The following is a 55,219-nucleotide window of genomic DNA, read 5'->3' as shown; positions in this document are numbered from 1 at the left end:
ACCAGCCAAAAGCTTTGAATAGCATAAAGAAGTTCGGGTACCCTTTTAAAAATAGTTTTTAAAATTAAGTTTAAATGCTAATCCGAAACTAAAATATTTATTATAAATAATATTGAAAATGGTTCATATGGATTAAAGTAACCATACTTGTTTGCTTGTAACTTGTTAATATATAAAAAAGAATTTATTTATTTATATGTTTATGGTTAAATACATAGAAATAGTTAACCAAGATTTATATTGTAGTTTATCCAAAAATTATTTTATTGATTTATTTTTACTGATTTCAAATTTGGGCCCGTCAGTTAATTTCAATTTAACCAAAACCTGAATATACCCGATTGGTGGCAGAACGCATATATTTTTGCACGAGGCGCGCACAAAGTCAAGACTATAATTATAGCGACACCCACCTATTGGCGCCCAATTCTGGCAGGCACACACACAGACGCACAGCGCACGCACACACAATCAATATCACGGTCAAGTTGAAAATCATTGAGAGCGGATGTGGATGTGGAATGAGATATAGAACGGGGAATCGGGGGAGACATATCACAGATGTGTAAATGTCTATGAAGGTCGTCGAATCGACGATCGCAGAAGGGCAGCAGCGCTACGAAAAAGAGAACTGCGAAGATCCGAACCCGAAGTGCGTGTGTCACATTAACCCAATAAAAAGAAATAGATAGATAGATAGATAGATAGATAGAACCCTACGCGAGAGGGGTTTATTTTTATTTATTATTTTCATTTCATCGGAGAGTGGGAGTCAAGGGCGAGAGATCTGCCGATCGCCGCCGATCTTCTTCGGGCTTTCAAATTGGGTCTTTGGATGCCAAACGATGCCAACGAATTTCGCTCAGTTTCGAGGAAATTCGCGTCGCGCCAACTTGGGAAATGCGTTGCGTCGTGTCCCGTTCAAATCATCGAGTCTAAGGCCCCAAAAGTCCGCAAGGATTAGCCAGAAAATAATAATAAATATAATAGCGGCAAACAAAGTGTGACCAAAGTGATATATGTGTGCCTGTCTGCCCGTCTATTTGTAAATCCACATCTATTTCGGGGCACGTTCGCTTTGTGGGTAATTAGCACAAAGTGTCGAGCAATTTTCCGTCTCAATTGAAGTGCGGCTGCCCTTTGCCAAAAGCATCCGCTAAACAATGTGATGACTTAATGAAAAGTTAATAAGTCTTTGAATAATTGCAGCAAATTGAAATATTAATTGTTCAACATTTATTTCGTGTGCGCCGAGCACTGCGAACAAAATAATAAATAAAAGTTGTCTCTAGCTCGCTATTGGCATTGCCTAGCTAAAAATACAAGAAAGTCCACAGCTATACAATATAACAACAAGTTTTATTTATTGCCTAAATATATTTGTGAGTTGTGTGTTTGTGTCCCGTCCATAAAGACGCTAGGCAAAGGGGTATAATTTTCTAAATTCTTGTGCTAGTAACACTTTCAGCACCAGCAAAAATCAAGCCATTAAAATATATATATCAGGCAAAGGAATCGCAACAAAATCAACACCAGCAGCACATAAAAAATTAATAAAAACAAAAAACAAAGGCCGAATAAATAATCCAACAATATGTCGGCCTCTACGCGAAGTTCGGTGACGAGAAAATCGTCGCTATCCAAAAGTGCCAGCACAGAAAAATCCACAAAGTCCTCGTCGAGTTCCTCGAAATCCCCGCCAGCCGCCAGTGGAAACAAACAGAAGATGCAGTACACAAAAACCAGGGAGCGCATGGTCGATGGTAAAGATATCCACACATTAGTACACAATCCGATCATGCATTAACCCAAACACGAGTCCCTCCTGGGATTGTATCTTTAATGACATGCGATCATGCTTCAATGGCATTCTGATGTTCTGACCGTCGACATTAATGTCAAAATTGAGGGCCTCTCAATTTGTTTTCTTTGAACTTTTTTTTAAATTTTAGTGAGCATAGAAAAGTATTTCGAAAAAGCGTGTATTTCAAATTAGAAAGTCATGCTCATAATTTTTAACAATAGAATGGTTGCACTTTCTTGAATATAAGTTAATCGAGCATAAATTTGTGGTTTGTAGCATATATTTTTGAATGTGCATTTCAAATTAAACAGTTGATTACTTATTCCATATTTTATTTTAATGTAACATTTTTTTTACCTGGAATCTCTTAAAGATTTTATAATTTACACAACTAACCCTAAACGTTGCCTACCTACAAAATTGTGAAATAATTCCGTAAAATAATAAAACCATAAAATAGTTTTTGTAACAAAACAGTGTTTAATAAAACAAAAAATCACCAGTTAATGATTAAGGTTTAAAAAATATATAATACAATTGCAAACTTTTATATTTTCAAAACAACATTTTTTAAAAACTTGTAAATTGCTTTGCAAAAAAAATGTTTAGTTGACATCTTTAACTATTCTTAAATACCACCAACGCATTAATTCTTTACTTCCGTCATAAATTTGAAATGTAGTTTTAATTAATCATTTAATTAACATCATTACCGAAAACCCTTAAATGCAAACGCGGTGTTCGCTTTTGTTCTTAGGTTTATAGGACCAATAAAAATAAAATTAATTATCTTTGAGCACCCATAACAAACAACAACTGCAACACATTGGCATTTTATTGGCCATTGCGTCAAATTTCAAGACATTTGCCCAAATTATGACAATTAAAAATGGCGTTCGCTCTGGCGTTTTGTGTATTTGTGAATTTTTGCAATTGTGTGCCAGCCTATATGTGTGATTACGTTTGTTTGTTTTTGTGTGTGCCAATCAATTTTCGACTTTTATATTCACTCAGTCAAATTTTGTAATTAGCGTACGAACCTCATGTGGCTGCATCTGGCGGAATTTTGGTTTTCTTTATTGGCGGGCCAAGAAAAGCGGCCAAACCGAATATTGGCGCTAAGTTGCAACAGCTCGTTAACCCACATCGCCATCAGACAGCAATGTTTATCATAATTCTATCAATGCAAGCCTACACAAAGAAAAATAAATAGACTCGTTATTAAAGGACATATTATCATAGTTTTTTTTTTAATAAATAAACAGATTTTTACTTTAATGATCATAATTTTTGACAGGTTTATTTTTACTCATAGGTGTACAAAATCAACACTTAATAATGCACATTATGATACTGTTTTAACATAACAAATAGATATACTTTATAAACTTACAGTTACAAGACTACATTTTTAATATCAATACATAATTCTAATTTTTGTTATAAATGTTCACCGAAGCTGCTTACCAAACAAATAAATAAGCAAGACACGCTTTATATTCTTTAAAAATGATTTATTTGGAAACTACTGAAGGCGTAGCGCCGTTAAGTATGCAACATTTTTTATAAAATAAGTTGAAGGTATTTTATAGTTATTATATGTATCTCAGAAAGGTTTAGAAATAAAAATATTATTCAAGGGCTTTCATTTACATAGATTATTATTAATTGATCAATAATCAATATGTTATTTTCTGTGTACCCCTTAGATGTGCCACTGCCCCCTGCCCACAAACTGACCATGTCAGAGGTATACGATGATCCCAAGACCGGAAAACCCAACTTCGACGTCCTGCGTCAGCACTTTCTGTTGGAGGGGCGGATCGAGGAGGCGGTGGCATTAAGAATCATCACCGAAGGTGCTGACCTGCTGCGCGAGGAGAAGAACATGATCGACGTGGAGGCACCCATCACCGTCTGCGGCGACATTCACGGACAGTTCTTTGACCTCGTCAAAGCTGTTTGAGGTGGGCGGTCCGCCAGCAACCACCAGATACCTTTTCCTGGGCGACTACGTGGACAGAGGCTACTTCAGCATAGAGGTGGGTCAAGGAATTTTATACTCAAAGAAATTGTTCGATTTTAAATATAATCCCCTTGTTTCTCAGTGCGTTCTGTATCTGTGGTCCCTGAAAATAACCTACCCCACCACACTTTCCCTGTTGCGAGGAAATCACGAGTGCAGGCACCTCACAGAGTACTTCACCTTTAAACAGGAATGTAAGTTTAATTTCACTTTATAATATGCTATAATTCTCTCTCAAGTTTGTCTTCAAATATTACGTTGTGGCAACAAACAAAAAACATTGCATGTGATTTAAAAAATGTTTTTGATTTGATTTTAAATACAATATGAATATTTTTCAAAACGGGCTTATTAATTGAGATTTTAGAATATTCGTAATTTTGAAATAAAAACTTTATGGCAGTCATTCATGCCAAATTATGCTTGCCTATTAAAATTTATTTGACTCCTGTTCGTCTAGAAACCAAAAGAGAGAAATTAGAACCAAAACGTTTCGCGGATTTTACGATTGTTTCCATAGGCACTTAATGTGTTTTTAAATGCGACTGCAGGCCATAAATCTCCCTTCTTTCATTAATTCATTAATATTACTCTGTTGAAGGCATCATCAAGTATTCGGAAAGTATTTACGACGCCTGCATGGAGGCGTTCGACTGCCTGCCCCTCGCCGCCCTCCTGAACCAGCAGTTCCTCTGCATTCACGGCGGTCTGTCGCCCGAGATTTTCACACTCGACGACATCAAGACGGTAATAAACCAGCGTTGAAATGTTTACAATTGGCCATAATGCATCCGTGTGCGGTTGGGTATTCCTAGCTGAATCGTTTCAGGGAACCACCGGCCTACGGACCCATGTGCGACCTGCTCTGGTCCGATCCGCTGGAGGACTTTGGCAATGAGAAGACCAACGAGTTCTTCTCCCACAATTCGGTTCGTGGCTGCTCATATTTCTTCAGCTACTCGGCATGCTGTGAATTCCTGCAGAAGAACAACCTGCTGTCGATAGTCAGGGCCCATGAGGCTCAGGATGCGGGGTGAGAATATTGTTAGATCTGGATTGTGAGCATGGCTCAAGCATGGCTAACATCACAAATAGTTTTTCAATGTTGGTTTGCAAAATTGACCAAAATGTTTGAACCCAAGAAACACGAAAATTCTGAATTCTTGTGATTTGAAATACTTGTACATTTAACAGGCTAGTAAGTGTAAGCATTTCTATATTTTCTTTTCGAAATACAATACTGTTATTAATTGTTTAAATAATAGAAGAAAACACTAAAGGCAGTTACATTTTTATTTAAATTCATTATTCAAGTTCTTGAAATAGTTCTTAGTATCGATAAACAAGCTCTAAAAACAGTAAGTTTGAATAGTGATCAAAAAACTCTTCCAGCTTAGAAGTTAATGTATTAGAAGGTAATGTTCCTATTTGTAAGAAAAATGTATGAGCTATATCCGAAATGAATACATAATATTCAGTTTTAATAGATTATTTTCAATCCAATTCCTTTACCTTTCTAATCACCTTTATAGCTACCGCATGTATCGGAAGAACCAGGTGACGGGCTTCCCATCGTTGATCACTATTTTCTCCGCCCCCAATTATCTGGATGTTTACAACAACAAGGTATGATATTTCTCCCTCTCTCTCTCTCTCACTCCCTGCATTTCTACCAGTCCGTCTCTATCTGTTTATTGTTTATTTATTTTGATGTTGTTGTTCTTTCCTTTGCTATTTTTAAATAACGAAATCTTTTTTGGCTGCATTGCGAGCTGGTGCGAGTTTAAATCGCGCTGCGTTCGTAATATCTTTCCTTCTCCTCTTTTTATGCCACTCTACCCGTCTCTTTCTCCGGCACTCTACCCGTCTCTTTCTCCGCTCGCGCTGGTTTTGTCAACCCAACGAAAACATTTGACAAAAGGCAGCTGTGCTCAAGTACGAGAACAACGTGATGAACATCCGCCAGTTTAATTGCTCGCCACATCCATATTGGCTGCCCAACTTTATGGACGTCTTCACATGGTCGCTGCCCTTTGTGGGTGAAAAGGTGAGTGGAAATTGGGGGATCAGTTCAAAAGACCCGACCTGCGATCTCGCTAATATTATTAAGTAGCCATGTATTTTAAAGACCTGGTTACAAATAAATAGGTCAAAGGGTGATATATCTCCGATTTCCTGTAATGTAAATTATAACTGTTTTTTTTCAAAAATTGGCTTAAACTTTAGGCTAATAGCTCGACTACTTTTAAAAAATCAATTTTCAGATCATTAGAACCAGGTTTACTTGTATGAGTTTAATCTTTTACTTGTTACCAAGACAAAACAAAGCTAAATAAATAGTGTTTCCCCTCCCAGGTGACCGAGATGCTGGTTAATATCCTGAATATTTGTTCGGACGACGAACTGGTGGCAGGACCTGATGACGAGCTGGAGGAAGGTAAGTTTAGATATTGGAATTTTTCTTTATAGACTGTGTGTAAATGTCGTACTTTGCTTGGTTGTTGTGGGCCAATACGAATACACGTGCAATACAAACTAATCTTCTATTAAAAATATTTTCCGAAACAAAAAAAATCGAAATACAACAACTGCAATCTACTACCATCCCTAAAATATATGTACCAACACCAACCAACTTTTTCACTCAAAACACGTCCAAACCAAACTGAAACCAAAAACGATACGACAAAAAAGAGCTCCGCAAGAAAATTGTGCTCGTGCCGGCGAACGCGAGTAATAACAATAACAATAATACGCCCAGTAAGCCAGGTAAGCCAGGTGTTAAGCGCAGGCCCAAGCCAAAGCCAAAGTCACAGCCTCTGCCAATGTCAATGCCAATGCAAATGCCACAGCCACTGCCACTGCCAAAAATGCCTGAGCCAACAAATAATGCCTGAGCCAAAAGATAGATAAGCTTAGTGATAGCTTTGCGCCATGCTTTGATCGGCTTTTCCGCGAGTTTTCCAGCTGATTTCCATTAAATTTACCCCCGTGAACCAGCGAGATTCCGTCTAATCGAGCCCTCAATTCGCAGCTTCCATGTCGGCGCTGCGCAAAGAGATAATACGGAATAAGATACGGGCCATTGGCAAGATGTCGCGCGTCTTCTCCATTCTCAGGTGCATAACGTCTTCTAGAATACCAAAAATGTATTTAATTAAATATTTAAATATTCTCAATAGGGAGGAATCGGAGAGCGTGCTCCAGCTGAAGGGTCTGACGCCCACGGGCGCCTTGCCAGTGGGCGCCTTGTCCGGCGGAAGGGATTCCCTCCAGGAGGGTAAGTCAGAAATGCAATATTTACGTCTAAAGCTTAATACAAATAGATTTAAAATCACTTTGTAAAAGTATAAAATTTAACAATAGCCGGTTGATATTGTAAGCTATCCAATGAGTTTTCAAAAGGTATTTTGCAACGGGGTTCAATTGTGTATTTTTTAACAACAAACCATAATTGTGGCAACGTTATTCGTTTTTATTTTAATACATTAGGATAAAGTTCCAAATATAATAATTTAACCACCGCCATAATGACTTCGTAAGCAATCCAATGTAATTCCAAGGTAATCGCCCTCTGGGAAGGGGTACGTTATCTGCATAAGTCCCCTGTTGTATTGAACATTAAAGGCCTGAAGCCGTAATATCCTTTAAAGATTGCCCCATTGAGCTAAAATGTTCAAGAGTATATGCTCAAGAAAATGCTTTAGAATATATATTTAAAAGATACAGTCAGCTCACTGAAAGTACTTAAAGGAGTAGGCATCCCAGATAGCTTTAAGAGCTTTGCTCTGTTTAAACTTTGTTAGTAATGATTATTAATTGAGCTCTTCGCTATCATCTCTGGCATATATATACTCGCAGCTCTGCAAGGACTGACCGCATCCTCGCACATTCACTCCTTTGCGGAGGCCAAGGGCCTGGATGCGGTCAACGAACGGATGCCGCCGCGTCGTTCGCTTTTGATGAGTGCCAGCAGCAGCAACATCACCACGGTCACGAGGAGCAGCAGCAGCACTAGCAACAGCAACAAACACTGGCAACAGCAACAGCAGCAACAGCAACACTGACAACAGCAACTCGACGACGAAGAACAGCAGCAGCATCAGCAGTAATGACACCACAACCGTAACCAAGACGAGCAGGTCGACTGTGAAATCGGCCACCACCAGTAATGTGCGGGCAGGATTCACCACCAAGAAGTTCTCATAGTGGGCAGACCGATACTCCTGCTCAATACTATTTTTTATGATTTTCGTTTTGACTTTCTGTTACCCATTTAGTTGTACTCCTTGTTAAGGTAACGTCAGGCACGCAAGTAAATTGTCACAAGCTGGAGAATTAGAGCAATATTGCAAGTATACTAGATTCTAATATATATTTACATAACAAAAAGTTGTTACTTTGAATTCACAATATCAAAATGTTTTTACATTGTTAACTAATAATATACAACAATCCCAGGTAATTTGTGCAATTTTATTTGAGTGTTTGACTTTAGCTTTAGTTAAAATTTTATACAAAACACTTTCTCTAATGCTAGTCAAAAAAACAAAAAAAAATGTGACCTACGATTGTACTGCTTTCGATTGTAGGTGCACACTTTATAGAATCTCTCCGCAAAAATCCCGACGCAGAACACACCCATACTCACCTGCAATATTAGCAAAAATTTATACGTGACATGAAAAATAGTTCATTAAAAAGCGGCTGCAAATAGCTCAACAAAATTATTGTTTGCTACAGTTTTGTGTTGATGGGCTGGAAAAACGATGAATGACTTTTTTATGATGGGAAAGTATAGAATTATACACTATAAGTTACAGTTTTTTTACAACCCAATAAAATATTTGTAAAATTAATATAATTTAAATTGATTGCAAAGCTAAATATTTTTCAATTTTTTATTTATTGGGACTGAACTCCAGAATTCATTAAGCAATAAATTTTATAAACAAGAATATTATTATTTTTACATGTGACTTACATATTTTAAAATATTGCTTAAAAATAAATGAAATTATTATTTAAATTTTAGGAATGTATCTTTAGGCAAGGTATGTATCTCTGGTGCTTCTCTTGTCAAGCGTAAAAAATCAACACGAGACTATGTAATAATAATTAACGAAGTGCAATCGGTAGGAGAATGACCGGGCTCAAAAAGAACGTCACTTGCAGTGGAAGTTTCCCCATATTTTAATATATCTATTTGGCAATGTTGTCTGAAATCGTGCGCAGGAAGGCAAAGCGAGCAGATAAAGATTTACAACGCTTTGTGTGGCGAAGTGTCCACATCTATCGTCCGGAAAGCATTAACTGTCAAGATTAATATTGACTTTGATCTCACCTCTCGACTTTTGCAAACACTTACGGAATTCGCGTAAAAAGAACACATGCTTTTTCTTAGCGCATAATGACAAATATTTATGATCTTAATGACAATACAGACACCTTTTTGGGCTGTAAAAAATTAATGTGCAAATTTTCCAAGTGCGCAGAAGCCGCTAATCGGTCAGTTGACTTAAACGTGATTTTCATATGCATAAGCTTGGGTACTATATGCTTACTAGAACATGAACCTATGACAATAGCCATCATGTCTATTTCTACTATATTGCTTGGATCTTGTAATAAAATGCTCTATAAAAAGATCACAAAAGGTTGTTCAAGTGGCATTGAGGGATCGCCGTTAGCAGATTCTCACAAAACGGAAGATAAAATTTCCATTTAATGTTTGCCGAATGGCAGCCAAAAGTCGGGCCAATGCAAATAACACGCATACGCAATGTGTGCCGCTGAGGGTACCCCTTGATTGTTTTATCTATTCCTAGGAGGACAAACAACGGCAGCGTTATTCTATCTGCAGACATCGGTCGAGATAAAGATACTGATATAGCCGACCAGCAGTCGCTTCACGTGAATGTTCCGCCGTAAATCAGCTCATCGACACGGGATCCGCCGTAGAATTCCGGGCAAGATTCGGGGCAAACAAGTGATCGTTTAAGTGTTTATGGTGCGGGGGCCCTTAGTTCGTAAAAGCTGGGCACGTTTTTATGGATTTATCTCAGCGGCGCCGTAATTTTAATAACTTAATTGCTTCTTACTGAGTTTGTAGACTAAGAGATATCCTGTAACCAGACTGGATGTACTAAATAAAAAGAAAAGGCTTCAAAAAATGTAAATTATTAGCAATATAACTACTAATAATATCAATAATAACTAATGTAATCTTTCCAGGACTTTTAAGAAACCTACACATACATTAAATGAAAAATAACTTAAAGTTTAATTCCAACATGGATATACATATAGCAATTTAAAAATGCTTAAATGCCTAAAAAGGCATAGCTGAATAGGTAAAATTTTATTACATTTCCTACATTTTTTTGTTATTTTAGTTTTTGTGTTTAAATGCTAAAACATTTAACTTAGGTGACTTAAACATATTGTACGTGCCCAAAAACCCCTGTGCGGCTTCAATAATATTTTATAAGCGCCCTGGATATAATCCACAATTGCTGGGTATAATTCCCCCACCGCCGAAACGATCGTTCTCCATATGTGTTGGTGCTCGAGCTTCGGGTTCGGCCGATCGGCTGGATGGATATTTTGCCATATAACGGCGCTTGTGGGCCGACTTCGGTGTTAGTCGCTAATTGAGATCCACACGGGACAGAATTTTAGACAACCCGAGACGAAATCGTTCCGCGCACTCGCAGTTCTAATAAAATTCGATGGAATGTTGAAAGAATCTGCGCCTCAAGCTGAGCTGTGATATAAATCCCCATTTAAATAGAAATCACAGTCGCACCAAAAATAGTCGTCTTCAATTGTTCGCGGTTTTTGCGTCAGTGAGAAAATGCATTCCCTGGCATTATTCGGACTTTTATGTGGTGGCCTGATAGCTGTTACTTGGGCCGCAGTCACCACCCAACCACCGCCTCTTATTCGAACCCTGAGTGCTGGAGGAGATATAGGACCTCAGTTCAATGTCGAAAAACCCAAGGAACCAGAAGGTAAGTCTGGGAGCCCACTTACAACGTATCTAAAACGGAAATTTCCTAAACAAACGTGCTAAAACCAGAGTAAAGCACTACGCTTAGAACGTGAAATAATTTAAATTACTTGAACTTGAATGGTTCTCCAGTTCAATTATGCAACGAGAATCTAAACGACTAAACTTGGGTTCTGCTCTATCAAGGTTGCGCTATCTTAAACACTTAAAAAGGCACTTAGATTTACTTTTCAAATTGTGAGGGGTCATTGCAACTCAATGAACAAATTTAACAGAAAATCCAACCGCAAAAATTTAGGTATTGTATCTAGTGGAACAAAAAAGCGTTACAAATTGTACTCCATTATAAAAAAACACTCTGCTCAAATTGCTGTCAGAAAGTAGACTGTTGTCGAACAAACAAATTTATGGGTAAACCGTAGCAAAATTAATCACAAATATTTAATTCCACTAATTGTTTGATTATGCTATGACTTAAGTTAATAATTTGAGTTAACAAGGCATTCAAAAAATCAACCATATAAATAAGTCTACCAGTAGAGAAAAAACTGATTAATCATATACTTTTAATTTCATTGACAAGCCGAAATTAGCAGTCAACAAACGAAGCTTAACTGTAACCTGTCTCAGTGTCGAGGTCGCAGGGCGGTGGGTGGTGGGTGGCAGTGGGTGGAATACACCACCTATACTTAAGCTACCTCAATTGAATATTAATTACATATCGCGAAATGATAATCATCACCGCAAGTAAATCAGCTAATGCACGTTCCGAATCGTGAAAAGGAAATGCAAATGTTATACAAAATTAAAAATTAATTCATATTCTCCCAAAATCCATATTAATCAGAGTTAGATGTGGAACTCTGGTTTTAATTTAAATAAGCTTTTATTAATATTTACCTAGTTTTACAAGTTTACTAAGATCAGATTAAAATCATTATACTTTAATTGCATTTTTTCCACTAAATTAGAATACAGTATAGAATCGTATAAATTAAGCTAATAAAATAAAGATAAGAGAAATAAATAAAGCCTGAGAAATTAAAATGTAAGTGCATATATTAACAAAGACAGACATAAATAAAGATAAGTAAATATAATTCAGATGATAAAATTGAATTTTAGATTTGTGACTTAAAGCAAAAATTATAAAGTTAACGAGCGCATAAATCAAGAAAAGTCGTTGCCACCGAATTGTGGAAAATCTAGAAATTTTTTACGATGCAAAAAAAAAACCCCTAACTAGTCGCATACTTAACAAGAAAGGAAAGCTAACTTCGGACGGAGCCGAAGTTGATATACCCTTGCAGAATATTTTGTAAATTATATTCTTCAAAATTATTCATTTGATGCATTCTTAATACTCATAAAAAGTCCCAATTTCCTAATTTTAAAAACACCAAAGTTATGGCATTTTCAATCGTTCAGTTATATGACAGCTATAAGATATAGTCGGCCGATCATTATGAAATTTTGTATGTCGGATTGATTGGCCAAAAATAAAACCCATAGAAAATCCCAACTTCTTAACTTTACAAACACCAAAGTTATGGCACTTCCGATCAATCAGTTATATGGCGGCTATAGGATATAGTCGTCTGATCCTTATGAAATTCGGTATGTCGGATTGATTGGCCAAAAATAAAACCCATAGAAAATCCCAACTTCTTAACTTTACAAACACCAAAGTTATGGCTTTTCCGATCGTTCAGTTATATGGCAGCTATATGATATAGTCGCCCGATTCGGCTCGTTCCGACTTATATACTACCTGCAATAGAAAAACAACTTTTGGGAAAGTTTCAAGCAGATAGCTTTAAAACTGAGGGACTAGTTTGCGTAGAAACGGACGGACGGACAGACGGACGGACAGACGGACGGACAGACGGACGGACAGACGGACAGACGGACAGACGGACATGGCTAGATCGACTCTCGTGGTGATGCTGATCAAGAATATATATACTTTATAGGGTCGGAAATGTCTCCTTCACTGCGTTGCAAACTTTTGACTGAAATTATAATACCCTCTGCAAGGGTATAAAAACTCAAACTAGAAATGTTCATTTCCAACTGGATCTCACTGGAGATGGGCAATTAATACGTGACATGTTGACTTATCCAACAATTTCCATTCCGATTTAGTTTTAATTAGTTTTCCTATTGCCAATCCGATTTCAGATGCTGAATTTTGGCATAAAGTAGGACTGACGCAGTTGGAAAAGACCATTAAGCAAGCGCAGCGTGTAAAGGATATTTCCTACCAGAAAAAGGCCCGGAATATTATTGTCTTTATTGGAGATGGCATGGGTATATCCACGATCAGTGCCGGTCGCATCTACAAGGGACAGTACTTGAAGCATGGTCATGGCGAGGAGGAGACTCTAGTCTTCGATGACTTCCCAAACACTGGAATGGCCAAGGTAAATTAAATTACATTTTCTTAATAAATTTATTTATAAAAGATATCTCCAAAAATGTCAGCCAATTTTTTCATTAAAAAAAACAGTTTAAATAAGTTTAACAAAACATCTTTTGTGTTGCCTAATGGAGAAGGTTATTCAAGTAAAACTAATTTTAAAAGCTTTTAAAACCGGAACAAATCGGAAAATCGAGAGCAGTGAAAGTAAAAGCCACCGAACCATACAAAATGTGGCTTGACATCTTGGATATTGTATTTATAGGGTTATATTAATGAATATTACTATTTTACAGACCTACAATGTGGACAAACAGGTGCCAGATTCGGCGGGTACGGCCACAGCTATATTTTCGGGCTCCAAAACCCATTACGGAGCCATTGGCTTGGATGCAACGCGTTCGAAGAAGGATGCCCAGCAAGGTCAGGTTCAAAGCGTCATGGAGTGGGCCCAAAAAGAGGGCAAGCGCACGGGAATAGTCACCACCACCAGGATCACACATGCCACGCCCTCCGCCACCTACGCCCACATTTACGACAGAGATTGGGAGTGCGACACGGAGGTTCCCTCGGAATCGGTGGGCATTCATGTAGATATTGCCCGTCAGCTGGTGGAGAATGCCCCTGGAAATCGGTTCAACGTGATCCTGGGCGGCGGAATGTCTCCAATGGGTATCCTTAATGTCTCTGAAGTGCGTAGTACCAATTTCGAAGGACCCACGGAAACTATTTGCACTCGTGGTGATAACAGGAATCTTCCTGCCGAGTGGCTGGCTAATCATGCCAATGATTCAGTGCCTCCAGCTTTGGTACACAACCGCAAGGATCTGCTGAATGTGGATGTTAAGAAAGTTGATCACCTAATGGGTCTGTTCCGGAACAATCATATCACTTACTCCATAGCCAGGGAGGAAGGGGAACCTTCGCTTCTGGAAATGACAGAGACGGCTTTGGGAATCTTGGAAAGGGGTGATGAGTCCAACGGATACGTGCTCCTCGTGGAAGGTGGTCGCATTGATCAGGGTCACCACATGAACTATGCTCGCGCTGCTCTTCATGAGCTCTACGAATTCGATTTGGCAATCCAAGCAGCTGTAAACATCACGGATCCCGATGAAACTTTGATCCTGGTGACGGCAGATCACTCCCACGCGGTAACCTTTAATGGCTATGCCCTCCGAGGAGCTGACATTTTGGGGTCAGCCAACTCTCATGAGAAAGAAGATCCAATGGAATTTGAAACCATATCGTATGCCAATGGCCCCGGTTACTGGGATCATTTGGCCAATGACTCAAAGCCGGAGAATAGCTCAAATTTCTGGATTCAATTCAAGCAATTTACGGAGGAGGAGCGAACTGCTCCCACTTATCGTCATTTGGCAACAGTACCCAGAAAGGACGAAACCCATGGCGGTGAGGATGTGGCCGTTTTTGCCTATGGACCTGGCTCCAGTTTGATTCGTGGCGTCTTCGAGCAGAATTACCTGGCTTACGTAATGAGTTATGCGGGCTGTTTGGGCCCCGCCAAGGACTTCGATTTCTCATGCGAGGATCACAAGGATAAAGAACATGAGAAGCCGGACCAAGTCAAGAGTAGTGCCTCTGTTCTGGGAGCCTCTTTGATTTCCATTTTGGCTGCCGTCCCAATGGCTTTTCTACGCGGTCACATGCTGTAATTAATGTTGGTTTTATTGAATTAATTGTAATTAAAGATTATAGTCTTACGGATTGTGTTGTTGAATGTGAAAGAGTGAGAGAACGGAGTGATCGTTGATATATACCAAATAGAATAACTAACAACTTACATACTGCGTTTGATTTAACGGGTTTTCCATCCATTTAGATTAAAAAAATAAGATTACATCTGACATATTTAAAAACAAGCCCATACTTTTTAAATATCTTGCGGATATTACTGAGTATAGTATAATATTTCCAAAAAAAATGTACAGAAAAATCCTGCTATTTTGGTCTTTACTTACCAAAAGATTTTCTGGCTACATTTGTACAGCAAGAAAACATTATCTCTCTGGTTTCATCTGAGTTTTATTGGGTGTCTCTATATTAATATTTATTTTATAAACTGTTCCATAAAATTGGTTGCTGGATGGGACTTTTCTATCGCTGTCCATTATTTTTACTTAGTACGAAGCAATATTTGCAAACTTTCTGCCTACATAGATAAATTACACGAGTTGTTAAAACAAAATCGAAGAAAGTTTAACCAAGGAAGGGTAAACAACGTGGTTAACAAGCCTCTCCGCTCCTGAGCCTCCTAGTTGCCACTGCCCGTGGCCGTCTTGAGAACCGTGGCGGGGATCAGTTTTGTGGTCAGCGCCTTGCCTCCCGTCTCTCCGGCCACCGTCGTCACGGAGATTTTTCCGCCCGCTGCTGCACCAGCTGCCGCCGCTGTGGCCATGGGTATCACTTTTAAGCTGGACAGCGGCTTCAGGTTCATGCCCTGCAGTCCCGGCGAGAAGAAGAGCTGCCCGCCGTTGCCTTGCACGGCGAACACAAGATTGTTGCCAGTCGTCGCCGTCGCTGTCGCCGCTGGAGTTGCTGTCGCGGTGGTGCTAACGATGCTACAGTTTGCGGTACTCCCGATCTGCTTATTGGCCACCAGCACGTTCTTGGCCAGGCGCAGTGTTTGTGTGCCTCCCGCTCCGATTAACACCGTCTTGGGCGCCGTCACCATGCCGCCAGTGGAAGTGGTTGCACTGTTGCTACCGCTGTTGGTGGCCAGCCGCAGGAGTTGGTTGCCCATAATGACGGTCTGTACAGGTGCCCCGGTACCTCGCGCGGAAATCTGTAAGATAGGAATTATAATATTAAACTTAATATCATTGTAATCAATTTCTAACGATAATAATATAAACGGTTTAAAAGAAGCCACTTTGATGTAAAGGTATTTTTTAAAGTCGGGTAGTGGGTAATGAAGCATAGTTTACATAGTTTTCATCTGTTAGTTTAGTTTTATGTGATGGTATTATTGTGATTACTCACCGCGCCCTGCAGCTTTACGGTCTGACCGCCAATCACAATGTTCTGAGTCGTTCGCACGCCTGAGTTCACCACTCCCGAGCCGGTAACCACAGCTCCTCCGCCTCCCACTGCCGCCACCGCTGTGGTTGTCGCCGTTGTGGTCTGGGTGGTGGCCACACCGCAGCCGCCCAGCTGTTTCAACGTCTTGGCGTGCAGGAGCAATGGTTTTCCCGGCAGCACCGTCGTCTTGCCAATTATCTTTGGCACCATGTTTGACATGCCACCAGCTGCAGTGGTCGTACTGGTCGCATTCACAATACGTGCCATTGTGGGCAACTGCTTGGTCGCCTGGTTGGGATTTAGGGTAATCACATTCCCCGACGACGATGTGGCCAACTGGAAGATATTGTTGCCAGAGTTGGTGATAAGTTTTGCTCCAGCAGGTTGCTTTTGGAGGAGACTATCCAGAGTTATGATTTGCCCGCCAGCTTGAGGGGAGTTGCCTACTCCCACTACTCCTCCAGTTCCTACCGCAGTCGCTGGAGTTGCTCGAATCACACGCGTTGCATTTCCCCCCAGAGCAGTTAGTGTACCAGATTGGTTGGTGGCCATCACGGGTTGCTTGAAGTTCTGTAACACAATCCTCTGCTGCTGCGGCGATGAACTCGTCGTTGCTTTGGCCACCGAGCCACTCGGCGATGTGGTGAGTATTTTTGGTGCTGCTTTCGTCAGCGACTGGAATACGATCTTTTTGTTCGAGGAAATGGCCGTGTTGCCTATTAAGAAATAAGGATGATATTACTCAATCGGGTTCTAAAATACACAAGTGACCACACTCACCGACAATAATTCTTTGCTGCTGTGAGTTCAGGGCAGGACTCGTACTGTTCACCTTCTGTTTTAACTGTTGCTGCTGCTGCTGGAGACTGGCGAATGCCTGGGGCGACATCTTCACGATGGTTCCGCCCCCGGTAACAGGCGAACTCGTGGTGATGGTCACGGGATTTGCAGTTTCCGTGACGGAAATACTAGTAACCGGTTTGCTGGCAACAATGGATACTGCACCGATCTTCTGCTGAACAGGTCGCACTGTCTGGGATTGCGGCACTACCCGGGGACCGAGGATTTGTACAGAGGCGGGCTTGGGACTCGTTGCGGCATTGCCAGATACGGCGGCGCCACCAGCAGGCAGCAGCCGGATAATGTTCTTCGGCATTTGGGGACGCGGGGTGATGGTGAGAGCTTTGGGTTTCCCAGTAATCGGTTGCACCTTCACATGCTGACCCTGCTGCTGTTGAACGTGCTGCTGTTGCTCCAGCGGGATGATAAAGTTTCCTATCTTGTTGCCGGGAGCGGGCTTCTTAATGGTCAGCTTCTTGGCTACTGCTTGCGGTGCGGATCCTGCTGCTTGAGTCGGATTTGTTGCTACATGCACGGTTTGCAAGCCACTTGGGGTGGACACCAAAATGGGCGTAGTATTTCGGGTTGGACTGATCTTAGAGATCGCAAAGCTGCCGGTTTTGGGAGTGCCCAACTGTCGTTGAACGGGCGATGGAGCTGCGTTGGGAACGCCCACGGGTTTGAGCAGAGATTTCTGTACCTGCTGTAGTTGGATTTGATTCGGATTAAGATTGGTTGAGGCGGTCACAATTGTTCCTGTACTGGGCGTTCCAGGCGGTATATGATACTTTAGGGGCGGCACTGGCGGACATTTAACGGCCAGTGGCTTCTTCACATGCAGCGAAGCACCCACTGGAAGTTGCACCGAAACGGGAATTGGTGAAACCACTGCGGGCACCAAGGCGGGAGGTTGCTCCTGTTGGTGATCCACTACCATTCCGGAGCTTTCGACGCCGTCAGGGATCTTTGGCCTGTTTAGCTGCTTCCTCTGCTGCTGCTTCTGCTTCACCAAGGTCTGGTTATGTCGATGCATCTTCTCGAATTCCGCTTCGCTGCGATTGCGATGCAAATAGATCCAGATCTTGCGCCTGGCATCGTACTTCACGCAAGGATCCTGACCACCGTGCATCCGATCCAAAGCACCACTCACGATGGTCTGAAGTACATTGTCCGCAGCTTGTTGACTGACGTACTGGGAGCACTTAAGCAGCTCTGAGATCTCCGAGCGGGTTCCCTCTCCGTTGGGCAGCCGGGCGGTGGCATCACGCACCAGGGTGAGAATGGTCACAAACGGAGGTCGGTCATCGACCATGACGGCATGACCCCTTGCTTTGTTCAGTGGCAGACTTTGGGTATAGATTCCTTTGACTGGACCCACCACACTCTCATACCCATTGAGACGATAGGTGAACGGTCGATGCGGGTACTCGAAGCGTATCCGCTCCTGCCGCTGGAACTCCAGCATCTCCGCCTGGCTGGCTGAGCGCACGGTCCAGGTGGTGGGACATCTTGGAGGAGGCGTTGGCGATGCGTCCACCAGAGAATTTAAATGAGCATTCGAATTCAGAGCAGGACTAAGTTGCGACTGCTCCTCCCTTTGGGTTCGCAACCAACACTGACACAGGCTGAGGAGTCGCGCATCGGAGTCCCGGCCAGCTCCTATCCATTGGTAGATCCCCAACTGAGTTTTGTGCTCAATATAGGGAACATAATCCGCCGGCACAGAGCCGGAATCACCCGATATGAAACTAATAGCCGATTGTAGCAACTTGGACCAATCCGGCACGAATCTCGGCCACTCCCCGGTGGGTATCGAGGCATCCGAGTTGATTTCCCGCCAGCTCGCCAGCAGGATTTGCAGTTCCCCGTAGGTAAGCCGGTGCTGCGGTGTGGATACAAACAGATCCCTCAACAGCGAGAAGAAGGAGGCGGGTCGGGGTGAGGCTGGCGGTCGAATCAGCAATTCCCGGGTGGGACTGCCGGTGATGTGACCAGCAGTTGCAGGAGCAGCAGCAGCAAGCTTGCTCGATAGATTGGGTGCAAGCGTGGGACTCGCCTTGGAAACTATCGGTCCATTCAAAGGCTCCAGCTTGGGTACAGGATGAGGAAGAACAACTGGTGCGGGTATAACTTTCTTTGGCATAGGCAGTGGCTCCTTGGGTGGCACATGCTCCTCTGGCTGATCCTCAGGCGCTCGTCGTCCGTAAAGCTGCTGCAGCTCGTCCATCAGCATGGGCTCCTCATCCGCAAACTCGCTCTTCACTGCCGTACCTCCAATGGGCACAAGGGCAGGTGGATCAGGATTGAGGCGTGCCATAAGCGCTTTTGGTTTCCGACCCGGCTTAAAGCTTCCCACAAACTGCGCACGAGTGCAGATGTCGCGCAGACGCACCTCCGAAGTATCGAACTCGGGACTTTCCTAAAATAGAAAATGGATTATAAATATATGTGAGCAGTAACTAAAGCTCGGAACACCATTTGTGTTCTCATCTTCTTCATAAGGTTAGGGTTTCTGTTTACGAATTTTTATACAATTTTGTTCGAAAAATTAAAAAGAACAATTTTTATAAAAAATCAAATTACCAACTTGAGCTCCAACTAAACAAATATCAAAATTTGACTATAAAGGTTTCAAGAAGATAGATATGCGAGCTTTATTTACATAACAAGCCAACAACTTACAGGTTGTTCCAATTTCCGCCGCTTGTAGTCCCTCAAATACTTCCGGAAGTTCTTGTCGTTGAGCTGGGGTATCCTCTCCGCCTGCATGGAGCGCAGCACCAGGTCATCGTCCACACCCAATCGCCGCTTGAAGAAGGTGTTGTAAATGCATTTCTTGTCTGCCGCATTCGATGGTCTGCCAGGGCCTACTGGCTCCGGAGCCTTTGGCTCCTCCAACTTGAATTCCTGCGGTGTCTTGGCCAAGCGGTCCATCAACTGGGCGCACTCCTCATCCTCTTCCTCCTCCTCAGCACTGATGTCCCCGGGCTTTGCGTCCAGCTCGCCCATGAGATCTAGCAGCTCCTGGGCGTACCTTTTCTTCGCTCTTTGCGAGCAAAATCGATTTTCTATGGACAGTGCGGGCGGCTTCCTTTTGCAGGGGCGTGGTTTGGGCAGGTATTTTCCAAAGGTGCCTTCAGCGGGCGGGGCAGAGGAGTAGGCATGCTGAAGGAGCTGTTCTCTGGACAGAAAAAGCTCCTTGGCCAGCTGGCTCAAGCGTTCGGCTTGTTGAAAACGGAATTCTCTTCTGCCGGAGTGTTGGATACTCCGCCGGAGCTGCAGGACATCCGGTCGCAGGTTGCCCTCCTCCAGCTGTCGTTGAAGTTGAAGCAGCGGCGACTGCCCAAAGCGCTGGAGGCCACCATTGAAGAGCTGCACCAGAGTGCGCTGCTGTTCGGCGCCCGCCTGAGCCTGTCCAGAGACCAAGCCGGAAAAGTCCGGCAGCAGGGGCTGCAGACGGGCCTGCAGATGATGAGGCAGCAATTGCCAGGTTTCCAACGAGAAGAACTCATGGAAAATGGCCGAATTCTCGCAAAGGCCCCGCGGCAGCCGGAAGACTTGCCTTCCATTTATTTGCGCCAGCTCCAGTTCGTCCGACTGACAGGTGGTGGTGTCGTCCTCCGTCTCCGAGCCACTGGCCGCATCCTGGTCGGTCATGTCCTCGTCCTCGCCATCTGGGTCCTCGTCCGGCGAACCACTGGAGGAATCCGTGGAGCTGCTGCTCGAGGTGCGACTCCGCTGGCTGCTGGCCGTGCTGCTCCCACTGTCGCTCATCCGGCCATCGCCCTCCTCCTCCTCATCGGAATCCACGCTCCGATTCGGGTTCAGATGGCGATCTGGATTCCCATTGGCATTTGGGTTCGGCCTGGGCACTTTGTTTATGTTTATGTTGCTCATCGAATCGCCAGGAATTCGCCACCAGAATTTTCTTCGCAAGCAGCGATTTTTTCTCTACACTAACTTATAATTTTTGTCTCTTACGCCTCGTTATATCAATCAGCCAGCGTTAGCTGCTGGTTTTCTTCTTTTTTTATTGTTAAGCATGTTTTCTCTGCGATTTTTCGCCATTCACCGGGACCCGCGGCCACGCTAGTGGTGGCACTAAGTGGCGGTGGTGGTTGGCCCACTTGTGCGGTTTGAAAAAAGAGAATTTTTTCATTTTAGGGGTTAATTTTCGCTGTTACGAAAGGTTTTTGGGTTGGGGTTTTGGAAATTGCGTTATACTCAAGTGAAATGTCAAATAAAAAACCCTGTTTTCCAACAAGATAGAGGTGGACGATGAAGCGGCCTTGAATGGTTTTCGCTCCCTGTGACTGCATCTTATCGGTATTCATTTTGTCGAACATCTATGTTACAAGATGGTTTTGTAAACAAATTAAACCAGAAATACCCAAATATAAAATGTAATTAATGTAAGACATTGTTTCATATGCCTATTTTTAAAATCATTTGTGTGTTCCCAACGATTTTTTAGAAACAATCTTAAGTCAAGCTGATTCTTGGCGCTCCCTTTTGAAACTATTAGCGGTTTGGTTCTTGGATAGTTATTTATACTGCGAAAACCGGAAACTTTTAATTTTACAATAATCAAAAGATACTTGATGCTTTCTGTTATTCCATTACTCAATTAATTAAGTTTTTATTGATTGATTCCAATGGGTATTATAAGCCAAAAGTTTTCAACGCAGTAAAGGAGTCATTTCCGACCCTACAGAGTGTATATATTAGCGCTTAGCATCACCAAGTGAGACTTTTGAATTGTTTTTATTTATTTTAATTAATTACACAGGCTTAGGGTATTCCTTTTTTATATTTGGTTTGTTCGGTGGAAAGATAACGGTACAGGAACTAGTTGAAAAAGCCAATCTTCTGAAACCAAATCATCGATATTTTCGACTGGGTCATCGGAGGTGGGACATCTCTACTCTCTCTACTATTTGTTTTTATTGTTGATTATATTATTTTCCTGGAGATCTAAAAAACTGGCACTACAATGAAGAAAAAGGTGGGGTCTTTGCCTATTCCAGTTAAAAGATTGAAGTACCATCTATTTGCATTATCAGGTGTTGCTAATGGGGAAGAGCGGATCGGGGAAGACCAGCATGCGCTCCATTATCTTCGCTAACTATATCGCCCGTGATACGACACGCCTTGGAGCAACAAGTGAGTAATCGTAATGCTATATAATCGGAAGGGGGAACTGATCCTAGAGCACAATATATACTCGCAGTCGATGTGGAGCACTCGCATGTGCGGTTTCTGGGCAACCTGGTGCTCAATCTCTGGGACTGCGGTGGCCAGGAGGGCTTCATGAAGCAGTACTTTGCCCAGCAGCGCGACAACATCTTTCGCAATGTGGAGGTGCTCATCTATGTGTTCGACGTGGAGAGCCAGGAGATCGAGCGCGACATACACTACTATCAGAGCTGCCTGGAGGCACTGCTCCAGAACTCGCCGGAGGCCAAGATCTTCTGCCTGGTGCACAAAATGGATCTGGTCCCGGAGGAGCATCGCGAGAACGTTTTCACGGAGCGTATGGAAGATCTCATCAAGCTGTCGAAACCCGGCAATGTCACTTGTTTCCGCACCAGCATTTGGGACGAAACACTATACAAGTTAGTAATGGCTTAGTTACCATAGGGGATTCCGAACTTTAACCCCTTATTGATTGCAGAGCTTGGTCTTCCATTGTCACCATGCTAATACCAAATGTGGCCGCCCTGGAGAACTCAGTGACTCACTTCGCCAATGTGATTGAGGCCGATGAGGTGCTGCTGTTCGAGAAGGCCACTTTCCTGGTGATTTCCCATTGCCAGAGCAAGAAAAACCGCGATTCGCATCGCTTCGAGAAGGTGTCAAACATCATTAAGCAGTTTAAGCTTAGCTGCTCTAAGCTGGGCGCCAAGTTCCAATCGATGGAGGTGCGCAATAGTGCTTTCGCCGCTTTCATTGATACCTTCACCAGCAACACCTATGTAATGGTGGTCATGTCGGATCCCACGCTGCCCTCTGAGGCCACTCTGGTCAACATTCGCAACGCCCGAAAGTACTTCGAGGAGCTGGAGAACCCGAGCAACAGTGCCATGAACCACCACGGGCACAAGTACCATTGATGGCGATAGGAATATCATTGTTTTCCGTAACCCAAATTGCCGTTCTCCGTTCAAAAGACATGAAAACCGTCTATTGTTGTGCACACATCGAAGCGCCCAAGGTGCCGCCCCCAAAGTCTTACCGCTTCCCGTAATGATAAATACGTATATATGTATATATCGCTCACTTACTGCCAGACTGTCCTAATGGCTTACGGTGCAGAATATACTGCTCATACATTTGTTAAAACTTGCTTCACTTCTGCCATCTTCACATGAGACCTATGTAAATTTAGACTTTTAATAGCTTTTTTGAGTTATTGCAGTCTGTTAGTAAGTGAGCGATGGATAGCCATCTCCTTCGTTGATTTTTCGTAGATTTGTAAGTTGAAACCTTCGTAGGCCTTAAGTTTATATACAAAAAACAATTACACACTTATAAATACACAAAACAATCCTAACAATTTGTCACTTGTAAATGCCGAACGCGGTATAAGGCCCACATATCACAGATAATCCAGTTCGTCCGCCGGCGGTGCCTACGAATAGAATCTCCTGACCTCTTCGGATAATCGATCCACGGTGTCCTCATCGACAGGCAGAAATCGTTTGGCGCCACGACTAAAGTAATAGATGTCACCGGTGTAAATGTCAAACCAAAGGGCATGGATGTGCAGATCGTGGGACTCTAGTCGAGCCTTTAGGAATCCGTAGGAGGCAATGTTGGACATCTGCTGCAGTGTATTGATCTGTGACAGCTTGTCCTCCACGGCGAACTTTTGCTCCTCATCGATGTAGGCCACAAAGCGACGCAGAGGCGTTTCCGACGAGAAGATCAGGGGATCCTTCATGCCGGCGTTGCGCCACTCCTGGAACCTCTCTAAGCTAGTGTTGGCATGGGTGCACAGCCAGGATCGCAAGGGTGAAAGGCGACGGTTTCGCTGGTGGAGAAAGGTGAGTTCGTTAGTTATTAGAATGTTGGCTAATATAAAAACTATGAATACCTTGGATGCGAAATCAGGGTCTCTTAATTGATAAAGCAGATTCATGGCCTTGCAATCGCTGTGCCCACAAACAATTATGTGTCGTATGTCATTCACCACACATCCCAATTCCAGAGCTGCCGGTTCGCAGCTGAAGTATTCATCCTGGAAGTGCTGGGCATGTGGTATCAGATTGCCAGCATTACGGACTTATCCGTGGGAATAGACAGGAATGTTAAGCTATAAATAATCGCCTCGACTAGAGTTACTCACCCACAAACATATCGCCCACATGGGTGTCCGTGTACCTGGTGGGAATCATCCTACTGTCCATGCAAGTAAAAAATACGGCCTTGGGCTAAAAGATAAAGCGTATCAGTAGTTAAATCACATAGATATCGGCCAGTGCGTGAATATTCTCCCAATATAGCCACCGAAAGTTATGACATACTTGGCAATTGGCCAAACCAAAGCGTCAATGGGCTCGGTTCAAGGCTGGCCAACGGGGAAATTCGAAAACATTGAGAATTTTGATGGGGTAGCATATCTTGGGAATGACATGTGCAACTTATGTCCGTATTTCCTACATAACTCGGGTCAATATAATAGCCCCAAAGAAATATGGAAGATTACTTGTTATAATTAAAATACATAAATACATAAAATACATGTACATTAAATTTAAAGAATTATTTAAATTACATTTTCTAAAAACAAAACTATTTTTGGTCATTAAATTAACAGATATTTTTAAACAATGGTACCATTTTACCTACTTTAAGAAAGTTTACAACATGTTTAACTGTATTAAAACATTTAAAAACCATTCAAAACAACATGACTAAGTTTATTAAAACTATTTTAAAGGTATAGTGAGATTTCACATATTTTCAATTAGAACACAATTAATTTGATAATTAGCTGAGGTGCAATGCACGAAACTCAAGAGCACCGAAAAGCAATCAGTTAAGTATATAAAAATAAAATTTAATATTAAACAAACAAAAGGGGGTGTTAGGGGGTGAATTGGTGGTCAACCGGTTTGCCTGTGTTGTTTGTTTACCAAATAAAAAATAAAAGAGAGCGGATATAAAGAGAGCAAATTAGGAGAGCGCAAGGTTTGCGACAGACATGTCGAAAAAATGTGATAATGATATAAAATACAGGCGATAGTATAGTTCCCCACAAGGTAAAAACATGTTCTCAGGTTTTTTTGTGAGTGTGAAAAAAATTCTAAACATTTTTTCCGAAATCTTGACCTATAAAACGTATTGCTCACCTCTGGATTATCGCGCACTTTCTGGAACTCTTTGACCATTTGCTCGCGTGTGGTATTCCTGTACCTCATAATTCCCCTCAAAATACGCTCCATTTTAAACTTCTTTTTTGGAGGGGTTTCGTTAATCTTAATTTGACACTTTTATTGCACGCACTTTAGCAACAGAATTGATTTTTCTTGATTTATGTATAATAACGAAGCGTCCGCGTTTAACAAAAATTACGGTGGAGCTCGGTTGACGGCGGTGGAGCACTTAAATCGGAATTGTTGCTTCCAAAACATGCGATGAACTTAGCGAGCAGCTGTTGTTGTCTCTCTGGGAGAGTGCTCCCCATTCTCTTAGGGAGCCGTTCTCTTGGGGAGCACACAAGAGAAAGATTATGAGAGAGAAAAACGCTAAGCAATTGGGGATAATTTTTAGGGTGCTAACTTTTTCCCATTTATAAATAAACATCTGCGTTCAGAGTTAAAATGTTAGAGTTAATTAAATCTGTTAAATTATTCTGAACAAACATAATATATTTTTAGAATCTAGACACATTGAAAAATTCAAATTAAATTAAACCATAGATTTATATAATCAATAAATCAAATAAATCAAGAAATGTTGATCCATTGATTGAAACTAAAATTAGTAACCAGCTAATATTTTTAAACATCTGCTAATTTTGTAAAGCAATTAAGAGAGTGATTTCTTTATGAAAGAGAGAACACTTTTGCAAAACAAAAGTTTGGACACTCCTTCTAGAAATGTTTCGTAAGTAAATATTACTATAGGGAGCGGAAATCAATAGCATTTCTCTGAGCTAACATCTCTGGCAAGTTCCAGACAGTCGACTGACGACAAAAGTCAACTTATTCGCCAGACTGGGCTTATCAGTGGAGCAAGTGGGAAACGAATCGAAGAGATGATGATGTTGGTGTTATGGCTTCCTCGTTTTCTATTTATTTTGCGTCCGTTTTTCCTAATCAATGCTTTTGATTGAACTTTCTGATGACTTCCCAAATCATTATGGGTCAAGGTCTTTCTAGCTTGTAGTCTTTTGATAATGTGTGGTACAGAATCGAAAGAAAGAATATCAGTAGCTTCTTCCTTTCGAATTTTATCTGTAACTAATTCATAGTTTTCTTGCCACACTTAAAAATTGTAATTGACCTTTAACTCAGATACTTACGAACTTTTTATAAATTACAAAACTAATCATTACGAATCCTAGTTATTCGTCTTTGAATAAGCAAAATATATTTCGTTTCAAAAGTGAGCCAAAAGTCAAAAATCCGGTAGCAGACGAAATAAAGATTGGCGAGCCCCAACAAAAATGGTCTACATCGTTTCTACATGATATCTACAAACTGCAAAAGCGCCACCTGTCCAATGGTGGAGCCACTCTAAATGTAATTTTCAAAATCTGTACGTATACTCTTAAAAATATGTTAAAATAAATAATTTATTCCATTGTTTTTAATGTTTAGATAGCTTTATAAGCTGAGAAAAGACATTTTATTGCTTGTAAAATATTTGGGCTTTGGTTCTATGTAATTATCTGGATACCCTTTGCTTGAAGAAAGTATTCCTTGTTGGCAGCACGGTTTGTTTTTCCATTGGGACTTCTCTTCAGGTCGTCAACAATTAAGCATCCGGCGTGCAGTCTTAAAAAATCAGTCACTGCATGCTGAGCCACATAGTCCTCCACGTCCTTTTCGCTGATCAGGACATTCGGCTTCCTGACGACAGTTGCTGCTCCCTCGTCACCATTTTCCACGCCCCAAATGCCAAAGGCACAGACCTCAGCCACGCCAGGCATTCGGGAAATCAGTTCTTCCAACTCGTTCGGATAGTACTTGTTGCTTTGGTACTTGAGTAAGTCCTTCTTTCGCTCCACTACGTACAAGAACCCATCGTTATCCACGTATCCAAGGTCTCCGCTGTGAAGCCAGTTGTCCTTGTAGATTTCTTTCGTTGCCTCCGGGTTTCCATAGTATCCCGGCCAAAAGATTCCCTTGTTTATGCACACCTCGCCCTCCTCGTTGGGTCCCAATTTATCGCCTTGGTCGTCGATAATCTTAATCTTGTAGCCAGGACACGGACGACCCACCGAATTGGGCTTGGCATCGAAGTTCCAGTTAAGGGTGGCAAAGGATCCTAACTCTGAAAAGCCATATCCAAAGTGTAGGATGCCACCACCCACTTTTCTGCCGAGTTTCTTCTGCACTTCCCTGGTACATCGCCCACCGGTGTAAAAATAAGAACGTAGGCTCTGTAAATTGGCTTTCTCAAAAGCCGGGCAATTAGCAATTGCTGCCATTTGGGCTGGAGTCTGCACAAGCCAGGAAACCTGGTACTCCTCGATTATGCGAAGAATCTCGGACGGATCGAAAGGTTTCTCAGTTACAATGCGCTTCGTGCTGAAAACACCTGCGGAAATCACGGCCAGCAAACCCAAGGCCCACTCCAGAGAACTGGATCCGAATTGGATATCTGCGGTAGAAAGGTTTCTGTAAAATGTTATATGGTTAACACATTTGTACCTTAAAACTAACTGATATTTTATGTATGCTTACGTAAAGCCACTTAGAATGCTTCGGTGGTTGGTCATCACAACAGCCTTGGGAGTGCCGGTTGTGCCAGAAGTGCTGAGTATGGCGATCGGGTGGGTGTTTCCTTGTTTTAAGCTTGTGGGCCTGAATCCTTCTTCCGCCGGCGTCTTCAAAACTTCCTGGATACTGATAGCGCCCTTTGGATGATTTCGCATTGTGACAATCTTCACATCCAACTTGGCGGTAGCTGCCCGAACTTTTTCGTACTCATCACCATCGCAGAAAATAATGCGTGGCTTGGTGTTTTGGAACAGCTTCTCAATAATTTCGGTTAAATAGGCGGGGTTGAGCGAGTGCAGGGCGATTCCGTTGAAAAAGCAGGCGTAGGCGACGGCCGAAATGTGGGTGGTATTCCGAGCAATAATCCCCACGATGTCTCTCTGAGTCAAATCCAAGTTGCGCATAAAAGTGGCGATGCGAATAGCATTGTTCAACAGATCCTCCCGTAAAAGGATCGTTTTCTCCGAGTCTGATACCTGCAAAAGTTCTCTATATTGTCGGGATAACTCTTTAGCGTTCCATTTCACAAACCTGCGCTACACTCTTGGGATGGCGAACCATTTCCTGAAAGATTATTTCGCCAATAGACAGATCCTCGCCGAATTGGGACTTCTCCTTTTCACTGCTCCAAATCTTGTCCACGGCATCGTAGTGCGTTTTTGGCTGATATGACATTGTTGCCACCGACTTCGAAATGGTTCTAAATTCGCAGCCCAATTCGTTTATATACTTTCGCGAAAACTGATAAGGTAAATCGTAAAGCAATCTAATCTATGTAGAAAGGTAAATTGCGAAATATTCGCGATCTATTAAAAGTGAAATGACTGGCAAATTTTTCGCTTTTATCTGTAGCATATGAGACTCACAGAATCTTAGTTGGTTTTTGGATTTCGAGTTTAATGCTGTTGGTTTTTCTTATCAATACATTTAATAGAACTTTCTGATGACTTCCCTAATCTTAATCAAGCGTCAAGGTTTTCTAGCCTGTAGTCTTTTCGTTTATAAGAGATAAGTGTATTTTTTATTAATTTATTGTATAAGTTCATTGCCATTTCTAACATTTTGAATTTGCGATTAAGTCGTGCACTTAAAAAAGTCAATGCTCTATGCTCTAACTTAGGATATTTGGATAATTTGGATTCTACATTATATCTACAAACTGCAAGAGCGACACCTGGTGGCGTTGCCTTATCGGTAATTTTCAAAATCTTTGGTAAATTCTTTAAAAAATGTTAAAATAATGCTTTTAATTTATTGTTTTATTGCTTGTTTAAGTATTTGTGCTTCAGTTCTATGTAATTATCTGGATACCCTTTGCTTGAAGAAAGTATTCCTTGTTGGCAGCACGGTTTGTTTTGCCATTGGGACTTCTCCTCAGGTCGTCAACAATTAAACATCCGGCGTGCAGTCTTAAAAACTCAGTCCCAGCATTCTGAGCCACATAGTCCTCCACGTCCTTTTCGCTGATCAGGTCATTTGGCTTCCTGACGACCGTTGCCGCTGCTTCGTCACCATTTTCCACGCCCCAAATGCCAAAGGCACAGACCTCAGCCACGCCTGGCATTCGGGAAATCAGTTCCTCCAACTCGTGCGGATAGTAGTAGTTGCTTTGGTACTTGAGCAAGTCCTTTTTTCGCTCCACTACGTACAAGAACCCATCGTTATCCACGTATCCAAGGTCTCCGCTGTGAAGCCAGTTGTCCTTGTAGATTTCTTTCGTGGCCTCCGGGTTTCCATAGTATCCGGGCCAAAAGCTTCCCTTGTTTATGCAGACCTCGCCCTCCTTGTTGGGTCCCAATTTATCGCCTTGGTCGTCGATAATCTTCAGCTTGTAGCCAGGACTCGGACGACCCACCGAATTGGGCTTCGCATCGAAGTGCACATTGACGCAGCAAAGGGATCCTGTTTCCGATAAGCCATAGGCAAAGTTAACAAAGTCTCTGCCCAATTTTTGCCGAAGTCTATTTTGCACTTCCATTGAACATCGTCCACCTCCGAAATTATAATATCGAATGCTCTGCAGGCTGGCGTTCTCAAAGTCCGGACAATTAATGATTGCTGCCACTTGCCCAGGAGACTGAAGAACCCAAGAAACCTGGTTTTCCTCGATAATGCGTAGAGTCTCTGCCGGATCAAAGGGCAGTTCAGATATAATGCGCTTTGTGCTATAGACTCCAGAGGAAACTATTGTCCACAAACACGAAATCCAGTCCAGAGTACTGGCTGAGTACTGAACATCCAATGTGGTTAGATTGCTAAAATGCAACATTTTATTATAAGCCTCCAAATGTTTAAATGAGGGCACTTACGTAAAGGTGCTTAGAATGGTTCGGCAATTTGGCACAATGATTGCCTTTGGAGTGCCGGTGGTGCCAGAACTGCTGATTATGGCCAATTGATGAGTGGATTTCAAAGAGATAGGCTTGAATCCTTCTTCCGCCGGCGTTTTTAAAACTTCCTGGATACTAATAGCGTCTTTTGGATGATTTCGCATTGTGACAATCTTCACATCCAACTTGGCGGTAGCTGCCCGAACTTTTTCGTACTCATCACCATCGCAGAAAACAATACGTGGCTTGGTGTTCTGGAACAACTTCTCAATAATTTCGGGTAAATAGGAAGGGTTGAGCGAGTGCAGGGCGATTCCGTTGAAGAAGCAGGCGTAGGCGACGGCCGAAATGTGGGTGGTGTTCCGAGCAATAATCCCCACGATGTCTCTCTGAGTCAAATCCAAGTTGCGCATATAAGTGGCGATGCGAATAGCATTGTTCAACAGATCCTCCCGTAAAAGGATCGTTTTCTCCGAGTCTGATACCTGCAAAAGTTCTCTATATTATCGGGATAACTCTTCGACGTTCTTTTTCACAAACCTGCGCTACACTCTTGGGATGGCGGACCATTTCCTGAAAGATTATTTCCCCTATGGACAGATCCTCGCCGAATTGCGACTTCTCCTTTTCACTGCTCCAAATCTTGTCCACTGCATCGTAGTGCGTTTTTGGCTGATATGACATTGTTGCCACCGACTTCGAAATGGTTCTAAATTCGCTGCCCAATTCGTTTATATACTTTCGCGAAAATTGATAACGTAAATCATACAACAATCTAATCTGAGTTTTATATTGCTCTAAGAAGGTGAAAAAGTACAATGCTTTCGCAAAAAAAACATATATACAGATATATTTACGCTTCCTGATAACAGAAATGCAAAGTAATCTAATCTGCCGAAAACATTGCTTATGTTATCATTTAAAATTAAAATGTTTGAAAATAGTTAAAAGCTTACAAACGTTTTGTTTCATAAGCTTAAACAAATACATTATAATATAAGTAAATATAATAACGACTGTTAAATATTAGTAATATTTATTGGTCAAATTAATTTTTGTAACAATATAGGAATTAAGGCAACTCATATGCTTGCTTTTTATTGCCCGGGGAGCATCACGATCGCATCTCACATTCGAATGAATTGGACTCTTAACCAGTGTAATATTAGCCTTTCCGAGAAGTGCCCACCGCATCATTCAGTGAGCGTTTTTTTGTTGGATTTCGGGCTGTGTCAGAACTTCTCAGGCATCTTTGTTGGGATGTCTTCGAAAGTGGGTCACACAAACACCTGTGCGGCAAAAAATAAGGCCCACACCAATGCAAATATTATGAAATCCCCACCGCCGCGAAAGAAAGCAAAGTCTAAACCACAAACATGACTGACTGTGTGTGTGTGTGTGTGTGTTTGGCCGCCGCCGAAAAGCAAAAACCAAAACAACAACCAGGCCCATTTCACCAGCAGATTCACTCTTGATGATTATAAGCTTTTGTTGTGTGTTTCGGGCCTTGTGGCTTTTGGGATTGGGACCTGACTGACCGACTCCGACGGTCCATCCCCCGCCACCAGCTCCTCCAACCGCCTGTTTTGCTTTCCTTTCATTATCGAGCGGCAAAATATTGGTTAAGCAAGCAAGGCAGAGGCAATGAAATCGAAAGAAAATAGTATTTACTGGCCGAAGTAGCGAGTCGAAGATTGAATGCTCTTGGAAAAACTAACGATATGGTGAATATGATTGAAATGGAGCAATACATTTGGTTAAACTTCAAAATGGGTAACTAAAATGTCTCTACTTGAACAGTATTACATCATATTGGGGACTGACATTACGAAAACTTTTTTTTTTAATTTTGGTACACACTTTTGTATTTAATAACATCAGTTCAAAAATAAATTATATTAAAATTTTCCTACATTAAGATGTTGTATCTATAAATATATATAAACTAAATATTTTAGGGTTAAAGATAATCTCGTTATACCCTTGCAGAGGGTATTATAATTTTGGTCAAAAGTGTGCAACGCAGTGAAGGAGACATCTCCGACCCTATAAAGTATATATATTCTTGATCAGGATCACCTCCTGAGTTGATATAGCCATGTCCGTCTGTCCGTCTGTCCGTCTGTCCGTCTGTCCGTCTGTCTGTCCGTCTGTCTGTTTCTACGCGAACTAGTCTCTCAGTTTTAAAGATATCGAATTGAAACTTTGCACACACCCTTCTTTCCTTTGCACGCAGTATATAAGTCGGAACGGCCGGGATCGGCCGACTATATCCTATAGCTGCCATATAACTGATTGATCGGAAATGCCATAACTCTGCTGTTTGTTAGGTTAGGAAGTTGGGACTTTCTATGGGTTTTATATTTGGCCAATCAATCCGACGTACCAAATTTCATAAGGATCGGCCGACTATATCTTATAGCTGCCATATAACTGATTGATCGGAAATGCCATAACTTTGGTGTTTGTAAAGTTAGGAAGTTGGGATTTTCTATGGGTTTTATATTTGGCCAATCAATCCGACGTACCAAATTTCATAAGGATCGGCCGACTATATCTTATAGCTGCCATATAACTGATTGATCGGAAATGCCATAACTTTGGTGTTTGTAAAGTTAGGAAGTTGGGATTTTCTATGGGTTTTATATTTGGCCAATCAATCCGACGTACCAAATTTCATAAGGATCGGCCGACTATATCTTATAGCTGCCATATAACTGATTGATCGGAAATGCCATAACTTTGGTGTTTGTAAAGTTAGGAAGTTGGGATTTTCTATGGGTTTTATATTTGGCCAATCAATCAGACGTACCAAATTTCATAAGGATCGGCCGACTATATCTTATAGCTGCCATATAACTGATTGATCGGAAATGCCATAACTTTGGTGTTTGTTAAGTTAGGAAGTTGGGATTTTCTATGGGTTTTATTTTTGCCTAATCAATCCGACATATCAAATTTCATAAGGATCGGCCGACTATATTCTATAACTGCCATATAACTGAACGATTGGAAATGCCATAACTTTAGTGTTTTTAAAGTTAGGAAATTGGGATTTTTTATGAGTATTAAGAATGCATTATGAATGATTTTGGAGAATATAATTTGCAGAATATTCTGCAAGGGTATTTCAACTTCGGCTCCGCCCGAAGTTAGCTTTCCTTTCTTGTTTTTAAAATAATTTCTAACAATATTATTTTATCGCATTTGATTTCTGCAAAATGTATACAAAAATCAATGGACCTAGCGGATTCCAAGTTAATTTAAAACAAAAGTCTCAGCGTGACCAACAAATGACGATGGCGATGCGCCAGCAGCATCTTCATCTCGTTCCCAAAAAAAACTTAACAAAAAAACCCATCATGAGATGATGATCAGAACCTTAACTTAAAGCTCATTACGATAGCTATCAAGTGGGGAAAAAAGAGGGGATGGGGAGAAGCGTGGGTACGGCAGGCGAAATAATGAAGCAGAATCGCCTGCATGACAATGATTACTGTAAGCCAGCCGAAAAAGAAAAAATACAAAGAAAGACACGGCCCGCAGCACTCGCCATCCCACTTCCACTCCCACATTTGGATTCAAGTTGGGAACCGCTGTCAGCTTTTTTTCAGAATATTTGGGCCAAAGCGCCAAATGTAAACATTATAAGAAAAAACGGAAAAAAACTCGGATGATGATGGTTACTTAACAATGTTGAACAATAAATGGCTCCAAATATGCACGTGTGTGTGTGCGGGATTTCGGTGGGTGTGGGCGCCCAAAGTTATTGTAGGTGTTGTGAAATCAGAAATGCAAAGAAAGAAAGGGGTATGCAGGTGCCGAAGGGTTTTTCCCGCGTTGAGTCATTCCATCACAATCGAAAGGAAGTTAAAAATTGCTAATTAACCAGATCTTGATGCTGCAAACAAATATCCATTCATTAATATATTTTATGAGGTATACTAAAACCTAAAATCAACTTTATACTATAGAGAAAATAAAATGAAAAAATATACAATTCAGGTGACCTCATTTTTAAAAATAGTTCTTATAAGTGTTTTAAAAAATAGAATGCTTAAGATTTAGTTAAAGTAATTCTATTCCGTAAGTTTTATAAATACTTATAATTTAATTTTAGCATTAAAATAGTTTTGATTGTAAAACATTTTTCTTAATTTAATTCATTACATTTTAAATTAAACAAAAAGTTGTCTGAAATCGTCAGTATATAAAGTAGCAATAAAATGAAGCCCTGCTCTATTTATTTTCAATTAGCTAATTTCATTTTAACTCACATCCTGTGCTTGATTTCGAGACTTAATAATTTCTAAGAAGAGTAAAAATTCGTACATCAAATTATAATTTCTTGGTATTGTATTCTTTAAGCTATTTTTTTTGTAAGCCAACAATAAGCCTCCGATATGATGTCATATGAATTTGTCTTGGCCAACTTACGAACACACACCAAACTTCTACCATTTTTTTCGGGTTTCCTAAGCATAATTTATATTTGGGTGTTACCTCCTCTTTTTCACTTCTCCCAATGGTCTCCAATCTCTGCTTCTACCTCTTTCTTTTTGCCCTCTGCTGTCTCTTTCATTTCGTGTGTGTCTATCTCTTTCGGACACAATTTGCAAATGGGTTTTTGGTTGATTCTTTTGGCTCTGACTTTGGCTTTGGGTTAATTAGTGAGTATCTTTCCTCAGCACGCACAAATAAAAAAAGAAGAACACAACAACAATGCTTTTGGCGTTTGAGTGTTTTTTTTTTCAATCGTTGTTGTATTTTTATGTGTGTGTTTGTATGGGTAATGGCGGCGGCATTGCTGTTCTTATTAGCGTTGTAGCTTTTAAGCTTAAGCTTGCCCCGAAAATCTGGGTCACCAGTGTCGTTAAGTCCTCTATACGTATGTATATTCCGGCGTGTGAGTGCGCAAATTAAATATTCACAGCGTTGGTTAAGCAAATAAAATCTTCCGAGCTCTTTTTTTTGTTGTTGCATTTCCTTCTGGCCACTTCTGTTAGCTGCTTTTTTTTTTGGGCCCGCACAATCAGAGATGGTTCCGCGCATGAAAGTGAATCAGAATGTTTTAGCCGTTCTTTGCAAAGCAAATGAGATCAAAAGTGGGCTTTAGTCGCATCTCTTTAACCTGAATATGTCAACCCTACTTATGCCGCTTCTTCTTTATCGAATTTATTCTCGTTTTGGCAAAAAAAGAAAGAAGCCCATGTAGCCAATATTTGTATTCCACTTTGTTGAATGTATTGTACCTAAAAGAGAATGTCTACTGAGTAGATTAAGAGGCATCGTTCCAAAAAGAATCTGCATGTAAATTGGTTTCAATGAAATTATAATATGAAATGCAGGAAATGAGTTTAAGTGGAAGAAACTAGAAATAAAATAGCTGCATTCTATTATTAAGCTCAATAATGTTTCAGTTTTGTATACATTTATGTATGAAAGCTAACAGTTATTTAAAAAGTATTTATTTTGCCGATTCTACTTTGTACTTCTTAATTCTTAACTTAATTTTAATTTTATGTTATATTTATAAATTGGGTAAACCGAAATTAAAGGGTATTAAGACCTTCAGAGTTGCTGCTTTAAAAATAATGTAAATACCTTAAGTTTTGTAATTCTTTTGGCAAACACTCGAATGTCCAGATGTTCTGTTTACGTTCTTTGTGTAATCTTTCATTGCCGTGGGCAATTTTTAGTGTCGATTTGTGAAAAAATAATAAAGCAAGAAAACAGAATCGGTTTGCTGTGGGCGTTCCTTATTATGAGTTATACATGTGAGATGGACAAGAATTCGGCGGTGCCGTCAGCCATTGGCTATAAAGGGGTGTGCCCTGACCCAATTTTTATTTATTTTATTTTTTTATGTTTGCCTCTCGGTCTTTCTCTACTTCGCCTTTGTTTATTCACGCATGAGCTCAGCATTACGCATTTTTATAGTTCAAGGGGAATAGTAAAAGCATTCTTAACCCTTCTGGGAGGACGTCATTAAGTAAATGTCCATGCCATTTTTGCATCATTCAGTGGGCAGAAAGGCAGGTAAGCGCAGCACAATGTCAAAGGACGGTCAACGGTGAAATTTACAATTTTATGGCGGACTTTAAGAGGAAAACGGCAAACAGTCAGAGGCAGCAGCAGCAGCAGCAAACAGCAGAGGTTTTATGGCCATGACAAAAGACAGTCGGCGACAAATGTTGCATCCGCATTGCATTGCAGCCACTCTTGAGCCGCTGCCTTCACCATGGCTGCCGCTCTTGCCCCGGCCAAGTCGTAAATCATGGACACGGCCCGAGTGACAAGAGATTGACCCAATTTCCCAGACTAATCCGCAGCGCGTCCAATCGCGATTTCCTCAGCTTGGTCAATGTCGAAAACCCTTCTTTGAGATATTTGTATACAAAACATGTAAACAGGACCTTTGGTCTTTCGAATATTCTACAAGAACTAAGAAATAGGAAATAGAAAATGCCAAACAAATCAAAAAATATTGTAAAGTTATTGAAAGATTGTATATAGTAATATATATAGTTAATGCAATGGATTTATGAAGGGACTATCAACATTTTTTTATTGTAAACATACACAGGAATATGAATAGAAATTTAAGATTTATTTAGTGAAAAACTTGTTGAGTAAAAGTTATATATTATTCTGGTCATAAATTGCCCATAAAATCCTTATGAAAACATTGTCAGCAAGTAGAGGTATATTAGGCAACATTTTTTTCTGTGTAGCACATGACCTTCGATTTCTCGTAGAAAAAGGAAATGATTTCAGTTGTTACGTAATATGTGAACTGGCCAGGGGCGTGCCTATTATCCCTTTTGTTCGGCACACGACTGGCACACATGTGAGGCACAGGAAGTGTGGGTGGTGAAGATCCATAACCTTCGGCTAAAGTGGAAATTACATAACCGATTTTGAATGAATGAAATTCAAAATATGTCCTTGTGATTTATCATTTATTTTGGTAATAGAATGTTCATGTTTTATTTATGTAGACTTCTAGTTATTATAATAATAGTAAATAATTTAACTTTTGGAATTGATTAAATAAATATTATTATTAAAGAACTAGGAAAATTGTATTAAAAGCAAATCAAATGACTTAGGAACCAAACTTAAATGGAAGAATACAATTTAATTTACAATCATATTTCTTAGTTAAGTAAATATAAGCTGTCTGCAGCCATGAATTGTCAATTAAAACTGGATAAATATTTTCAGTACAAACAGATATCTACTTCAATCCGTGCTTAGTATAATGACTCCAATTATGATTGCCCGGAATGGGAGAGTTTTCAATGGCAGTCAGCAGAAAGACAAAAAATAACAAACGGACAAATAATGGTGGAAGGAAAACTGTTACTTTCACATCGGCTAAAAGCCAAGATTATACTCAGTACGGAAGCCAAAACAGAAATAATAGAAGCGTAATAGTTGCTAATTTTGTGCATTGCTCTGCCCCCAAAAACGTCAACAAAAAGGGCTAATTATGAGCACACTTTCGGCCAAAAGCGGACGGAATGAGGGAACACACACACAATGCAAAAGAATCACGTCGTTATAAACTGTTTTTGCTGCCATAGTTTTGTTTTCTTTATTTATTTTTGAGAGCTAGATTTCAATGGGAATCGGAATGTGTTGTTGCTGCTGCCACTTTTTGGGGTAGTGCACAAAAAGGTGAGCACTTAAATGAAAGTTGTTCAACTTGCTCACAGAGCCCTAAATTGTTGCAAACTTATAGGTGCGTGTGTGTGCTTAAGAAGGGGCATAAAAAGAGGGGTATTTGTTGTGGCAGAAATAAATAAGGAAATCGAGGACACCAAAAAAAAGCAAAGTAATATTACATTATTTAGTGGAATACTTTATATCGAGAAATAAGTTTTAGAATCTTTAAAAAATGGTCTGAAAAAAAATATTATACATTTATAAATTTTTTTATTATTTAGCATTACTTTTAATGTGTTCCTCTATTTGAAATAACATTATTCCAAATCTGTTTTATATGCCCCCAAACATCTGGTACATCGCAGATAGCATAATTAGAAAGAAGCCCCAAATAATTATGCTTTCGGCTCCTCTCACCCGTGCATGAATTTGGAACTGGAAGTACCAAGAAGCAGTACCAGGTGGGTGTATTACCGTAATTGAACCCAAGTTGCGGCTTGAGGTCGAGGAATATAGCCAACCATGTGTCATGCTTATTAAACTTTTGGTTCTGTTCCAAAAACTATTTTGGACGGCCGCACTTTATGATTGGTAATTAAAAATATACATTTTTGTTTTTTGTTTTTTTTTTCGGCCACTTTAGGAACTTTGTCTGTCTGTTTTTGGGGGGCTGGCCAAGTCATGGTTGGCCCGGTCGCTGCGTCTTGACTTGGCTTGCTCCCATTGACGGCAAACGGGTTGCCAAAGTGCGTGGATCGGAGGGCTGGCGGGGATTGGCCTCAGACACCCCAAAAACCAACAAACAAGCAGCCAAATGTTGCACTACATTTAAGCTGTAGTTGCTCCTGCACCCGGATTTCAAACCGGAGTCGGAGCTCCAGCTCCAGCTCAACTTGGCATCGTCATCGCCGCAGTTGCTAAACTTGTTGCACATGTCGGATGCTAGTCAGCTTTATTGAGGCGCAACTGAAGCCAAGTTGGTGTCGCCAAGGCTGCTATTTTCTAGCCCATTCTAGCTTTTTTTTTAAGACTCCTCAACCAGAAAACTCTTAAATTTGGCACTTTTATTAAAACATAATGGATGAACCTATCCTTTTTTGTTAGATTTATTTAAACGAATTAACCCAAATAAAATTTATTTCCATTTAAATCCACTTATCAATCAATTATAATATTTCTACTGGCATTTATATTTCTAAATTCTATTTACTTATCATCAGTTGATCTTGTTGGAAAAGAGTCCATGACATTTATAACCAAAAATATTAAATTCGTAAATACTACAAAAGGGTATTTAAAAGGTACAAAAAACATATATTTCTCACAGTTTTTTTGACTTCCAGTAATACAATTTATAAATTATTTAAGCAAATTGTATGCTTGCTAAAGCTACTATTTTTAACAACACTGAATTAAAGTCGGAGTTGAAGTTGTTTGAGGCTGGGGCTGTTCCTAGTTTTTGTATCAAAAACACTTAACAACTTGTAAAATTCTCCGACTGCTGCAGTTGACACACATCTGTCAAAGGCGGCAAGTGGGTCAGCTGGTGGGGCAAGTGGTGGTTGGTGGTTGGTGGTGGTGCTACTGGTGGAGTGGTGCGATCTTGTTAATCGTTTTTGATTGCCGCGTTGATGTTCCACCACCTGAAGCACTCAAATGATGATTGTCGTTTAGAGCGTCGAGCCGTCGACTGTCACAGATTCTTTACTTTTCCCCATCGCGTTGCTTGCTTTCTTGATCGTTGTTATTATTTGTTATTGTTATAGTTGGTGTGTCTACTCCACTGTCATGGCTTATTATGTGCATTATTAGCTTAAGCTTGATGGTCTTAAGACTGGCCATCAAAGACTTTCAGCACGTGATTGTGAACTCCTTTGGATAAGATACAAGCACGTGACAAAAAAAGTGCAGATGATATGATATATAATTGCAGAGGGTAGACTGTTCAAAGCTAAACTTTTCAAGATGTTAATTGAGAACTTCAAAAACGTAAAACGCTTTTTTTAACCATTAAAGGTGACTTAAAAGTTTTAACATATCAGCAATATTATATTTGTGGGAATGGCTATATCTTCAATCAAACAATTTCTTCCAAAAACACAATCTTTCTTTTTTATCTTTAAGTAATTTTGTAATGATTTAATTTAATGCATTGGCCCTACTTTATTAAGTACACCATTCCCATTGAGAGAGTTACGTGCCTCAGCCATTATAATCGCATAAATGCTGAATGAGAAGAACCGAAACAGTCAAAAATTCTGTCACACACAATCAGAATCTTTTTCTTTCCTCACTCGCATGTAAAGTCAAATAGCCATGCCCACTTTTAATATTCAATAAAGATTTAACGAGACATGTTAACCGCTTTTGCAGTCACAGAATGCATAAATAATTATAGAATTGAGCAACAATTTCAGCAAAGCCATAAAAAACGACAACGAAAAAAGCCAAAATAAAAACGAAGTTGAGACAACACGGCAATTAAATTCAATTTTGTGGCCAATAAAGATGAGAAAGAGCGGAGAAAGAAAGAGGCAGAATCTGGAGGGGATGTGTGGTGTACCAGGAACAGTTATGGACAAACACTGAGATAATAATTTTGTTTAAATTTAATTGTGAGTTATATTTGTACGGTAAATCACGTAGCAGCATGGAGTGGCTGTAAGGCAAGGGGAGGGGGGTCAGATACGGGGTATAATAACCATGTATTGGTCATGGCCCAAGGGGAAGCCTAATTGGCCAAATTGATATATTACTTTATATATCTTCCTCTGTGTGGCAATTGAAGCATGAATGCAGCCACAGAATGGATGAAAAAACCATTGAAAAGAAGAGAATTCGTCGGAGAAGTAATAAATATGCCTTTTAAATATTTTACATATTTATAAGACTTTTGTAAATGTCGGGATCACTTTCAAATCAATTAATATGAAATGGGAAGCTCTTAAACTTGCTAATTTATTTATTCTCACATTTTTGCCATTTGCATTTCTACGAAAAAATCGCAAAGCTATTGAAAACCTTTGGCTTAAAGAAAGAAATTCTCTGACCAATCATAAATAACTTAAGCAAAACAACAATATGGCAGAAGTTAGCAACATAAAAGGAAAGGAAACGAAAGAAATGTGTGCAGAGAAGAAGCAACAACAAAAAGTCGGTCATGAAATCGCAAGTGACCCACTTGGCAAGCGAACGACGCAAAAAAAAAAGAAGTATCAAAAAAAAAAAGAAAAGAAGAGAAAAACGAAAGACTCAGGCAACGAACGCGATGCAGACAAATATGACAAGCGACGCTAGAGCGCGTGATAGAGACGGCAAATGGCTCGCAGAGTGAGACGGACAGACACCAGGCAACGTAGCGAATCTAAAAGAGGACACCATAATTGGCAAACAAGGGGGGTTTCAGTGGTAAACCCGCCATGAATGACTCGACCATGCTCGCAGCCGGACCTGTATGCGTCACTAAACTTGACCAAATTGTATGTACAAGGAAGTCTGCAGACTCCACCTCACGAATCCCCCTCCCATCCCCCCCCCCCACTGCAACACTTTGCTCGTTCCTAGTCGTGTTAGCTAATGACATTTTTTTGTGGGCCCAGGCCCCTAGTTTTCCGTCTGAGTCTGGGTCTGCTCAATGCAGCAGGTTCAAGTCAAAGTGCGGGCGTCTCGGGATGCTTTTTCATGTTGCGATGGGAAATTTTCTTGGCACGAGGAGTTTCCCAAATGGGGTTTTTCTTAAAGTGAAAGCAAAGGAAGAGATTGCCTCGCGGAATCTTCCATGAATCGATCACGAGTGGGCTAAGATACGTGGATAAAAGTAAAAATTGAGGTTGTCAATAAATACCTTTGCTTGGCATGAAAAAAACCATTAAAGATTGAGATATGAGTTTTCTAATTGTCTCAATTAAATAAGTAATTTTAAACAAAGAAATATATAAATAGAAATATAAAAAATGTTTAAGGCGTGCATTAAAAACACTACCAAGAAATAATACCTGTAAGTATTTTCATTTCTGTAAGGTATAAAATAAATCATTAGCTTATTTGTAGCCATAATAAATTTAAATGGCCTTAGGCTTTAGATAAATTGGCTCCCAAATCGTCTGCAACATTATTATAAGTCTTGCCGATAGATGAATATGTACCGCTTTAAAAACAATTTCTCACAGGCTCAACACCCAACTCTTTTTCCAGCAATTTTCTTAATATTTCCCCCGCTTCTGGCCAGACTGTGAGCCGCTCTAGACACGGCATACTATATACACCACTAGCCGCATAATAGACTTGGCCCACATTCGCTTGGCACTCAGACACTCAAGGCATTCTTTACACACACTCTCCGCCTCTTTCACTTTTACTCTCTGCTCATAAGCATAATCATGCTTACTCATGATAATCAGACTCTGTTTCTGTTTCTTGGCTGCTCAGCTCATTACCATGCCGGGCCGCAGCAACAACGATAGTAACAATAACAATTATTATACCGACTTTAACTAGTTTCCACACTTGGCCTGGTCTAGTCTCAGCCCGCACAATTTTCCATTTCCATTTCCATTTTCTTTGCAAATGCGGTCGAGCTGCCGCCATTTTCTTTCACTTCGCAAATGTAATAAAACAAAAATCGTTAAAAAGTAATATAAAATACAGGTGCTCTGAGATTGGGGACCTCTGGGGCACTGTTTCCTGATGTGCCAATAATTTGGGTAATTAAAATTATTGCCTTAAACCATTGGTCGCTATTAAACAGTGGTGAAAGAAGTACAAATTAATAGCAATTATTTTTGGGTTTTATGTTACCGAAAACTGATTTATTACCAGCTTGAAAGTTTATTTTACGCCATGTTCAGTAACATAAATTAATTTTATCACAATATATTTATTTTATTATAAACATGCACTTTAAGTCGATATAGACTTATAAATGCATTCCTGGTAATTAAAATACCTGCAAATATTTGAAGCGAAAATAAACATTTGCATAAATATAATTATTAATAAAACGAAAAGGGGTTTGTATAGATGTATGCAAAGAAGCTTGAGAATGCATTTAAACTGTGCATTAAAACTGACTTAGAGGCAATATTAATTTTATTGGAGAGTATAAAAAAGCTCAACGGAAGTAAGCTAACTAAAACCAAGAATAATTTAATGGTAATCCGCAGTTTAAGGAGGCAGGATGTGCTGCCAATTTGGTTCCACTGTGCTGCAGCGGTATTTCAACTCAAAAGAAGCCCGCTACGCACACACACACACGCACACACACAAGAACACACACTTGCGCTTAAAACGTTTTTCGAATATTTTGAATAACGGTTCATGGTGCATACCAAAATCAAATCAAGTGGAATCGCTGGTTTTGTTTTTGGCTTTTGGGTTTCGGTTTTTTTGGGTCTGGGTCCCCGAGCCACTTGACCGAAAACCCACGAAACGACAAAACGAGACGCATATGAATTCTTTTTTTTTTCCCCCATTTCTTATTTTTTGGGCGACGGCAACAAGTGCGCCGACTGACCATACAAAATACAAAAATACGAAACCTGTTGGCCCATATCACGTACCTTCTGGCCACCTCCTCCTCCTTCTTGGGAGCCACATAAAAAGTTGGAACGCCGCCGCTTGGCGGAATTAATTATGTAGCCCAAAGCTGAATTATATGCGAAAGCAACTACCCACCGCCCCTTGCCACCCCCCTCCCCCCGCCCGTTGTCCGTTGTTGTTGTTGTCCCCCTTTTTCAGTTTATCTACCAAATGCGATGCGAAACTTGTTTGTGCATTTAATTTATGGGCGCGACGCGACGCGAAGAACAGAAGACAGCGGCCAGAAGAAGCGGACTTGAGGAAGACAAACGCATTGCACTTGTCCAAAAGGGGGCAGGTGGGGGTGGGGGGTAGGGGTACCTTACGCACTCCCAGCCTCCGGCGGCATCTTCGGATCACGAGCGGCCCAACAACGGAAAAATGTCAGATCCAAGCACGTGACCCAATTTGTGATGCTTCTTATTGCACACTGAGATAAAATATCTAAAAACGTCTTTAAAATAAATAAATGAATAACTGTTTAAGCAATCTCTTCCATAAAAACATTAAGTAGTTTTGCATTACCAATTTTAATTTACAGCAACCAATAAACTTGCAATAACAATAACAATCACAATCGCTATAAAAATAAATATAGTTGAGAAAATAGCACCACATTTTGCAATGATCCTGTGTTTCATATCTAGACTTCATCAGATTAATATTTAGCTTGGTAGATGATTAATATCTCTTAATTATCGAAAAATGAAGCACTACACAATAACAAATAATTTATTTTCTAAGTAATTAGTAATAATATCTTGGATTTGTTAGCATAGAAATTCAAGTATGATATTCTTTTTGTTAAAATATTTTAATATGTAAAATACTAAAATATTTAATCTTTTTTTCTGTGGAGAATGGCAGGAGTGAGAGGAGAGAGGCTGGAAATAAGCAGGATACTATAGCATCCTTTTGTCTGCTTTGATTATGTTGCGCCTCTCATAATTGGGTTAATTTTGTGTGGCACCATCGAGCGGCCAATAATTCGCTGCATTTTTCGCTCCCTTTTCGCCATTTTCTTTTTGGATCTTTTCTCATTTTTCTTGACAACTCCCTGACAGGCGTTAAATTTTGGCCAAGATTTCTGTGGTGTTGTGGTTAAAGGTGAACAGTGAAAAATTCGAGTCGAGTTCAACTTCGGCTGCTTCTTCTGCATCGCTTTGTTGGCATTTGACAGCCGTGACACATGCAGCATAATGCAAAAAATAAATGAGAATTCGAAAAGATTCGAAAAGGTTGGGAGACGTTTGAGAGACTGATGAAAGAAAGGCAACTGATTTGCAGTTTATGCATTTATCTTGCTGGGGGAAAATACAAACTTGCAAATCTCTCCAGCTTATCAAAAGATTTAAGCAACGAACTGGGTTTTTATTACAAAAACAATGTTGATAAAAATGCTATGACCATAAAAGCATAGACTTCAACGATTTTACGATAGAACGTATGTACAATTTTTTTTTACATTTACAGTGTATTATTTATAAACCACGTTTTTACTCAAGATATATAATATAAGTAAAATTTCACTCTTTATAGCTTTTATTTAATTTATTCCAATAAAACGCTCATTTCCTTTATTTGTAATTACAAGTAAATTTAATTTATACATTGACCTACCTGATTTTTATTGTACTGCACTGTAACTACACTTAGTAGTAAAAAATACTAACAGTTTAACTGACTTTGCAGAAATGTAAATAATAAAAAACTCTTTTCGAATCGGCAATCAACTGAATTATGGATTACTTTACAGCCGAGAGCTGCTTTCCGTGCCTATCGGCTGCATCTAGGCTACCGGAGGAGCAGCAGCAGCTGGCGCAGAATTTCTTTTTTCGCCGCTCAACTATCCCAGCCGGAGTATCTGGCAGATACAATGTAAAGTCGGCCTGGGGCCCGCTCAATTTAATGACAAACTGATTGCAAAGTGACACGGAAAGAGGCACAACTGACACCCGCCGATACGCTAAAAACTACAAAAATAAGAGCAGCGATAGTCGGATGTAATGGATGCATTTGAGCCAGAAAAAGTTTGGTTCCATTGCACCGGATCCGCTGCAAATTGATTAATTCGCTACGCCTGGGATTGTCGGAACGGGAACGGGAAATTGGAGCCAAAAAAATAAAGCGCCCTATCTGATGACAACTAAGCAGTTGAGCCGCTTAAACGGTATCCACTCCCAAAAACTCACCGCCGCTGCACAAAGTGGAGGGAAATTCAATTAAAAACGAAGTCGACTTGTGTTTGGCCCAGTCATTGGGATGGTCCGAATGCATTTGAACAGGTGCAGGCCCATTTGTAACCCGTAGAGGCGAGAAAAGTGAAAAAGGTTCCGTTTGTGCCGTTTGTCGACGGCTCCTTAAGCTCCATGGCCAAAACAGTAACCGTTAGACAAAATGATGCTATGCGCTTCTGCGTGTGCGTCGCGGTGTCTCCTCATCCACTTTTTGGGACTCTGCTTTTCCGTTATGATTGTTGGTGTTATAGCCGCTGCCGCTGCCGTCGTTCTTTAAGCTTGGCTGCCCTTTTCCAGTTATATCAACCGGCAAAGTTCGTTGCCTGAGTCTTTGCGTATCTGTGCACAGTAAAAAATACAAATAAATAATCCCATACTGTTGTAGGTAAATCATAATATTAAAATTAAATTCTTAACAGCGAAAACTTATTGGATAACGTAAATATTAGTTAAAACAATATTAAATTTAGAAACTCGATATTGTTCCTTTAAAAGTTGATTAACATAATTGAAAGCTTAGTTTTAGTTTTCTAAAGTTTTTTTTATACTTACATTTCCATTATTGTAACATTTTTTTAACTTTAAGCCAAAAATACGATAAAGTTTCAAATAAATTCAAAAGACTTAGGCAACGAACTTATATATTCTGCGAAATTTTTTTGTGCATTTAAATCGTTATCAATTTTAATAATTATATTTTAGAATTGTAAAATGTATAAGGATTAAAAATTAATTAACGAATATTTTCACCGTGTATTTGCGGCTTAGCTCGAGTTTCAGTCTGCGTTAAAAGCAATAAATTTCTTCAACAAATTGCAATCAATGAAGAATCGTGTACATATATTTATTGCTGAACACAGGGCAACAAACCTTCTCTCTCACGCATCTAGAGTTATTTTTTCCGATTCGCTTGGCCATAAATTAGCTATTCTAAGGAAATTGTTTTTTAAAATGTGGACTGGTGCAAGTGGAGTTAAATCATAAAATTAGCTTCAATAAAAGCTTTGAAATTACATATTCTGGTTAATGTTAATGTAGTTAGTTGAATGTTATAGTAAAATTTATTATCTTCGTAAAACAATTGAATTAAATTTTTTAGGCCATACCTTTTTAAAATTGGAAGAAACGGAATCAAATAATAAACTTAGTTTATTATTAAGTTTGGATAGTTCGGCCTAGTAGCTGCCTTACTAGATTAATTTATGTTTAAAAAAGTTATCTTGTTACTTTAAATTTGCTTTGAATTATAAAATACAAAACTTATTTATTTTTTTTTTTTAAGATGATTGTTTCAAATATACTCCAATATGTAATATTTAAAAAAATGGATTGAAATGCGAATAAATGATAAATGAACTTTTTATTTTTTATGGTTAAGTATAATTATCCAATTCATTAAACTCTTTTATTAAACTATCAATTTTCCCAGGTAACAAAGCGCTTTTCTGCAAACCTATCAGCCGTAAAATAGATGAAAATGTCTAGGCTCTTGCAGCCAATTGTCTGCCCATATTTTGCCTCCGTCTCCCGATCCCGCCCCCCTCCCCGCCATATCACCAGTCCGTCGAATGGAACTTCATTAGATGCAGCAGGGAGTTTGTCAAGAGCAAAGTCAGCCAAAGCCATGCCCATGACACTCCACTCGGCACGCAGACACATGGCCTTTTGGCCGCCCGTCTATCTGGCCAACATCGCCGCCATTCCCGCCCCCTTTGCTTTTTGGGGGCCATTGGCAATGTTAATGGTGTGCATTATTTTCATGTTTATTTATGTTGCTGGCACACACAACAGCACTCGGCAACTGCAACATGTGGCAAATGCAATTTGCATTTGCATCTCAATTGCGTTTTTGCATTGTCTGATGTTTGTTTTCTGTTGTTTGTTCGGTTGTGGTTGTTGCTATTGCTGTTGCTGTTTGCCATTTGTTGTTTATCTCTTTCCACACACAGCTGCGTTTGCATTTGACGATGCGGATCCGGTTTTCGTTGACCCACTTCCGGTTGCCAAGCTGCCAGTCGGAGTTGCCCGTTTCTGTGCCTCTGGCTGCCGCGCTGCCAATTGCGTTTCGTCTTGACCTTTGCCTAGCCTCGCAGCCACCCACACACCCAAAAACAAGAACACTGAGAAAAATCCTCGCTTTTTAACATGCTTTAATTTTCACAGGAATAAACAATGTTTGAATTAATTTTCAGCATTTAAAAGAACCAAGAAAAACCGAAAGCAAACAAATTTAGAAAAGGGTTTTAAACATCAATAAAATCTTGATGTTCCAAAGATATGTTTAGACCTTTTGTCTTTGTTTTTTTAAGCCGTATTAGTTTACGTGACTTACTTTTTTTTGTCATTTTTAGTTGGGAATATTTTCAAAAACACTTTGTTCAAAAAAATTTTTTTAATTTAAATATTTAACATTTGTTGTACTTTAGCATTATGCTAAACAAATATATATTCTAATGTCTTTGTGTTGTTCTATTTTTTGTGTGGATATGGTCGCCCACCCGAAAGGCCTCCCACACTTTTCACTACATTCATATTTCTCCTAGATCCATTTCTCCGCTTCCCCTGTCACACACATGCGACCATTTATTTAGCATTTTTATTGCCGCCTCGTTTTGTTGTTCTCGTTCTTGCTCTCCTTTTGTTTTATTGTTTGGCTGTGTTTGGTTGTCTTTTGCGTGTTATTAACGTTGATAAGCCTTCGCATCGACAGCGCCTCTCCATCGCAGATCTCGACTCGGAGGTGTTCTATCCCCAACTCTTTGTCTTCCTCTTTCTGGGCTAACTGACGCCCGCACCTTGGCTTACAAAAAAAAAAAAAAAGTGGTAGAAGAAGCTGAAGAGTACAAAATTATGCATGCCAAATTTGCATTATTATTATTGATGTTTGTTCTTGTTGTTGCTGCTGTTGTAGCTGTTAGATATGATGCGAAATTTATGCAACGTTTGACATCAATTCGAAGTTTTGGTTAGGCAAAAAGATACACCAGATTGGGAAATGGGTATGGTAAGAGAAGGATGTGAAAGATCTAAAAATGGGAATGGATGGGATAACATCGAAGCTAGATCAAAGATGGTAAATAAAAATGGGAATGCAAATTTAAATAAAAAACATTCTTGATTAAAGATATGAAAGTAGTATAAATGTATTATGGTTTGCTTGGAGAAAACAAAATTAAAAATTCCATTCCATAAATAGAATGACTTAAGACACAAACTCAAAATCTACAAGGTTGTTAGCTGTTAATATGTATATGATATGGTATAAATACGGTATAGTAAATAAAAACTGAATTTTATAACTGCTAACTGTTGCCTATGGAAACAAAAGACTTGGAACACAAACTCATCTTAAAATTCGAGGGTTTACGCCTATTAAAATAAAAGACTTGGGAAACGAACTCAACGAAAAGTGAAACCAATTAGTGTTTATCTAGACAGTATTAGAGTATTCAAACAACCAAGAATTCAATTTTCGACACTTGATGGTACATAAATCCTACCTGTCCATAGGATGCTACCTCTCCCACGATGACCACCCTGCGAGCACTTGTTTGCCCGAGTTTCTGTCCCCTGTTTCTGTCACATTTGCACTTCGTATTTTGCCTTGTTTTGGGCAAATAGAAAGGTGCACCTCGGAGGCGTTGCAAATTGTTTTGACTTCTGCGCAATTTGTTATTTGCACCTTAATTTACAGATATTTTGCGGTCAGGCGGGGCAAGCCACCCGTTGCGTGAAGATCTCCGGAAGATCTTCATTTTGTTTCGGGCGCATTCAATTTCGGTTGAGTTTGCCTAACCCAAATGTGGCCCCTGACAAATGCACAAATCTTGTTCTGAGGGCTTGACCCCCGTGTCAATGTTTACACAATGTGCGGTTGAGTTTTTATTTTCTTTTACTTTTTTACCGTTGCCCCATTGACCTCTCCCCCCTCGAACCACCACTTCATCTTTTTCCAACTCTTTTGGCGTTTGCCTGAATTTGATTGCTTGCCTTTATTTGCTTGGAACAAAATGCTTTGACTGATGGCCCGACTCCAGAGGCACTTTCCTATATTGTTCGGTTAGGTCCTCTATTTTTTTTTCATTTTTTTTTTGGGTGAAGTGTCACGCTGTCCAAGTTCAATTAGTTTTGTAAGCGCTCTTCACAACTTTTGCCGAACTTCTTTAATGCCAAGATTGATTCCCTCCAAAGTTGCGGCTGTGTGTCTCGAGATTGACATTTGACGTGCATAGAATTTGTCTAACTGTATTTTTCCCTTTTGCCCCAGTGTATACCCCTTGTCTCGGCTTTGGCCGTAAAAGTTATTGATCTTGGAGCTCGGAACTTGGCGGGAGTTTCGGAAGGAGGCCATGGCTGGCTTTATTACGGATTGAATATGGCAGGGCAACAACATTAATTGAATTTAATTTGGTTCTGGACCGAGCAATTATTGAATTTCGTTTTGTTCTGTGTCAATCATTTGATTGTTATAACAATTGTTTCGATCCAGCATTTGTCAGAATAAGTAATTGAATTACGACAGTTGGAAATTTTAGAATTATATTTGAATAGCATACAAATTGTTGTTATAAGACTATCTTGAAGACTATCTTTTTATATCAACGGTTTAAGCTTTTCAAATGAATATGGAGAAGCTCCTATAAAAGCATTTTTATATGCTATTTTATAATCTTGCAATGAAGTTTAATTACACATAATCTTCCCAAATAAATATTTAAAGAAACCATCGTATTTATTACCATTCTTTTTCTAGCCATTGTTAATCATCAAACCGCCTGCCATGGAGCCAAACAAAAGACTTAGGCAACAAACTTGGCATTGAAAGCTTCCCTTCGAAGTAGGTGGCAAAGTTCATGACAATCCCAAGATAAAATTTTATTAACTGGCATGAGTCACGCACGCAACGAAAAACAAAATATTTGATATGAAAAAAGTGCCCAACATGCATATAAAATACTTTTGCGAAATAAAAAACGCAAGTTAATTCCAGTGAAAAAAAAATCAGACACCACAAATACAGAGTGTGACTGTGGTCCAAAAGGGGGAAGCAGATGCGGCGGCAGATGAAAAACAAATCATGAGGCATAAACATGACCAACAATTCAGACGGATACGGCGGAGGCGACGGGGAAAGTACCCACAAGACCATCTCCGAAGTGACGCAGTTGCATTTGGTCAACACGGTGATGAGGCGGCTCTTGTTTATGCTAATGCCTGTGCCAGCCAACCCTGATACCAACTTCAGTATGGGATTGCCGTGGCTGAAGACCGAAGTTTTTAATACCCTTCCCAACTTTCAGTGGTGTACGTACAGACTTATGATAAAAAAATTAAATATATTTTGATTTCAATATCTTAAATATTAGGTAAATAATAGACTTATATTTTAAAGGATCTCAATATAATATATATACAGTAATATGGAGTGATATACTTCAACCCCAACATTTAATTTCTCTTAAATCGATATATATTCACATTTTTAACTAGCCAATTCCAAAATACACCGCCCGATCTCTAAAGGGATTTGTAAGCTCTATTGAATTATGACAATACCCATTGACAGGGAAGCGAATCAACAAAAAAATCACAACAACTACTGTTGTGGCAAAAAAGTCGTGAGCAAAAACACAAAAATTCACACAAAACACGGCAACCTGTGAGCGCTGCTCGGAGCTTTCATTTTCGAAGCGATACCGTTAACTGCACAGCGCCTGCAAATGAACAACAACAATATTAGCAGCGGCGGTAGTGTCAGCAATAACAACAATCGACCAAAACAACAACAATAGCAAGTGCCAAAGAGGAAATGCAACAACTACATACCATATATATATTTTCAGCACAAGCAACACGGCAACATGTTGCTGGCGGAACTGTGGGCCCCGGCAAACTGTAAATTGCTGGCAACATGTTTACAAGGCGGAATAACAGGAAAAAATGTTTAAATTTTTGTTAAGTAGGTCAAGTTGTATGCGACCGCGCGTGAGAGAGAGAGCAGGTAATAGCCAAGAAAAGAGGGAGAACAACTTCAAACAGGTATGATCATCATGCTAGAACTGAAAATAAATATAAACATTTTTAAATAAACCATATTTAATAAACAATTTTATATTATATTAAGTAATTTGTCGACATTTTCAGAAACAAAACAAAATAAAAAAAACTTAGCCCTGACTTTGATACATTGTACTTTAATACAAACACCATCAGACCACCTTTGTCGACTTTTCAGCAACATAAACAAACTTAGCCCTGACTTTGAACTGACTCGAACTGACCTCGACCACCTGCTGCAACATGTTGGCTCGATCGCCTCGAACATGTTGCGGGATACTGAGCGCTCTCCGGAGTTGGGTTTCGAACGTGATTTGTATCTTTGTATCTGCGCTGCTCGGATCGCTGCCGGCGCCGACGTCGACGTCGCCGTTGAACTTCTTGGCTCGGAAATTTCTTTTCGTGTTGCGCCTGCGCACAGTTGGCTTTCTATCGTTGACGTCTGCGGATTTGTGCGCACGTTTCTGCGTTTTTTCGATTCGCGGTTCGGTTCGATTTGATTGTGGACGTGGACTTATTCCTCCTCTTCGCACACACACACAAAATAAAATAAAAACACAGATACAGTGGCGAACATGTGAAGTGGCAATAATCGAAAGAGCAAGCAACAGAAATTAGAACAAGCCCACAGCAAAAATTCAAAAGAAAGAAAGAAAAAAAGAAGTGAACAAAAACGCAAAATTTTACTATGTTTAAAATGCGGCTAAAAAATTGTGAAAATGGTTGACAAAAAGTTAAAGAAATTGTCAAATACATTCCAAATCCAATTATTAAAATTCCCAACAAAGTGCTAAAAGTGAAGAAAAACAGTGCAATACAAAGGAAATACGCTTAACAAAAAGTTAAAATTCAAAACAAATACAAAACAAAATATCAAAAATAAATAAATATTATTACACATGCTAAATACTCCCAAAAAACGCTGTTGTAAATATTTAAACCAGGAAATCAGCTGCGTTGACCCATTGTACATACTGCAAAAAAAAACAAATAAAATCCAAGAATATTGGAAAGCAATCTAAATTAAACCACTATCCACTACGGAACTATCGTCCCAGATTAAAGGGTTGCAATTTATATCTATATCCCACATTTAATAAACAATCTACTCGAACTACTACCTGTTCATTTTTTTATGCATAGTTTTATGTCTTCCTCCCATTGTTTTTGTGAGTATACAAAAATATTATTATTTTATTTTTATCTTCCAAATTTTTACATTCGGTGATGGTTTTTATCTTGATCTTCCCTGGTGTTTGAACTATCATCTATTTGAAATCCTCTGCTTTAAATGTTTGGAAATCAAACAAGAATATCATCAATAATTATAATCGAAAACCTATTAAAGGATTTTTAAATTACAACCCCAAGGATTAAATATAAACTGAGCACGGATTATCGCTTACAATAACACAAACAGAAAACACCGAAAAAAAACTTCCAAAAGGCGTTGAAAATATTTTGAAAATTGTTTTCAAAATGTCAATTAGCTGAAGCTGCAATTTCGTAACAGTAAGTAATGAATGAATCTTCTTCCCCAAAAACCAAGCCGTAGCAAAATCAAACAAACCAAAATTCCTCAAGTCAACGGCCCCGCGAATAAGAAGAACATTCTCAATTCTGGCTTATAAACAAATCAGGCAAAAGTCATTGACCGAAATCGTTTCCGATATGTTCGTATATTACTCACCTGTTATGAAATACAAATAGACGGCCTATAGACAGGCAGGTGGATCAAGGAGGGGGGATGGGGTAAGGGGGACCGCCTGGAGGGCTCTACTTATGACAATTGTGAAATTCACATGCCACTAATGGGCAGTGACAAGGCATCCCGAGATGGATACAATGCTAATTAGAACTGGGAACGGAATTCGGTGCTAAGTTCACTGGGCGAGGTGAAGAAACTATTGCAAAAATATGTTCTCATTAGTCTAACTAGCAGTATATCTATTGTGTTCTCTAGCAGACCAAATTACAGACTACGGAACTGACACTATTCTATTTAATGTTCTTGTTAATGCGTAAAATTATACAATTTATTTACTTAACAATCAAAGTTATTTTATAGAGTTTTAATAATCACCTTAACAATAACCAAACTATGATCTCATTGTGTAAAATTTGGCCTCAAGGTTTAAGAACATCGATGCAAATATAATTTTATACATGGCACTTTTATTGTGTCTGGGTATTGATTTTATCTTAAATATTTATTTAGAGAAATCCAGAAAACTCCAGAGATTTCAATGATGTAGTGGTGATTACAAAAAGTATTTATATACCTGTTTTAAGTGATAAATAAAATATAAATACATTTACAAAAGCGCTGTTTTGATAGCACAATACTTCATAAGGCTAACCGAATATAGTTAAGCAAAACCTGATATTCAAAATAACGTTGCTGAAGATTTTATAAATGCACGATCCGTTAACAAAAAATGTTTTAAATTGTATACTCCTTCTCCAAGATTCCTCAAACCAACTTATTTAGTTGATCGGATTAATCACTCTTCTCGCATTTTAACTGGCTCTTCCCACATGACGTATGCGCAATGTGCAGCCGAAAATCAACAAGCTGTAAAAAATAATGATTCCAAGACAATTAAGCCTCTTTAGGCGACCCCAAAACGAACTTCCCCACTGCAGTCGGAAGTAAAAACTTGTGATTCTCCTCTCTTCTTTTTACAGCTAGCACTAAAATGTTTTTTATATTTTTGGTAAAAGGGAAGGAGAAGTTAAGAGGCGGTGGGGGGAGGGTTGCTACTGTTGCCAAGCCGTTGGATGGGCTAATAATAAATCATAAAACCGTTTGTTTGTCTGACAAAAATGGTCTAAAATACAACAACAATCGGCTGGTAAGAACGGAATGGCAATAGCAGCCAAAAAAAAATTTTAAAACTTCACCAACAAAGGCAACAACAACAGCAGCGGCTGTTTCTACCGTTAGATGACGCAAAATTACGCTTACTCATTCAGCGAGCGGCAGTTCCCCAAAAACAAAGCAATGCGGGAGAGATAGAGCTACACTTCGAAAAATATTGTGGAAAAAATCCAATTAGTATAACAATATTAAAGCTTTTGTTTATTTTTGATCAATTCAATTAATAATTTAATACTGTTTTGTATAAACAAATCATATTTTTAATATATCAGTTTTATTGTTCATGAACCTATTACTTTTTATATAATAATCGGAATTTTGTATCAAGATTTAATAATTTACAATTTATTTTTATACATTGCTTCTGTAAT

General features: G+C 39.8%; 8 protein-coding genes across 10 annotated transcripts in view; 4 read left to right on the top strand and 4 right to left on the bottom strand.

Moving 5' to 3' along the window:
- Nucleotides 1–885: 885 nt before the first annotated feature.
- Nucleotides 886–8,717, top strand: LOC108043988 (serine/threonine-protein phosphatase 2B catalytic subunit 1). The gene is given in 14 exon segments (XM_044458659.1): nucleotides 886–1,763; nucleotides 3,514–3,758; nucleotides 3,760–3,846; nucleotides 3,913–4,024; nucleotides 4,432–4,577; nucleotides 4,646–4,863; nucleotides 5,363–5,456; nucleotides 5,752–5,877; nucleotides 6,186–6,267; nucleotides 6,525–6,599; nucleotides 6,865–6,949; nucleotides 7,013–7,110; nucleotides 7,692–7,867; nucleotides 7,869–8,717. Coding segments are annotated over 14 exon segments (1,884 nt in total). The 5' UTR covers nucleotides 886–1,594; the 3' UTR covers nucleotides 8,040–8,717.
- A 1,772-nt stretch (nucleotides 8,718–10,489) lies between these two features.
- Nucleotides 10,490–15,065, top strand: LOC108043996 (alkaline phosphatase 4). Its single transcript, XM_044458473.1, has 3 exons — nucleotides 10,490–10,843; nucleotides 13,024–13,265; nucleotides 13,558–15,065. The coding sequence occupies exons 1-3, from the start codon at nucleotides 10,687–10,689 to the stop codon at nucleotides 14,935–14,937; spliced, it is 1,779 nt and encodes a 592-aa protein (XP_044314408.1). The 5' UTR covers nucleotides 10,490–10,686; the 3' UTR covers nucleotides 14,938–15,065.
- Nucleotides 15,066–15,289: 224 nt separating this feature from the next.
- On the bottom strand, nucleotides 15,290–21,249 carry LOC108043993 (nuclear factor related to kappa-B-binding protein). The gene is made up of 4 exons (XM_017122835.2): nucleotides 19,826–21,249; nucleotides 17,084–19,562; nucleotides 16,265–17,019; nucleotides 15,290–16,067 (listed from the first exon to the last, which is right to left on the bottom strand). The coding sequence occupies exons 1-4, from the start codon at nucleotides 21,038–21,040 to the stop codon at nucleotides 15,537–15,539; spliced, it is 4,980 nt and encodes a 1,659-aa protein (XP_016978324.2). The 5' UTR covers nucleotides 21,041–21,249; the 3' UTR covers nucleotides 15,290–15,536.
- A 768-nt stretch (nucleotides 21,250–22,017) lies between these two features.
- Nucleotides 22,018–23,690, top strand: LOC108043994 (ras-related GTP-binding protein A). The gene is made up of 4 exons (XM_017122836.2): nucleotides 22,018–22,148; nucleotides 22,207–22,306; nucleotides 22,374–22,758; nucleotides 22,818–23,690. The coding sequence occupies exons 1-4, from the start codon at nucleotides 22,137–22,139 to the stop codon at nucleotides 23,254–23,256; spliced, it is 936 nt and encodes a 311-aa protein (XP_016978325.1). The 5' UTR covers nucleotides 22,018–22,136; the 3' UTR covers nucleotides 23,257–23,690.
- On the bottom strand, nucleotides 23,619–25,777 carry LOC108043995 (beta carbonic anhydrase 1). The gene is made up of 4 exons (XM_017122837.2): nucleotides 25,498–25,777; nucleotides 24,492–24,576; nucleotides 24,240–24,427; nucleotides 23,619–24,176 (listed from the first exon to the last, which is right to left on the bottom strand). The coding sequence occupies exons 1-4, from the start codon at nucleotides 25,588–25,590 to the stop codon at nucleotides 23,775–23,777; spliced, it is 768 nt and encodes a 255-aa protein (XP_016978326.1). The 5' UTR covers nucleotides 25,591–25,777; the 3' UTR covers nucleotides 23,619–23,774.
- Nucleotides 25,778–27,029: 1,252 nt separating this feature from the next.
- LOC108043989 (luciferin 4-monooxygenase-like) lies at nucleotides 27,030–28,770 on the bottom strand. Its single transcript, XM_017122832.1, has 3 exons — nucleotides 28,627–28,770; nucleotides 28,060–28,571; nucleotides 27,030–27,993 (listed from the first exon to the last, which is right to left on the bottom strand). Exons 1-3 carry the CDS (start codon nucleotides 28,768–28,770, stop codon nucleotides 27,030–27,032), a joined length of 1,620 nt encoding a protein of 539 aa, XP_016978321.1.
- Nucleotides 28,771–29,336: 566 nt separating this feature from the next.
- Nucleotides 29,337–31,109, bottom strand: LOC108043991 (luciferin 4-monooxygenase-like). Its single transcript, XM_044458545.1, has 3 exons — nucleotides 30,966–31,109; nucleotides 30,405–30,910; nucleotides 29,337–30,350 (listed from the first exon to the last, which is right to left on the bottom strand). The coding sequence occupies exons 1-3, from the start codon at nucleotides 31,107–31,109 to the stop codon at nucleotides 29,387–29,389; spliced, it is 1,614 nt and encodes a 537-aa protein (XP_044314480.1). The 3' UTR covers nucleotides 29,337–29,386.
- A 21,264-nt stretch (nucleotides 31,110–52,373) lies between these two features.
- The window catches only part of LOC108044424 (ichor), a 13,922-nt gene continuing 11,076 nt past the window's right edge, over nucleotides 52,374–55,219 (top strand). Inside the window, exons 1-2 of one of the 3 annotated variants that reach the window (XM_017123437.2) lie at nucleotides 52,374–53,136; nucleotides 53,339–53,479. The gene's annotated coding sequence lies outside the window, so the exon portion shown is untranslated. Of the gene's footprint in view, nucleotides 53,137–53,315; nucleotides 53,480–55,219 lie in introns of all 3 variants that reach the window. The other 2 variants (XM_017123438.2, XM_017123436.2) reach the window with 2 other exon arrangements.

This window comes from Drosophila rhopaloa, unplaced genomic scaffold (genome assembly GCF_018152115.1).
Source record: "Drosophila rhopaloa isolate 14029-0021.01 unplaced genomic scaffold, ASM1815211v1 contig_167, whole genome shotgun sequence".
Taxonomy (NCBI): domain Eukaryota; kingdom Metazoa; phylum Arthropoda; class Insecta; order Diptera; family Drosophilidae; genus Drosophila; species Drosophila rhopaloa.
The sequence above is the reverse complement of the archived record's forward strand: the minus strand, read 5'-3'. Positions and strand labels throughout refer to the sequence as shown.

Bases quoted from the DNA above. Each gene is read 5' to 3' on its own strand.
- LOC108043996 (XM_044458473.1), top strand. From the start codon at position 10,687: ATGCATTCCCTGGCATTATTCGGACTTTTATGTGGTGGCCTGATAGCT. The intron at 10,844-13,023 runs GTAAGTCTGGGA...ATCCGATTTCAG, and splicing joins AAAACCCAAGGAACCAGAAG to ATGCTGAATTTTGGCATAAA. The intron at 13,266-13,557 runs GTAAATTAAATT...ACTATTTTACAG, and splicing joins CAAACACTGGAATGGCCAAG to ACCTACAATGTGGACAAACA.
- LOC108043993 (XM_017122835.2), bottom strand. From the start codon at position 21,040: ATGAGCAACATAAACATAAACAAAGTGCCCAGGCCGAACCCAAATGCC. The intron at 17,020-17,083 runs GTGAGTGTGGTC...ATTTCTTAATAG, and splicing joins GCAGCAAAGAATTATTGTCG to GCAACACGGCCATTTCCTCG. The intron at 16,068-16,264 runs GTGAGTAATCAC...CCTATCTTACAG, and splicing joins CCGTAAAGCTGCAGGGCGCG to ATTTCCGCGCGAGGTACCGG.
- LOC108043994 (XM_017122836.2), top strand. The intron at 22,307-22,373 runs GTGAGTAATCGT...ATATACTCGCAG, and splicing joins GACACGCCTTGGAGCAACAA to TCGATGTGGAGCACTCGCAT. The intron at 22,759-22,817 runs GTTAGTAATGGC...TATTGATTGCAG, and splicing joins TGGGACGAAACACTATACAA to AGCTTGGTCTTCCATTGTCA.
- LOC108043995 (XM_017122837.2), bottom strand. From the start codon at position 25,590: ATGGAGCGTATTTTGAGGGGAATTATGAGGTACAGGAATACCACACGC. The intron at 24,577-25,497 runs GTGAGCAATACG...TTTATCTTTTAG, and splicing joins AAGTGCGCGATAATCCAGAG to CCCAAGGCCGTATTTTTTAC. The intron at 24,177-24,239 runs GTATTCATAGTT...TTTCTCCACCAG, and splicing joins ACCCTGATTTCGCATCCAAG to CGAAACCGTCGCCTTTCACC.
- LOC108043989 (XM_017122832.1), bottom strand. From the start codon at position 28,770: ATGTCATATCAGCCAAAAACGCACTACGATGCCGTGGACAAGATTTGG. The intron at 28,572-28,626 runs GTTTGTGAAATG...GAACTTTTGCAG, and splicing joins ATCCCAAGAGTGTAGCGCAG to GTATCAGACTCGGAGAAAAC. The intron at 27,994-28,059 runs GTAAGCATACAT...AACATTTTACAG, and splicing joins AGCATTCTAAGTGGCTTTAC to AAACCTTTCTACCGCAGATA.
- LOC108043991 (XM_044458545.1), bottom strand. From the start codon at position 31,109: ATGTCATATCAGCCAAAAACGCACTACGATGCAGTGGACAAGATTTGG. The intron at 30,911-30,965 runs GTTTGTGAAAAA...GAACTTTTGCAG, and splicing joins ATCCCAAGAGTGTAGCGCAG to GTATCAGACTCGGAGAAAAC. The intron at 30,351-30,404 runs GTAAGTGCCCTC...GTTGCATTTTAG, and splicing joins ACCATTCTAAGCACCTTTAC to CAATCTAACCACATTGGATG.